The 72,089-nt window shown below is 37.9% G+C and overlaps 1 protein-coding gene across 1 annotated transcript; it reads left to right on the top strand.

Moving 5' to 3' along the window:
• The first annotated feature begins 23,845 nt into the window (after positions 1 to 23,845).
• FAM241A (family with sequence similarity 241 member A) lies at positions 23,846 to 65,725 on the top strand. Its single transcript, XM_061191147.1, has 2 exons — positions 23,846 to 24,173; positions 65,462 to 65,725. Exons 1-2 carry the CDS (start codon positions 24,015 to 24,017, stop codon positions 65,705 to 65,707), a joined length of 405 nt encoding a protein of 134 aa, XP_061047130.1. The 5' UTR covers positions 23,846 to 24,014; the 3' UTR covers positions 65,708 to 65,725.
• The last annotated feature ends 6,364 nt before the right edge of the window (positions 65,726 to 72,089 follow it).

Here is a 72,089-nt window from a genome sequence, read left to right as displayed (position 1 = left end):
TGCTCCAACATTCGAATTACAGGGGTCCCAGAAAAAAAAGAGAAAAAGAAGGGCCTGAGAAAATATTTGAAGGATTATAGTTGAAAATTTCCCTAACATGGGAAAGAAAATAGCCACCCAAGTCCAGGAAGCACAGAGAGTCCCATACAGGATGAACCCTAGGAGAAACACACCAATACACATATTAATCAAACTAAAAAAAACTAAATACAAAGAAAAAATATTAAAAGCAGCAAAGGAAAAGCAAAAAATAACATATAAAGGAATCCCCATAAGCTTATCAGCTGATTTTTCAGCAGAAACTTTGCAAGCCAGAAGGGAGTGATAGGATATACTTAAAGTGATGAAAGACAAAAACCTACAACCAAGATTACTCTACCCAGCAAGGATCTCATTCATATTCAACAGAGAAATCAAAAGCTTTACAGACAAGCAAAAGCTAAGAGAATTCAGCACTACCAAACCAGCTTTACAGCAAATGCTAAAGGAATTTCTCTAGGTGGGAAACACAAGAGGAGGAAAAGACTCACAAAAAAAACCCCCTAAAATAATTAAGAAAATGGTAATAGGAACATACATATCAATAATTGCCTTAAATGTAAATGAATTAAATGTCCCAACCAAAAGACACAGACTGGCTGAATGGATACAAAAACAAGACCCATCTATATGCTGTCTACAAGAGACCCACTTCAGACCTAGGGACACATACAGACTGAAAGTGAGGGGATGGAAAAAGATATTCCATGCAAATGGAAATCAAAAGAAAGCTGGAGTAGCAATATTCGTATCAGATAAAATAGTCTTTAAAATAAAGATTGTTACAAGAGACGACACTACATAATGATGAAGGGATCAATCCAAGAAGAAGATATAACAATTATAAATATGTATGCACCCAACATAGGAGTACCTCAATACATAAGACAAATGCTAACAACCATAAAAGGGGAAATTGACAGTAGCACAATAATAGTAGGGGACTTCAACACCCCACTTACACCAATGGACATATCATCCGAACAGAAAATAAATAAGGAAACACAAGCTTTAAATGACACAATAGACCAGATAGATTTAACTGATATTTATAGGACATTCCACCTGAAAGTGGCAGAATACACTTGCTTCTTAAGTGCACACAGATCATTCTCCAGGGTAGATCACATCTTGGGTCACAAATCAAGCCTCAGAAAATTTAAGAAAAATGAAATCACATCAAGTATCTTTTCCACCCACAATGCTATAAGATTAGAAATCAATTACAGGAAAAAAAAACTGTGAAAAACACAAATTCACTGAGGCTAAACAGTGTGCTACTAAATAACCAAGATATCATTGAAGAAATCAAAGAAGAAATTAAAAAATACTTAGAAACAAATGACAATGAAAACACGATGACCCAAAACCTATGGGATGCGGCAAAAGCAGTTCTAAGATGGAAGTTTATAGCAATTCAATCTCACCTCGAGAAACAAGAAAAATCTCAACTAAACAATCTAACCTTACACCTAAAGGAACTAGAGAAAGAAGAACAAAGAAAATCCAAAGTCAGTAGAAGGAAAGAAATCATAAAGATCAGAGCAGAAATAAATGAAATAGAAACAAAGAAAACAATAGCAAAGATCAATAAAACTAAAAGTTGGTTCTTTGAGAAGATAAACAAAATTGATACATCTTTAGCTAGACTCATCACAATAAAAAGGGAGAGGATGCAAATCAATAAAATTAGAAATGAAAAAGGAGAAATCACAACTGACACTGCAGAAATACAAAGGATTGTAAGAGACTACTACAAAAAACCATATGCCAATAAAATGGACAAACTCGAAGAAATGGACAAATTCTTGGAAAGGTACAATTTTCCAAGACTGAACCAGGAAGAATTAGAAAATATAAACAGACCAAGCACAAGTACTGAAATTGAAACTGTGATTTAAAAACTTCCGACAACCAAAAGTCCAGGACCAGATGGCTTCACAGGCAAATTCTATCAAACATTTAGAGAAGAGCTAACACCTATCCTTCTCAAACTCTTTGAAAAATTGCAGAGGGAGGAACACTCCCAAATCTGTTCTATGAGGCCACCACCACCCTGATACCAAAACCAGACAAAGATACTACAAAAAAAGAAAATTACAGATCAATATCACTGATGAACATAGACGCAAAAATCCTCAACAAAATACTAGCAAACAGAATCCAACAACACATTAAAAGGATCATACACCATGATCAAGTGGGATTTATCCCAGGGATGCAAGGATTCTTCAATATATGCAAATCAATCAATGTGATACACTATATTAACAAATTAAGGAATAAAGAGCATATGATCATCTCAAAAGATGCAGAAAAAGCTTTTGACAAAATTCAACATCGATTTATGATAAAAACTCTCCTGAAAATGGGCATAGAGGGAACTTACCTCAACATAATAAAGGCCATATATGACAAACCCACAGCAAACATCATTCTCAATGGTGAAAAACTGAAACCATTTCTACTAAGATCAGGAACAAGACAAGGATGTTCACTCTTACCACTCTCATTCAACATAGTTTTGGAAGTCCTAGCCACAGCAATCAGAGAAGAAAAAGAAATAAAAGGAATACAAATGGGAAAAGAAAAAGTAAAACTGTCTCTGTTTGCAGATGACATGATACTATACATAGAGAATCCTAAAGATGCCACCAGAAAACTACTAGAACTAATCAATGAATTTGGTAAGGTTGCAGGACACAAAATCAATGCACAGAAATCTCTTGCATTCCTATACACTAACAATGAAAAATCAGAAAGAGAAATTAAGGAAACAATCCCATTTACCATCACAACAAAAAGAATAAAATACCTAGGAATAAACATACCTAAGGAGGCAAAAGACCTGTACTCAGAAAACTGTAAAACACTGATGAAAGAAATCAAAGATGACATAAACAGATGGAGAAATATACCATGTTCTTGGATTGGAAGAATCAATATTGTGAAAATGACTATACTACCCAAAGCAATCTACAGATTCAATGCAATCCGTATCAAATTACCAGTGGCATTCTTCACAGAATTAGAACAAAAAATTTTACAATTTGTATGGAAACACAAAAGACCCTGAATAGCCAAAGCAATCCTGAGAAAGCAAAACAAAGCTGGAGGAATCAGGCTCCCCAACTTCAAACTGTACTACAAAGCTACAGTAATCAAGATAGTATGGTACTGGCAAAAAAACAGAAATATAGATCAATGGTACAAGATAGTAAGCCCAGAGATAAACCCATGCACATATGGTCACCTAATTTATGACAAAGGAGGCAAGAACACACAATGGAGAAAAGACAGCCTCTTCAATAAGTGGTGCTGGGAAAACTGGACAGCTACATGTAAAAGAATGAAATTAGAACACTGCCTGACACCATACACAAAAATAAACTCAAAATGGACTAAAGACCTACATGTAAGACCGGGCACTATAAAACTCTTGGAGGGAAACATAGGAAAAACACTCTTTTACATAAACCACAGCAAGATCTTTTTTGACCCACCTCCTAGAGTAATTAATATAAAAACAAAAATAAACAAATGGGACCTAATTAAACTTAAAAGCTTTTGCACAGCAAAGGAAACCATAAACAAGATGAAAAGACAACCCTCAGAATGGGAGAAAATATTTTCAAACAAAGCAACAGACAAAGGATTAATCTCCAAAATATACAAACAGTTCATGGAGCTCAATATCAAAAAAAAGCAAATGACCCAAGTAAAAAATGGGCAGAAGACCTAAATAGACATCTCACCAAAGAAGACATATAGATGGCCAAGAGGCACATGAAAAGATGCTCAACATCACTAATTAGAGAAATGCAAATCGAAACTACAATGAGGTATCACCTCACACCAGTCAGAATGGCCATCATCAAAAAATCTACAAAAAAAAAAAAAAAAAAAAAAAATCTACAGACAATAAATGCTGGAGAGGGTGTGGAGGAAAGGGATCCCTCCTGCACTGTTGGTGGGAATGTAAATTGATACAGCCACTTTGGAGAACAGTATGGAGGTTCCTTAAAAAACTAAAAATAGAACTACCATATGACCCAGCAATCCCACAACTGAGCATGTACCCTGAGAAAACCATAATTCAAAAGGACACATGTACACCAATGTTCATTGCAGCACTATTTACAATAGCCAGGGCATGAAATCAACCTAAATGTCCAATGACAGATGAATGGATAAAGAAGATGTGGTACATACATACAATGGACTATTACTCAGCCATAAAAAGGAATGAAATTGGGTCATTTGTAGAGATATGGATGGACCTAGAGTCTGTCATACAGAGTGAAGTAAGCCAGAAAGAGAAAAACAAATATCGTATGTTAACACATATATGTGGAATCTAGAAAAATGGTACAGATGAACCTATTTGCAGGGCAGGAATAGAGACGTAGATGTAGAGAATGGACTTGTGGACACAGTGGGGAAGGGGAGGGTGGGACAAATTGGGAGATCAGGATTGACATATATAAACTACCATGTGTAAAATAGATAGCTAGTGGGAATATGCTATAAAGCACAGGAAGCTCACCTTAGTGCTCTATGATGACCTAGATGGGTGGGATGGGGGGTGGGTGGGAGAGAGGTCTAGGAGGGAGGGGATATGGGTATACATATAGCTGATTCACTTCACTGTACAATAGAAACTAACACAACATTATAAAGCAATTATACTCCAATAAAAAAAAAGTGCTACAGCGCTTATCTATAAAACAATGAAAGAACTGACAAACAATTTTTTAAATAATAAAAACAAATAAAACTTCTATCAAGATTTTTTAACCTTAGGGACATCCCTGGTGGTGCATTTGTTAAGAATCTGCCTGCCAATGCAGGGGACACAGGTTCGATCCCTGGTCCGGGAAGATCCCATGCCACAGAGCAACTAAGCCCATGCACCACAACTACTGAGCCTCCACTCTAGACAAGCCGCAAGCCGCAACTACTGAGCCTGCGTGCTAAAACTATTGAAGCCTGCGCGCCTAGAGCCCGTGCTCCGCAACAAGAGAAGCCACCACAATGAGAAGCCTGTGCACCGCAACGAAGAGTAGCCCCCGCTCGCTGCAACTGAAGAAAGCCCACACGCAGCAACAAAGACCCAATGCAGCCAAGATACATAAATAAATAAATAAAATTTATTAAAAAAATTTTTTTAATCTTAAAAAAATTTTAATATACATATATATAACATATACATGTATAACTGCATTATAATCTTGCATATTAACTTACCATATTAGGTTTCAAGGTTAAAACCTTAAACCTATTATTAGTTAGGTTTAAACATGTGCATTAAATGTATCTAATGGAACACCAAAGCTGGAGATAAACAGTCTTGTAAAATACATGAAAATATAGGTCCAAAACCAAGGGCAATCTTTAACACAGGCCTGAAATCTTACTAAATCAAAGGCAAAACTTGAAGGTTGTTTTAGCACTACTGCCCAGAAACTTAAAACCAGCTGGGCACAGAGAAAGCAGAGTGAGGTTTCTTCAAAACCACCCACACAGTGGCTGTCTTCCTGCTCCCACGTCTGCCTGTGGAGACAAGCTTCCAGCTCAAGCACGAGGAGCACATGCATATGGAAAACTGTGAAGTCAGCCAAATTCCCACCCACATCAGTTCCTCTCCTCAGCAGCACCCTGACAACCCACAGAAACCAAATGGCTCAATGTAATGGCGAGATGAAAGCAGGACCCACTTCTCTTGTAAATAGAAATGTTTAGGTACACTGCAGACACTTAACCAACCCACAGAGCAGATGAATGAAGCATCAAGAGTTTTAAAAAGCAAAAGCTATAAAAAGATACATTTCATTAGAAGTGGAGACTTTAAACATGAAGGAATGGTATTTACCTAATTATAAATGGAAAAAGTAGAAAAGATATTAAGTGATCACATAAAGAAAACTAATATGAGAAATAAAATCCATTTCAAAGGAGTTAGAAAAGGAAAAAAAAAAAACTTTGAGTAATGTTATCAAAAATTAAAACCTTGTCTCTCCAGAATCACTAGTGAATGAACTATGGTGAGCAGAGATCTCTCGAGAGCTGGACGTTTATCCTTCAACTAACACATTTGAGAGAAGTTTAACTATCTTGAATGCAAATCTTTCTAAATCTATTATTTTACTATCTGTTATTATCTATTACTTTGACTTCTTAAATTGTTTATTCTTAAAGGCTCATGATAAGAAACATTGTGCAATGATTAACAAACTCCAGCCTGAGATCAGGTTCCAGGTTGACTCATAAGAATCACCTGAGAAAACCTCATAAAAATATGGAGAAGATATTCTGATTTACTAGGGTAGGAGTGAAGCCCAGAAATCTGTCCTTTTAAAAATCTTCCCAGGTGATTCTGATTCACAGTCAGTTTCACGAACCGAGAGTATAAGAGGAAGAACACTTGCGTGACCATTAATATTCAGGTAGCTTTATTTCCAAGAACTGTGCATGCATTCAACCACAATGATTGGACATCTGACATGTCCTAAAATTGAGCACCTACTATGGTCTTCGGTATACAAAGATGAATAAAACAAGGTCTGTCAAAGAGTTCACATTCAAACAGGGTAGCCAAATACGTAATTATAGTATAAGTCAGTCCAATAATAGGATGTAATGAAAATCCATCACTGGACAGGGAAGACCTCCTCTATCTTAACCTGGGCTTCCTGGAGGGGATGGCATATGAAGTGAGTCCTAAAGGTTGAGATATTAGCCAAGTGAATTTGGAGAGAGAATGAGGAGGGAGAGGGAGACAATGTGCCAACCCCCCCTCCCCCCCATTATACATATAGTATAAGGAGTGGTAGAAAGCAGGGAAGGGCTGGATAGGAGTTCGAAGTTCATCTTGCAGGCAATGGGAAGCTGTTGCAATAAAGTCAGTGAATGTTACCATCAGATTTGCATTTCAGCCAGATGTCTCTGGCTGGATAAGTGGTATATAGATTTAAGAAGGATCAGAAATGGAAGGAGAAAGATGAGTTAGGAATCCATGGAAGAATTCCAGGCAAGAGATATTAAAGGTCTGATATAAGGCAGTGAAAACTGAAATGGAAAAGGGAATATAAATTTGAGGAAACTGGAGGCAAAAAGACAAGGTGATTGCCTAGGTGGAGATGGCAGGTGGGAAGAATGGGAAAGGTGAGGCAAAGAGTAAAAAGGAGTCAAGTATGAGCCCCTCACCCCCGCTAGACTGAGGCAAGTAACTTACCCTTTCTAAATGTCGTTAATAAAATGTGGAGCCTAGACAAGCTTTAAGAGAACTTCTAATTCTAAAAGTCTACGAATCATTTTACAGCACTGATTATTGCGTTATTCAATGATGTCCTCAAAGCCTCTAAAAGTTGACCTTACACTAAGTGGCTCCTGGACATTTTAAGTTCACATACCTGCTTTCTAGAATATTGCTAATTTATTTCTTGATGTTAACTATCAGCTGTAATGGTAGTGGCTGACAGCATGCCTGCATATAGCAGTTCTTCCCTCTTCTAAATTTGCTATTTCAGATGTATACTGTTAAGGAAGTTAGGTAACTAAGTAATCTCCCTCTCTTCTGAACTACAAAGCACTTCGTATGTAATTCCTTATGACACTTTCCTCATTCTACACTACTTTATTCTTAGTTGTGTAAATGCTTTATAGGGCTTATTAAGGTTTAACCACCTGAGAATAAGAAGAGTCTCAATATTCTTTGTGCCCCTTCACATAAATCATTCCATACACAACCACCTTGCATACAGAATTTAAACAATATATAGGTGTCTTTTTGCACCAAGATTGTTAGAATGTGAATAGATTGTGAATAAACAGACTCTGAGTAAGGACCCAAGCAGCATTTTTTTCTGAGTAGAGGAACTGTAATACTCAGGAGTCTTTCAGAGGTCTTTTGTTTGGTTCTTTATTCTCAATTGTGTTCTCGACAGATAAGGTTATTAAGAGGCAGAAATAGAAAACAGCAGGCATCATTAAAGCAAGAAAAACTGAAGATATTCAAGTACAACTTGAGAAAAGAGGCAACTATCAAAGAAAATAAATATAGGCAGCCCCATACTTTTGCATATAATGGATTTCTGAAGTTCTGTATGAGAGTAAACTGTGTACATTCTCAGAAAACAAATACCGTATGCTAACACATATATATGGAATCTAAAAAAAAAATGGTTCTGAAGAACCTAGGGGCAGGACAGGAATAAAGACGCAGATGTAGAGAATGGACTTGAGGACACGGGGAGGGGGAAGGGTAAGCTGGGACGAAGTGAGAGAGTGGCATGGACATATATACACTACCAAATGTAAAATAGATAGCTAGTGGGAAGCAGCCGCATAGCACAGGGAGATCAGCTCCGTGCTTTGTGACCACCTAGAGGGGTGGGATAGGGAGGGTGGGATAGGGAGGGTGGGAGGGAGACGCAAGAGAGAAGGGATATGGGGATATATGTATACGGATAGCTGAGTCACTTTGTTATACAGCAGAAACTAACGCAACATTGTGAAGCAATTATACTCCAATAAAGATGTTAAAAAAAAAAACTGTACATTCTCAGAAGGCTAAAGACTATAAAAAATGTAGGTACATCTAATTGGTGCAGTTTGAAAATATATGTTATGCAATTTGAAAATACATGTCTAGCAATTTGTATCAACACTTCATTTTTACCTTCCCTGATAAATGAACCTCACAGATAAACTGAACACGCTAAAGCTAGTGTACTGTTAATGCCAAAATTGTGCCATTAGGGACATGCCAGATGATTTTTACCTTTGCCCAATTGCAACTAAGTTTATGAGGCCTATACCTCTTACGTTTCAACAGAACTTTTATTTTTCTAGAACACTGCCTCATATCTATAAAAATGTTATGTCAAGATTCAACTGAATAAATTGTCACTGTTGTTCAGAAAAAGGTGACAATGGGGCCAAAACTGAGCTATTGGCCCTCTTCCTCTAATGGCTCAGAATAATCATTCTCAGCCACTGAATATAACAGTACCCATTTTATTTATGAGTGTCAATTAATGATGTGGAAATTACAAGTTGGACAAAGTCTCAGAAATTATGACTTAAGGACTATCTACAATTTTAATATTTAGGAAGACAAGGAATCATAGAATTTTGATTTTGTTTTTCAGTTTTTAATAGATACTGTGTCTAATGGGTTGCAGAAGTAGGAAGGAGCTGGTTAGTATGCACAGAAGGCCTAAAATTTGCATCTCTAGGGTCTTCCATATCTCTATTCCCTACCTGAATTCTGTCCTACATGAACTCTGAAAAAGGGTTTAGTAATCAGGGACTTACTGCTCCCTCTCTATTCTGATTAAAGTTTGGCAAACATCTTTTTGCTCTTAGTTTATTTGCTATAAGATGGGAATTTTCCAAAGATATTTTTAATAGGAAACTAAACAGAGCAGGAGGCTCCAAAATAAGCATAGAAACAGAATAAGCCTTACAGGATAAGGACTTTCAACCCAAACCTAATAAAAATTTAGGTATAGCTGAATCAGCTCAAACATTGATTATGTACCTCCTACATACCTAGCAGTTTGTAAAGCACGAAGGATAATAGTGGATCTTCCTTCTGGAAACCTATTCCAGTTGGAGAGACAAACACATAAACAAAGGAGTTACTATCAATATAATGTGGTAAATGCTAGGATAGACATATGCACATTTTACTGGTTTGCTAACAGCCTTGACGGAATACTTCATTTAAATCTGCTAATTCTTCTCTCTCCTCAGTCTTTTTTTTTTTTTTTTAGTGAATTACCATTTTATACCCATCATATTGGCAAAACAAATTTTTTTTTATACAGCAAGTTCTTATTAGTCATCAATTTTATACACATCAGTGTATACATATCAATCCCAATTGCCCAATTCATCCCCCACCACCACCACCCCCCCGCCACTTTCCCCCATTGGTGCTCATACATTTGTTCTCCACATCTGTGTCTCAATTTCTGCCCTGCAAACCGGTTCATCTGTACCATTTTTCCAGGTTCCACATATATGTGTTAATATACAATATTTGTTTTTCTCTTTCTGACTTACTTCACTCTGTATGACAGTCTCTAGATCCATCCACGTCTCTACAAATGACTCAATTTCATTCCTTTTTATGGCTGAGTAATATTCCACGGTATATACGTACCACCACTTCTTTATCCATTCGTCTGTCGATGGTCATTTAGGTTGCTTCCATGACCTGGCTATTGTAAATAGTGCTGCAGTGAACATTGGGGTGCATGTGTCTTTGTGAATTATGGTTTGCTCTGGGTATATGCCCAGTAGTGGGATTGCTGGATCATATGGCAATTTTATTTTTAGTTTTTTAAGGAACCTCCATACTGTTCTCCATAGTGGCTGTATCAATTTACATTCCCACCAACAGTGCAAGAGGGTTCCCTTTTCTCCACACCCTCTCCAGCATTTGTTGTTTGTAGATGTTCTGATGATGCCCATTCTAACTGGTGTGAGGTGATACCTCATTGTAGTTTTGATTTGCATTTCTCTAATAATTAGTGATGTTGAGCAGCTTTTCATGTGCTTCTTGTCCATCTGTATGTCTTCTTTGGAGAAATGTCTATTGGGTCTTCTGCCCATTTTTGGATTGGGTTGTTTGTTTTTTTAATATTGAGCTGCATGAGCTGTTTATATATTTTGGAGATTAATCCTTTGTCCGTTGATTCGTTTGCAAATATTTTCTCCCATTCTGAGAGTTGTCTTTTCATCTTGTTTATGGTTTCCTTTGCTATGCAAAAGCTTTTAAGTTTCATTAGGTCCCATTTGTTTATTTCTGTTTTTATTTCCATTACTCTAGGAGGTGGATCAAAAAAGATCTTGCTGTGATTTATGTCAAACAGTGTTCTTCCTATGTTTTCCTCTAAGAGTTTTATAGTGTCTGCTCTTACATTTAGGTCTCTAATCTATTTTGAGTTTATTTTTGTGTATGGTGTTAGGGAGTGTTCTAATTTCATTCTTTTATATGTAGCTGTCCAGTTTTCTCAGCACCACTTATTGAAGAGACTGTCTTTTCTCCATTGTATATCCTTGCCTCCTTTGTCATAGATTAGTTGACCATAGGTGCGTGGGTTTATCTCTGGGCTTTCTATCTTGTTCCATTGATCTATGTTTGTGTTTTTGTGCCAGTACCATATTGTCTTGATTACTGCAGCTTTGTAGTATAGTCTGAAGTAAGGGAGTCTGATTCCTCCAGCTCCGTTTTTCCCCCTCATGACTGCTTTGGCTATTCGGGGTCTTTTGTGTCTCCATACAAATTTTAAGATGTTCTGTTCTAGTTCCATAAAAAATGCCATTGGTAATTTGATAGGGATTGCACTGAATCTGTAGATTGCTTTGGGTGGTATAGTCATTTTCACAATATTGATTCTTCCAATCCAAGAACATGGTATATCTCTCCATCTGTTGGTATCATCTTTAATTTCTTTCATCAGTGTCTTATAGTTTTCTGCATATAGGTCTTTTGTCTCCCTAGGTAGGTTTATTCCTAGGTATTTTATTCTTTTTGTTGCAATGGTAAATGGGAGTGTTTCCTTAATTTCTCTTTCAGATTTTTCATCATTAGTGTATAGGAATGCAAGAGATTTCTGTGCATTAATTTTGTATCCTGCAACTTTACCAAATTCATTGATTAGCTGTAGTTTTCTGGTGGCATCTTTAGGATTCTCTATGTATAGTATCATGTCATCTGCAAACAGTGACAGTTTTACTTTTTTTTTCCAATTTGTATTCCTTTTATTTCTTTTTCTTCTCTGATTGCCGTGGCTAGGACTTCCAAAACTATGTTGAATAATAGGGGTGAGAGTGGACATCCTTGTCTTGTTCCTGATCTTAGAGGAAATGCTTTCAGTTTTTCACCATTGAGAATGATGTTTGCTGTGGGTTTGTCATATATGACTTTATTATGTTGAGGTAGGTTCCCTCTATGCCCACTTTCTGGAGAGTTTTTATCATAAATGGGTGTTGAATTTTGTCAAAAGCTTTTTCTGCATCTATTGAGATGATCATATGGTTTTTATCCTTCAATTTGTTAATATGGTGTACCACATTGATTGATTTGCATATACTGAAGAATCCTTGCATCCCTGGGATAAATCGCACTGGATTATGGTGTATGATCCTTTTAATGTGTTGTTGGATTCTGTTTGCTAGTATTTTGTTGAGGATTTTTGCATCTATATTCATCGGTGATATTGGTCTGTAATTTTCTTTTTTTGTAGTATCTTTGTCTGGTTTTGGTATCAGGGTGATGGTGGCCTCATAGAACGAGTTTGGGAGTGTTCCTTCCTTTGCAATTTTTTGGAAGAGTTTGAGAAGGATGGGTGTTAGCTCTTCTCTAAATGTGTGATAGAATTCACCTGTGAAGCCATCTAATCCTGGGCTTTTGTCTGTTGGAAGATTTTTAGTCACAGTCTCAATTTCAGTGCTTGTGATTGGTGTGTTTATATTTTCTATTTTTTCCTGGTTCAGTCTTGGAAGGTTGTGCTTTTCTAAGAATTTGTCCATTTCTTCAAGGTTGTCCATTTTATTGGCAGAGTTGCTTGTAGTAGTCTCTTAGGATGCTTTGTATTTCTGCGGTGTCTGTTGTGACTTCTCCTTTTTCGTTTCTAATTTTATTGATTTGAGTCCTCTCCCTCTTCTTCTTGAGGAGTCTGGCTAATGGTTTATCAATTTTGTTTATCTTCTCAAAAATCCAGCTTTTAGTTTTATTGATCTTTGCTATTGTTTTCTTTGTTTCTATTTCATTTATTTCTGCTCTGATCTTTATGATTTCTTTCCTTCTGCTAACTTTGGGTTTTGTTTGTTCTTCTTTCTCTAGTTCCTTTACGTGTAAGGTTAGATTGTTTATTTGAGATTTTTCTTGTTTCTTGAGGTAGGCTTGTATAGCTATAAACTTCCCTCTTAGAACTGCTTTTGCTGCATCCCATAGGTTTTGGGTCGTCGTGTTTTCATTGTCATTTGTCTCTAGGTATTTTTTGATTTCCTCTTTGATTTCTTCAGTGATCTCTTGGTTATTCAGTAACATATTGTTTAGCCTCCATGTGTTTCTGTTTTTTATGTTTTTTTCCCTGTAATTCATTTCTAATCTCATAGCGCTGTGGTCAGAAAAGATGCTTGATATGATTTCAATTTTCTTAAATTTACTGAGGCTTGATTTGTAACCCAAGATGTGATCTATCTTGGAGAATGTTCCATGTGCACTTGAGAAGAAAGTGTAATCTGCTGTTTTTGGATGGAATGTCCTATAAATATCAATAAAGTCTATCTGGTCCATTGTGTCATTTAAAGCTTGTGTTTCCTTATTAATTTTCTGTTTGGATGATCCGTCCATTGGTGTAAGTGATGTGTTAAAGTCACCCACTATTATTGTGTTACTGTCGATTTCCTCTTTTATAGCTGTTAGCAGTTGCCTTATGTATTGAGGTGCTCCTATGTTGGGTGCATATATATTTATAATTGTTATATCTTCTTCTTGGATTGATCCCTTCATCATTATGTAGTGTCCTTCCTTGTCTCTTGTAACATTCTTTATTTTAAAGTCTATTTTATCTGATATGAGTATTGCTACTCCAGCTTTCTTTTGATTTCCATTTGCATGGAATATCTTTCTCCATCCCCTCACTTTCAGTCTGTATGTGTCCCTAGGTCTAAAGTGGGTCTCTTGTAGACAGCATATAGATGGGTCTTGTTTTTGTATCCATTCAGCAAGTCTGTGTCTTTTGGTGGGGGCATTTAATCCATTCACGTTTAAGGTAATTATTGATATGTATGTTCCCATGACCATTTTCTTAATTGTTTTGGGTTTGTTTTTGTAGGTCCTTTTCTTCTCTTGTGTTTCCCACTTAGAGAAGTTCCGTTAGCATTTGCTGTAGAGCTGGTTTGGTGGTGCTGAATTCTCTTAGCTTTTGCTTGTCTGTAAAGCTTTTGATTTCTCCATCGAATCTGAATGAGATCCTGGCTGCTAGAGTAATCTTGGTTGTAGGTTCTTCCCTTTCATCACTTTAAGTATATCATGCCACTCCCTTCTGGCTTGTAGAGTTTCTGCTGAGAAATCAGCTGTTAACCTTATGGGAGTTCCCTTGTATGTTATTTGTCATTTTTCCCTTGCTGCTTTCAATAATTTTTCTTTGTCTTTAATTTTTCCCAGTTTGATTACTATGTGTCTCGGCGTGTTTCTCCTTGGGTTTATCCTGTATGGGACTCTCTGTGCTTCCTGGACTTGTGTAGCTATTTCCTTTCCCACGTTAGGGAAGTTTTCGACTATAATCTCTTCAAATATTTTCTCGGGTCCTTTCTCTCTCTCTTCTCCTTCTGGGACCCCTATAATGCGAATGTTGTTGTGTTTAATGTTGTCGTAGATGCCTCTTAGGCTGTCTTCATTTCTTTTCATTCTTTTTTCTTTAGTCTGTTCCGCAGCAGTGAATTCCACCATTCTGTCTTCCAGGTCACTTATCCGTTCTTCTGCCTCAGTTATTCTGCTATTGATTCCTTCTAGTGTAGTTTTCATTTCAGTTATTGTATTGGTCATCTCTGTTTGTTTGTTCTTTAATTCTTCTAGGTCTTTGTTAACCATTTCTTGCATCTTCTCGATCTTTGCCTCCATTCTTCGTCCAAGGTCCTGGATCATCTTCACTATCATTATTCTGAATTCTTTTTCTGGAAGGTTGCCTATCTCCACTTCATTTAGTTGTTTTTCTGGGGTTTTATCTTTTTCGTTCTTCTGGTACATAGCCCTCTGCTTTTTCATCTTGTCTATCTTCCTGTGAATGTGGTTTTTGTTCCACAGGCTGCAGGACTGTAGTTCTTCTTGCTTCTGCTGTCTGCCCTCTGGTGGATGAGGCTATCTAAGAGGATTGAGCACGTTTCCTGATGGGAGGGACTGGTGGTGGGTAGAGCTGGGTGTTGCTCTGGTGGGCAGAGCTCAGTAAAACTTTAATCTGCTTGTCTGCTGATGGGTGGGGCTGGGTTCCCTCCCTGTTGGTTGTTTGGCCTGAGGTGACCCAACACTGGAGCCTACCTGGGCTCTTTGGTGGGGCTAATGGCGGACTCTGGGAGGGCTCACCCCAAGGAGTACTTCCCAGAACTTCTGCTGCCAGTGTCCTTGTCCTCACGGTGAGCCACAGCCACCACCCGCCTCTGCAGGAGGCCCTCCAACACTAGCAGGTAGGTCTGGTTCAGTCTCCCCTGGGGTCACTGCTCCTTCCCCTGGGTCCCGATGCGCACACTACTTTGGGTGTGCCCTCCAAGAGTGGAGTCTCTGTTTCCCCCAGTCCTGTCAGAGTCCTGCAGTCAAATCCCGCTAGCCTTCAAAGTCTGATTCTCTAGGAATTCCTCCTCCCATTGCCGGACCGCCAGGTTGGGAAGCCTGACGTGGGGCTCAGAACCTTCACTCCAGTGGGTGGACTTCTGTGGTATAAGTGTTCTCCAGTCTGTGAGTCACCCACCCACCAGTTATGGGATTTGATTTTACTGTGATTGCGCCCCTCCTACCATCTCATTGTGGCTTCTGCTTTGTCTTTGGATGTGGGGTATCTTTTCTGGTGAGTTCCAGTGTCTTCCTGTCAATGATTGTTCAGCAGTTAGTTGTGATTCTGGTGTTCTCGCAAGAGGGACTGAGAGCACGTCCTTCTACTCCACCATCTTGGTTCTCCTCTGGGCTCAGGGTCTTCTAATGCGGGCCCCCAATTACTCAAGTCCTGACTGTGGGTTGACCTCCATCCCTGACAGAACCGACTGCCTTTGGAGACACAGCGCGGGTCCTCGCTTGGCGTCCAAACACTGATGCTGCCCCCACACCCACAGGGAGGACGGGGTGGGAGGGCGGATGCTGCTTCTCGGAACGGGTTTCGTCCTAATAATTAGGGACTGTGGCACCAAGGTGGCACCGCACCAGAAAAGTCAAGGATGCAGTAGGATGTAATCTCTGCAGACGCCCCGTGAGCTCTGGTTAAGAGTCCAAACACTCCTCTGGGTGCGAGAGGAAAAGGGACAGGCTCTGGCTGCCAGCAGCCTGGCTGGAGGGAAGCTTCCACCTCACAGGAACAGGCAGAAAATCTCAGTCTTAAATGTATTTACTAGCCAGTTGTCAAGTTCACTTCCCATTCCTGAAACTTGCCTCCTTTGTCTTTCAGACCTAGATCGGAGAGGCAAATATATGGCACTTGTGCCAGTGCTCATATCTCCTGTGCCATGGCAGTTATTCTTTCCCAAAAAGTTCTCATAAGCTATTTTATACAGTGTACCAGGCAGCCATGAAGAGTAATTGGCACATGAGATAAAACCCATCTGCTACCCTTATCTAGTTTTACTTCCACTAGTACCTTGCTGGCAGATGCTATTTGAAATTTTCAGCATGGGGTCTAATTTCTTGCCCAGCCAAAAACACATATTCTTTAATTTCTGTTTCAGCTCTTTGCATTTCCTTTTGAGCCAACCACAAATTTATTTCCCATGTGAGGAAACTCAAGGTCCAACGTCATTAGTAGAACACAGATAACTATGGTTTCCCACAAGCAATGAAAAATCACACACATCTCATGTGAGCTCTACTCACATAATACTACTAATTAATGTATTTAATATTAATACTAATTAATTAATTAATACTAATTAATAGGTGCCAATAATACCCATATTTCACAAATATGAGAACTGAAGATTAGAGAGAGCCAGGATCGAAATTCAGGAAAAGTCAAGACTCTGAATTGTTAGTCCCTACCCTGTACCAACTCTACTTTTCCAGATCCGTCTAAATGGTTCCAGAAATCCTCTTAGAAGTCCTTAGTTTTCTTAATACATACTGTTTTAAAGACACATTAAGAATAATAGATTTATTTAGGAAAACGCACACAGGAAAGAAAATACAGAAAAATATCAACAACAGGCCAATCTAGGTAAAAGCTCTGCTGGTGTTCATTGTACTATTCTTGCAATTTTTCTGAAGGTTTGAAATTTTTCAAAATGAAAAGTTAGAGACAAGAGAGTAATAGACCTAATTTTCACTGAGTAAAGGGAGTTATTTCATGACAAAGTCTTAAAATTATAGATGTCTTAGAACCATATTAGGACAATTTATATGTTCATTAAAACATTTTAAAAGATTGAGGGGTAGGGAATAGGGAAAATAATTTAAATATGAGTGATTAAAAAAGATGCAGCATAGGAAAATTCCTTCTATCCTTTTGCTTTTGAGAGTTAACCTCTCCGAGAAGAACAACTTGACCAATTGGAATAAAAGCAAATGACAGCAGCCAAGACACTCAGGTTAGATCTAGTTTCAAATTGTCCAGTTAAACTTGTTCATTTTACTGATGATGAAATTCAGTACCAGAGACTTTAAATGAACTGCCCACGTTTCTGCAGTCTGATAGTAGCAGAACTACTTCATTTCCTCTGTATCCTAGTTTAGAGCTTGTATCATTCTAACTTCTTCAGTAAGTGATAAAAAGCCAACCCAAGATGGCGTATGAGAAAAAAAAGAGGTGGAGTGGCATTATGGTGATATATTTATTGGCTAACATATTTGAAAGAGGCATAGAGGGGTAGCTCAACTTTTGGAGTAGTTAAAAGCTGGCTTTAAGAAGCTCATCTCTCAGTCATGCATTCTGATGGACAGACTTCATTCTCAGGCCCTTATAAGATGGTTCTCCTGTAGTTCCAAGCTCATATCACCACACACCAATCCTGTAGACAAGACTTTGCTTTTTCTACAGTACAAACAAAAATCCCAGAATTGAGTTTCACTGGCCCTGATGGTCCTGATTTGGGCCATGTGCACATCCTCAAATCAGTCACTATAGCCATGGGAGGTAGGAAGGGTGAAATGCATTTGATTTACTTAGTAAAGGTCATATTCTCCACTCCTGGATCCAGGAATAGAGTCATCTTCACTGAAATCACAGACAGAGTGGGAGAGAGTTGAATCAATAAAAAAAGCTGGGGTACTGTTAACATAAGAAGTAAGTACAGATAATAAATGGCAAAATCTACAAATTCTACATCTATCCATAAATAACAGCTGAAAGAATAAAGGCTAAGAGAAGACAAAAACTGCCTTTTAAAAAACATTCAAAAGACTGTCTTGAGGGAAAAAAAAAGATTAATCAGTTCTCTTGTACTTCAGGAAAGAATTAGGACCAGTAGGCAGAGGAGACAAGGATACAGATTCAACTCAGTAGATGTTAAGAACTTTCTAACAACTAGAGATATCCAGTAATTGAACAGGTGGCATCATGAAGTAATGAGTTTCCCATAGTTGGAAGCCTTCAAACAGAAGGAGGGTGACCGCCTGTCAGGAATGTTATAGAAGGGATCCTTATACTGGTGGGAGGTTGTTCTAAAATGCCTCTTAGATTCCTTCCAACTTAAGATTCTAAATTATTGAGAACAGCATGAATAAAAGATCCAAACCCATTCAACAACTAAATTATTCAACAAAAGGTAACAGAACTTTCAGCTATGAAGTTGAGGCAACCAGACTTTGAGTGCCAGCCATCCAATTTTACAAAGAAAACAGAAACAGATCTTTAAAAATGATTATTTTTAAATTACAACATTAAAATTAATTTTACTAGGAAACACACAACCCAGAAAACATTTTAAAAATTTCTCTTCCAAATTTGATCTATATGTTCACATAATTTCACTTCTGTCAGACTTATTCCCTAAGTTGAACAGAATTAAGTTCCGTATTACACTTTTTATCTTCCCAGCTCCTGAGATACAGGCTAAGTGGCTCTGCTACTATCAGGCTGCACTTTTCCACTTAACATCATATTAAATGTGTTTATCACATTGATATAAAATCTTTATCATTACTATTTTAAGGCCTTATACATTTAATTGTGTTGGAATTCCATAGTTTACTCAGACATGTTCCTACTGGAGAGCATTTAGGCTTCTTTCAACTTTTCACTATAGTTTTGCCTTGAACACGGAACAGTTTTGTTTGTTTTTTTTTAACCTCTTTTGAATTTTTTTCTAGGTCTGCAGTTAGTAGGCCAAAGAGTATGAATATTTTTATGGTTCTGAATATGTACCGCCAAAAGAATGCCATCAGTTTGCAGTGCTACTAGCAGTAATTGAGTTTAACCATTTCCCTAAGGCTTGTCCACATTAGTTTTTATTCAACACTTTAAAAATTGCTAACATATATTAAGTAGTACTTTATAATTGTTTACTTTTCCATTTTTTTCTCTACTAGTGAGTTTGAATAGCCTTCTCAACTCTTTTTTTTTTTTTTTAGTGAAAACACAACTCAATCTACATTCCTACTGTAAGGAGAGAACTCAGTAGTACATGTGGATGCAAAGAAGTCACACCAGAAAAAAGAGAATAAAACAGTTAAGGTAAACAGATTAGGCCCAAGATGAAGTCACTCATGCTAAACACCACATCGACAAACCAAAACTTAACTAAATTTCGAGCCTCAGAGAACGAAGGCCTAGGTCAACTGATCAGCCCTTGCCTGCCCAGCACAAGTTACCTCACCAGGCCCCAAGACTTCCTTTGCTCCATATAAGGGAATAACCCTGCATTAACCAATCAGCAAATGCCCAGTATAACTTTCCTGTTCCTGCTCACTTTGGTCTATAAAACCCTGTTAAGTTGTACACTTCTTTGGAGCTCCTTTCTATCTGCTAGATTGGATGCTGCCTGATTCATGAATAGCTGAATAAAACCAATAAGATCTTTAAAATTTATTCAGTTGAATTTTGTTCTTTAACAAAAGAGAGAATAGAAATTAATTCCAAGAAGAAGGGTAAATTTTTCCTTCTCCCAATCAGAATGGACTCTCTGGGATGGATAGAGAACATTGAGAAAGCATTGGTTCACCATGTTTCTGATATAGCTTCCTTAAAATAAAGGAACGATAAAGGAAGTGAGTGTTCTCCAATAAGTTCCTTTTCCTTTAAATTCACATGTTGTCCAGAAACCATAGTTTTTCCTGGGATTTTAGTTAAGATTTCAAACATCTCAAAAATTATTCCCCATACTGAAGGCTCTGCTAAACAGGAAAGAAACAGATTTTTTAAAAAAATGAGAGGCAAAAATTAAAGCACAGGAAGCATATAATAACATCATAGTATGTCAAAAATTAAACTGAAAACTGAAGTTTGGTGCAGTTTCTACAAATAACTGCATTTGTTTCTAATATTATATTACTAAATGAGTACAGATCACTCTGATTTGTTCATTTTTCTCTCTGGAAAGATGTACACATAAGAGTGGAAGAACATTAAAAATAAGATATTAAAGGTGTGAAAGTGAGAGAGTTCCCACAGCAACTGCACAAGACACCTTTGCACTACACAGGCCACTCCTGAGAAATGAATCTGTTTTTTGCCACTTATTAATTCCTGGGAAAACACAAGGTAAATACACTAATAAAATCACAACTAAACTACATACAATTTGAGACCAACACGTTATAGTTGCCTAGGTAATAACAATCTTATATTTCCCATGGGAAACGGGCAGTAATAGCTTTATATATTTATTATTCATAGTATGCAACAGAGGGAAAACAGTCCTCCCCTCTCATAAGACACACTTGAAAGTATGTTATCTGTGATGTAACCTGAATAATGTCTTTTGTATAAAATGCTACTACTGGGTTTTTTAAAAAGAGGTGATTCTCTAAATCTTCAGGAAAGACTAAAGTCTCTATAAACAAATGAATAACAGTTCAAAGAGGAAACCCAAGCACTAAATAAAAGATAGATACTAAGAAAATGAAGAGGTTCTGACATCAGTCCTAGGCAGGAATCAGAGGATTCTGGCCACCTTTTGGTGAAAGTTCTTGGCTTTTGCCAGGAAAAGCAGAATAGAACTCAAAAGAAAATTAAATGGAAGCTACATGAGAGGAGGGACCTAGACCTGGGCCTAATGCCTAGAGGTGTTCAATAAATATCTGCTAAATAACTGAATGAATACACTTCTCAAAGAATCGAGAAGCCTGACTTTCCAAAAGGCCAGACAGTATGTTCTAAAGCACTTAAGTAAGACTTGTCCCCTAAGTTGAACAAAGCTAAATTCTGTATTATTCTTTTTTTCCTGGCCAGATATATATATTCTATGCCTTCTGAGTCCTCAAGTATAGAAGGATTTTCTGTTCACTCTGTAACCTGATTGAAGAGTGCATAGCCGCTTGATTTATCAAGTTATCAGCTACAAGCCAAGAGGGTGAACTTCAAAATGTGCCTTAAGCTCCACAGAGTTGGCAGTAAAAAGCTGATATTCTCTGTGCCACATACATAATCCTAAAGTTTTGTTTTAAATATATATATAAGGTCATTTTTTATAAGAAACACTACTAAGAGCCAAAGCAAAATTTCAAGAATGAAAATGTCATTAGAGGAAAGCAATGAGGTCCAACAGGGAATGCTTTTGGGTTCCCATGGTGACATTTGTTTCTGATTATATATATATATAATATTAAATACTTTCCTCTGGGGTTTTAAAGCCTTTTAAGAAAGGAAATAAACCAAATTCATTTCTAATTTGTGATAGCCAAAGGCATATTTTCTAGCTTCTACACTCCTGATTACCAAAACCAGGAAACAGGTCTTTAAAATAAGTCTTTACATTCCCGCCTATTTTAATTCCCTCTGGGCCTAGAGACTTTTTTTTTTTTTTTTAATTTCCACCACCACCTCCCCTTCCTAGCTCTTTTTTTTTCTTTTAATTAATTTATTTATTTATTTATGGCTGTGTTGGGTCTTGGTTTCTGTGTGAGGGCTTTCTCCAGTTGCGGCAAGCGGGGGCCACTCTTCATCGCGTTGCGCGGGCCTCTCACTGTCGCGGCCTCTCTTGTTGCAGAGCGCAGGCTCCAGACGCGCAGGCTCAGTAGTTGTGGCTCACGGGCCCAGTTGCTCCGCGGCATGTGGGATCTTCCCAGACCAGGGCTCGAACCCGCATCCCCTGCATTGGCAGGCAGATTCTCAACCACTGCGCCACCAGGGAAGCCCGAGACTTTTTATTAGAACATCTCAAATAACTCAGTCTTCTCCATACCTAGGCATATTTACTTTCCATTGAAAGATAGCCTGATATTTTATCTATACAATAGTCTATTATCTTCTCAAAATACAGATACGAGATATACAAAATTTGATACCTTATTTAAGTGCCCTCAACTTCCCTTTAACAAAATGGGTAGGGTAGTCTGATGTGTGTTTTTCAACACCACTAAGCAGTTAACTCAGTTCTGGCACTACCTATCTGGAGATAAGTTCACAGATCTTACAGGCCAAGGACTCAGTTCCGCAAGACTGCCCTTCCCCCCTCACCTCCCCTCGCTCCAACTCCACCCACCACACACACACATGTCAGCTGCCAATTGCAACTCCGGGCTGTTACCTGTGCTTCTACCAGCCACCTATATATTGAAGGTTCCCACGATCCCCTCTTTGGGTTCCACTAATTTGCTTAGAGCAGCTCACAGAACTCAGAGAAACGTTTACTTACTTTTAGGAGTTTATTATAAAGGATATTACAAAGAATACAGGGGCACAGTCAGATGAAAAGGTACATAGAGCGAGGTATGCGGGAAGGGGCGCAGAGCTTCCATGCCCTTTCTAAGCTGCCACTCTCCCCCCATCTCCACGTGTTCACCAACCCGGAAGTTCTCTAAACCCCTATCCTTTGGGTTTCTATGGAGTCTTCATTACAAGGGCATGATTGACTAAACTACTGACCACTGGTGATCAATTCAACCTCCAGCCCCGCTCCCCTCCCAGGAGATCAGATGGGGCACTGAAAGTTCCAATCCTCTAATCACAAGGCTGGTTCTTCTGACAACCAGGGCCCACCCTTAAGTTACCTAGGGGCTATCAAAAAGTTGCCTCATTAACATAACAAAGGACATCTTTATCCCTTTCACCACTTAGGAAACTCCAAGGTTTTAGGAGCTCTGCGCCAGGAATGGGGACAAAGGCAAAATATATATATATGTTTCTTATTATAAATTGCGATACCACAGGTAGCATGAAAAAGAATTATAAACTAGATGTCTCCCTTACCACACACTGAGTGACATATTCTTACCCATTTATAGAAATATACACAAAGGCAGATACACCACCAAGTGCTCCCAAGGCTCCAGCAACCAACACACACCAGGGAAGCACTCAACAGAGAGAGACCTTCAGACCTTCAGAGAGACACAGAGAGCAGGCAAAAGGAACAAAATAGATGGAGATTACTTGCAAAGGATGTGTATTACTTGCAAAGGATGGACAGCTACTCAGGACAGGCAGCCAGCATCACACCCAGGCACACTGCCGGTGCCAGGCAAGCACAGAGGGGCCCCGCTGGAGGGTGGAACTCTGTGTCTGCGTGTGTTTCCCTCTCTCACACACCTACCAACACACGCTCTCCTCTCTCCCTCACAAACGCATACACCGCGTCTTTCACAGTCTCTCTCAACACAGTGCCTATCAGGCTCTCACACACACGAGCTCTCACACACACAGTCTCATGCACATACAATCTCTTATACACAATTTCTCACAGTCTTTACGTACGTAGTCTCTCATACACACATTCTCTCTCTCATAGTCTCTCTCACACACACACACACAGCCTCTCTCTCACAATCTCTCACACACAGTCTGTAATGTACATAGTCTCACACACACTCATAGTCTCTCACACACACGCGCGCGCGCCCCGTTGGCCCCGCCTCTGCCCTGGCCCCTCCCTCCCCTGGGTGGGCTCCGCCCCGGCGGCCGAGGGCGGGGCGAGCCGGTGACAGGAGGGGCCGGGCCAGGCTGGTACTTGTGGCGCCCAGGCCGCCGGGGCGCGCTCCGTAGGCTCCTGTCAGCGGCGAGCGCGGCCGATCCCAGGGCGGCCCTCGGGCGGCGATCGCTGCCTCCGGCTTCGCGGCTTGGCCCCTCCGGCGGCCGTCCCGGGCGGCGGGAGTTGGCGGCGGGATGTGCTCGGCCGGGGAGCTGCTTAGCGGCGGCGGCGGCGGAGAGCGCGACGAGGACGGGGACGCGCTGGCGGAGCAGGCGGCGGCGGCGGGGACCGAGCCGGAGCCCGGGGCGAGCCCGCGGCGGCGCGACCGGCGGCCGCAGGAGGAGCAAGAGCAGGTGAGCCAGGAGGGGCGGCGCGGTCCGGCCGGTTTCCTGAGCCCCACGCGACGGCGGAGGGAAGTGGCCCGGCGGGCGGGCGGCGCCCGGGCTGTGCTCGGCGTGGGGCGCTGGTCGCTGCGGCGTTCTGGGAAGCGGCCCCGGAGAGAGGTTGGACGGAGCCCTCGGGGCCGGGCCGCGGGGTCGCGTGTGTGCGCTGCCAAGTGCCGGCCCGGAGTCGCGTGCCTGGCGGGGTCAGCGCCGCCCTTACCCACCCGTCGGGCAGAGGCTTCTCAGGCCGGAGCCCGGGGGTCTGTGGAAGTGCTCTCCATAACGGTCACTTATCTAAAAGCCTTACATGTAAACATTCTTCAACTTCGAGTTCATAGCCCAGTGCTGTGTTTTAGGGGCCAGCGGCTCCCCTCCCGACTTCCATCTTGTTATTTCTGAACTCACACCTAGCGCCTCTGTAAGGTGTGGGTGTATTTCTCTAGACATGCAATCAGTACCTGAAGACGTGTAGGAGCGAGTATTACAATAGGTGTCTTGACAGGGACTCTCCGAGAGCAAGTTTTTCACATGAACCCAAAGAGGATCTAAACTTCATTTAAAAACTGAAAAAGCTGAGTAATAATTCAGTTAAAAAAATAATGCCTAAGGCAGAAAGAAAAAAAACTGAAAAAGCAAGAAAATTGCTTTCAGTTGGTACCAAAGGGGAAAAAAGTATGAGTCCAGCCATAATAAGGGAAAAGAGAAGTTGGGTAGTTTTTGAAACTCTTTTGAAAGAATTTGCTTTCACTAAGTATGTGATAATAGGCATTATAACACATCATTTATCTTCAAGATTAGGCAAGAAGTTTAATAAGAGAAATTGAATTATATGTGGGATGAATTTTCACCAGCAAATACAGTAATTGGACCTTCGAAAATACCCGAGATAAGCTAGCCTTCAGAATCACATTAAAGACCAAGAATTAAAATGATTATTTGCCTTTATTACAGTGTATACTGTTGAGATCAGTTGATACCTGTCTCCTCTCATTATCCTTCTGCATCTGTTCTTTTTGTCACATTTCACAAACTCCAACATCATCACTAAATGCATTAATAGATAAAGTATAAGTTCTAGTGTCTCAGCATTGTTTAGAAAACAGAAATAATTGTGTGGCACGCACAAAATATGCCTTAGCATTAGGTTTGCTCACCACGTGGAAGTGTAATTTTTCATTCTTTTGACAATGTAAGAGATGGTTACTGAAGCAAATAATTGGTAGCTAGGAGATCTTCCTGACTGCTTTCCTGGTAGTTTTCCCCCATTAACTGTACCGTGACTCAGTAGCTAAAGGACTGTTTCCTCTTACTTTAGTTGTTCAACTGGAAAAGTGAAGAAAACAGCAACAGGAACTCCCTGGGGGGAAGCGGGGCCGGGGGGGGGGGGGGGGGGGGGGGGGGAATGTATTTGAGCTGAAGGTCCCAAAGCAATTTTCAAGTGGTTTTAAGGGAGCATGTAAAATACTTCATTTAAGCTTCTGTGGATTTTTCATCATCAGTAGCTCTGGTCTTAACAAAATTGCTTATGGTACAACAAAAAGGGATGAAACGAAAAAAGAATGAAACATATAGCCTAGAAAACAGATATACTTTGCATACCTGCTTCTTTCATTGCATGTCATGTAAATTTATTTTCCTGTACTCCTTTGAAAATGTTATCATTTATTTTTATCACATGATTTATTTATGTACTCTAAGTCCACATACACAATACTTGAAAATTACACCTGAGATATGCATTTCCTCCTATATCAGCACCAAAGAAGAACTTCTTACAAAGAAGTCAAAAATAAACAAAAAATTGATACAACCCAACTCATTGGTGTAAAAAGCAAGCTTTTGTGATAGATCATTTCTTGGTAATAAGTGTAGCTTTTTTGCCAAGTCCTGAAAATGAAATTTAAAATTTGTATGCACTGCCTTGCAATGATGGTAGAGATATAAAGATATTTGAGGGAGAGGTAAATGAAATTAACAACTATAAAACATAGTCTAAGGATTTGTTTTATTTTGTTTTTCTTTAGGCAGATGGTGTGTGTTTGTTTTGTTGTTTTAAGGACACATGGACTCCAAATTACAAACGGAGTATTTTTGAAAACTTGGTTTGTAAACTTGTTGTTCAGAACTTAAAGTGAACTTTTCCATAGAAACAATGATATAAACAGAAACAGAACCAAAACTAATTAGCTGGAAATGAGACAGAGGCCATCTCCCTGCTGTCCTTTCTGCTTAGCACACTCACTTAATGTTCCAGAATCTGAGTAGCGTCATGGATGTTAAGAGAGAATTGGTAGTAGTGGCAGCGGCAGCAGTAATAGCAGAGGCTCCTTTATATCTGGATCAGGGTTACAGGTGGTGTGCTCTTGAATGCAACAGCTCCAGAAGGCACCTGACTTTTGCTTCTCCAGCTCTTTCAAAGATTTTTGTCAGCCCCTAATTTCCTGTATTAAATCCCTTTCTATTTCTAGTTCCTTCACAGTTTGCCCTTACCTGATCATTTGATGAAGGAGCTTTCTTCCTTTGGCTATTCCCCAGCCTAAAGTCTCCTCTACATACATCCTTACCTTCACTGATTTTTCTTTCTGTTCCTGTCTGAAAGACTCATGCCCTTCCCTCTACCTGGAAGCCTCTTGCATCAGCTTTGACTTTACAAAACATATCTTTGGCTCATTGTTATTATGATACCAGATCAAAATGGTATTTATTTCATGTAATACCAAAATACCGGTATTTATATAGGTGTTTTCTTAATAACTAAGATATTATAAGCATCTTTTTTTTTTTTTTTTTTTTTTACTATTTATCCTTAAGTACTACTCCATCTGAGAGAAAACTAAGGTTCCTCTGTCTTTCTGGCCTAAACCTTTCCAGGTACATGATTGACAAGGCAGCCTCTATCCTAGGAAAGGAGGACTTGAAAGACTGGACCAGGTTCCCTAGATGAAGGAACTGTCAAGTCTGAAGTTGGAGTTTGGCCCCTAAGAAAGATAAGCCAGGGAGAGAGGCAAAACGCCCAAGGAACTGAAGGGACAGGGCACAGCTGTCCTACATGTGTGTTGGTAATTGTGTGCATGAGAGATGATCCAAGTATGTTCATGACTGTGAATGCCAGGTCCCTTTAGGTAAGAGAGTCTCTGCCCTGCTGCATACCTGGAAGGTTAAATATCTCCAGTCCTTTTATTACATTTATGTATGTATGTGGCATTTTACAACCTGAATAACCTAAGATGGCCCTGCCTTAGGTGGGATAGAAAGGTCCCACCATCCTTGGATTGACTTTAGAATCATTATTTTTAGCTATAAGGTCTTTCTTTATGATTATAAAAGTAATGTGTACTTCGGAAAATGTAGAACTATCAAACAATCTAAAGAAGAAAACAAAAGCATTTGAAATCTCACTGAGTAATATTGTGCTATAAAATATGAAACATTTGATGTTACTACATTCATATATCTCTCTGTATGTGTGTATATGCGTATATACACACATATTTTTAAAACTTTTTTTTTTTTTTTTTTTTTTTTTTTAAGGGTTCAGTGTCTTTAGTGGGGTTTCAGACAGACATGGACCGGTACTTCTCACTCTGCTTCCCACCCGGGTTTGACAGTCTTTAGTTAAATACTTGGAGGGCTGGGCTTTTTATTTATTTATTTTTATTTATTTGTTTTTGGCTGTGTTGGGTCTTCGTTTCTGTGCGAGGGCTTTCTCTAGTTGTGGCAAGCGGGGGCCACTCTTCATCGCGGTGCGCGGGCCTCTCACTATCGTGGCCTCTCTTGTTGCGGAGCACAGGCTCCAGACGTGCAGGCTCAGTAGTTGTGGCTCACGGGCCCAGCTGCTCCGCAGCATGTGGGATCCTCCCAGACCAGGGCTCGAACCCGTGTCCCCTGCATTAGCAGGCAGATTCTCGACCACTGCGCCACCAGGGAAGCCCCTAAACATGTTTTAATGTAATATTTGGATTTGGTATCTTGCTTTTATCTACTTAGCATGTTGTGTCATTTTCCCATGTTATCAAAAATTCTTTGTAAAAATTATTTTTAGGGCTGCCTAATAATCATTCCCCTAATACCACATATTTAAGTTGCTTCAAACTTTCTTTTATAGATAATGCTGTAATGAAAATCTTTGCTTATAAAGTTCGACCTTTTTCTCACAGTTCCACCTTGGAATAAATTCCTAGAACTGGAAGAACTAGGTCAATAAGTCAAACTCTTTGAATCCTCTTGAAACATCCTAAAAAATTGCATTCAGAAAAGGTTGCACCATTGTACTCTTCTGGCATTAGTATGTAAGAGTACCAATTGGAAACCATCCATTCCAGCAACAAACAGTATAATTTATAGATTAATCTTTGCCAACTTAATAGGCAAAAATTATCTTATTGTCGTAAGATACTGCTGGAGAGGTTTACTAAACCATTCATATATTTATTGAGCATTTGTATTTCTTTTTAATTGTGTTCTTTGACCATTTTTTCTTTTGGCATTATTATAAGATATTAAACTCATATTTCACATTGATTATAATTATTTTCCCTGCTTGCTGTTTACTTTATAATTTTGTTCATGATGTTTTTGACTTAGAAATGCTTTAAATTTTTATTAGCCAAAGGAATTTTTTTGTTAATTTCATACACACACATCTCACACCCTCATACATGCACACACACACACCCCACACATACATACATATATCTATTATATTTGTTTAGAATATTCTTTCTAATCCTACACTTAAAGTATCCACCAATATTTTCTTATGTGTGTGTTTATAGTTTTATTTTTTTTTTACTCTATATATTTAATCTCTTTAGAATGACTTTATGTATTGTGTGAGGTATGGAGCTGATCTTTTTTTTTTGCCTAATCATTGAATAATCCACTTTCTCCCTGGCTTTGCAATCATTTATAGTAGTTATAAATACTGAAGTCTATATTAAGCTTTTACATTTCTGTTGGCATTGTGAAAGGGATTTCTTTTTCCACATCATGTTTTTGCTGCTGGTTTCTAGCTATTGGTTTTTATTTAGTTAGTTTTAAACTAGCTACCTTTCTGAATTCTTTTGTTAATTCTAATACTAATATATACTAGTATCTCTTAGACTTGATTCTTTTGCATCTTCTAGGTATATAATCATCCACTCTATAGATAAGGTTGATTTTGCTTCCTTTCAGATGGTAATGCTTCATTTCTATTTCTTGCCTTTTGCAATGCTGGAACTTTCCGATAAATGCTGGCTTATAGATATTTAAGTAAATAAATGAAGGAACCTGTATAATGGCATTTATCAAGGAATGTTCCATGAGATCATCTGTAAAAAAAAAAAAGAAAGGTACCAGAGGGAAGCCTTATACCTCCTTTTTGATCTATCATCAAAGATATGATTAGCAGTACATATTCTAGATCCAGAATACCTAGGTTTGAATCCTAACTCTGCCACTTACTAACTGTAACTTTGGGCAAGTTAATTAACCTCTTTGGCCTTCAGTTTCTTCATCTGTATAAAGGGAATAATAGTTGTATCAACCCCATAGAACTGTTATATGTATGTATGTAATATATGTAAAGTGTTAGAGCAGTACTTAGCATATAATAAGCGTGTAAGGGTTAGCTTTTGGACCTAATTTTCAACTAGAACCTAAGTGAAAAGATATCTGAGAAATGTTATTTATAAGTTTTCCAGACTCTGCAGTTAGAAAGCCACCCTAGGAGGAAGGTGGAATAGAACAGTGCTCCTCAGTTTTAATGTGTAGACAAATTATCTCTTGTTAAATGCAGGTTGTGATTTTGTTGTTCTGGGGTGAGGCCCAAGATTTTGCATCTCTAACAGGCTCCTAAGGTGATGCTGATGCTATGGACCACACTTTGAGTGGCAAGGGAATAATAAGCAAACCAATCCACAGTATTCAACAAACTTGCCCTTCGACATAGTATCAGTAATAGATATATATACATAAGGAAGTTATTTTACTATTTCCCTAGAAGGGTATATTAGAACTCTTGGTAAAGTGTAAGAAGCCAACAAGCCTTGCTTCTCCAGGCCAAGTGATTTGCCGTAGGTCTTAACAATTAACTAGTACTAGAGCACACCAGAACCCAGGTCTCCAAACTCCAAAGCCGGCTTTGTTTTTGTTTCAGAAATGCAAAGAGCCCTCACCTATGATGGGAGAGCAGTCTGATAAATCTGCTGCTCCCCCTTAGATTGTGTAGTTCAAAAATAGATATTTGTTTATACCCACTTCCTTTCACATCTTTGAAAAGCAGTTTGCAAGCAATACTGTAGCAAGTGCTTTGAGTTTAGATGAACTCAGCCCTAAACTTAATCTAATTTTTTTCCAATGGGCATCTAGTCACTAACTCAGGGAATAATTTTGTATGTGGTAGATATCTTTTGTCCATTTTTTATCATTATTTCAAGAATGGAACTTCTAAATCAGTGGTTCTTAACTGGGGGCAGTTTTGCTCACAGGGGACATTTGGCAATGTCTGGAGACATTTTTGAATGTTAAGACTAAGGGGGTACAGTACCGTTGGCATCTAATAGGAAGAGTCCAGGGTTACTGCTAAACATCCTATAATGTGCAGAACAGTCGCCTACAGCAAAGCATTGCCTGACCCAAAATGTCACTAGTGCTGACGTTGAGAAACTCTGCTCAAAATGTATTAGGATTACAGTGGTTTGAGTTGTCAAGAGTAATTACTCTGTTGATAGATATTCCAATGGATAGGTAATAATTGTTTATTTTTTTGACACCTACATTCCAAACAGGTAGTCTCCCTACAGATCTTTTCTTGCATCTCTTCTTCCTGCAACTCCTTACATGCAACTTTCTCTATTTTGCTTTCCCTCTTTGTTGGAGAACAGAGGGAACAAAAAGTGCCCACCAAACTGAGAAGTTATCTTGAGACTGAAACACAAGGCAGGCAGCTCCATATAATCAATGGATCAGTATATTACAGGGTAACTTGCTCACAGGGTGGGATCAGGCGGATGATCTGTAAGCGTTTGCAGCTGCACTCCACACTGCCAAGGGGCCATTGAGACAATTTTATAGTTAACATAGGGTATAGGGGTATGTGCTTTGAAACAGGAAATGCATTCCTAAGTCAATATTTATGAATGGGTAACTAGCATTATGGACCAGCAGTCCCCAACCGTTTTGGCACCAGGGACCAGTTTCATGGAAGACAGTTTTTCCGCGGAGGTTGGGGGGGATGGTTCAGGCGGTAATGCGAGCGATGGGGAGCGGCCGATGAAGCTTCACCCGCTCACCCACGGCTCACCTCCTGCTGTGCGGCCCGGTTCCTAACAGGCCTCGGACCAGGGGTTGGGGACCCCTGTTGCAGACACAGGGAATAAGTCAGCAAAGGTTTTCATCACTGTTTGAGGATTACAGAGCCAAGAGGCCAACCTGGTCCCAATGATTATTAAGCAATATCTATTAGCTACAAAGCCCTTGACAGCAGAGATGTGATTTACCTCACAGTACTGTCCCGGGTGGGATCAGCGAAGGACAAGAGGAACTGTACGGGCCCAGGATGGCATCAGTTATGCTAACAGCCATATACTCTCATATTCTTTTTCTGCCCCTCTGTCCTACTACCCATTGTTTTTTCATCTCTCCCTACTGTGTCTCATTCTCCCATTGTCTGTCATTCTTCCCCACCTCCCATCTCGGCCACTTTCTCTTTTTTTCCATACGTCTTCTCCACCCCACTGCCTCCTCCTTCTGTAGAAGCTGAGCATTATGGAGCAATGAAAAAGGTTTTGGGTAATGACAGTTCTAAGTTTGAGCCTTGTCATCCTAATAACTTAATCCCTCAGAGACTCAGTTTCCTCATTGTAATGGGTATAATGCTATCCACTTAAAGTTCTTATGAGGGTTCAGTAACATTTTGTGTATGAAATACCTAGCATATAGTAGGTGAATATTAGCTCCCTATTTTGCCCTGATCTTCTCTCCCATCTTTTTTTCTGGTTCCCTTTTTCTTCTTCTTCTTAACTAACCACATCATAGAACTGTATTTTTAGTACATGTAATTTTCAGATTTATAGAATAAATATTATTTATTGAACAAAATATTAAGATTTCCTAATCTAAAAATCAGATGTGTTTCATATTTCTTTAAAAAAAATTAAACCACCAACCTAAATTATTAATATGTTGCTTTTTATATAGATCGCCAGTTGATTTTTTTTTTTTCTGTTGTGGATCATTGATCCTTGATGAGAAAAATACCCACCCTCCTCTGTACAAGTTATTCTCAATTTACTATTCAAGAGAAGTGGTAAAGCAAGGTTAAAGGGTAAAACTTAAAGTAGTACCATGACTTTAACCTTGCCCTAAGAGACCTAAGTAGAAACTGTATCTTTCCCAGGCCTTCTTTAAGCCCCAGCCACACTAGCTTTGGCTCCCATTGTCGTCTTCTCTGGAGTCATAGTCTTGTCTTGCAGTAACAGCCACATATCTTCAAAAAACCTTAAGAGTCTCCACTAGTCATGTTTTGGTTCATTAAGTGTGTGCTGTGTTCGTGTGCATGTGCGTGTGTGTAAGGCAAATAATAAGATAATCAAAGAGTAGTTTCATCCGAGCAGAGAAACTGCATTTCTAATTAACTTAATGCAGAAGTTACTTTCTATCTGCTGATCTAATTTTTCCCGTATCCAGTGTTTTGGGGTTTTTTTTTTTCCATTTAACATCATTGTCAGCTGCGCCTTATCTTGGCTAAGGAAGAGGAAACGGTTGGCTTTATTTGCTGTTGCTGTTTTCTTATAGCAACAACTTGATCTTACCAGATTTCTGATCAAAGAGAAAGCATGGTGCAAATATTTTGAAATTTATGGGAAATGAAGGATAAACTAATTATTAATACTTAATATCTAAACAATATCTATTAATACTTAATATCTAATATCTCTTAATACTTAATACCTAAATTTTTTTTAACAGTGTTAAGAAAGTTAAATTTCCATTTGTGGTTTTTACTATATTCCATTTGATATAATTTTTTCTAACATCTGTGAAATTTTTTTTATTCCCTCTTCCAATTAATCCAATTAATTTGTCTTTTATCCTCTTGATCAAAATTTTACTGGGATGTATGCAGACCATCTACAGAGGCAGGGAATTTAAGTTTGATTTCCCATGGCTGGCAAATTTCATCAGTTTGATTGAATTCAGAATTCCTTATTCCATGGTTTTCAGAGGTAATAAAATATAACAGAAGCTATTGTCACTGTCACAAATTGAGAATTGAGAAAGTCATTTTTAAGGAAAAATGTTTGGTTTTGGCTACTTTAAATAAACAAGCGATTCCACCTGTGGTAGCAGCCAGCATACAAGGTACTCAATAATGTCACCAGAAACTTCATTTCTTTAAAAAAAAAAAGATTTTAGAGAAAGTACAAAATGTAGAAATTTTTAATTTGCAGCTTGAATTAATCATATTCTTCACTTCATGGCCTATTATTATCTATCATTAGTTCATGCACATCATTAAATTTTAATCAATTTAATTAATTTATTTTTTCATTGCAGAACCATTCTCTTCTACTACAATAGGCAACTCTTTTAATATTTTTGGTAGGTATGCCTGAAGGTGGTTTCATTTGTCTACGTTTGTAACTATGATTTAAAATATTGAATTCTATTGGTTAAAATGAAAATGAATACAAATTTTAGTATTTCTCCATTTATAATCATTTCAAAGACTTATTCAAGAACTAGCTGATATTCTCATTGATTTGTATCCATCCCCCCAAAAGCTTTTTCCTTTATTGGTTATATGTAGTTTAGTGGAAGATAAGTGTAAATAAATGTTATAACTTTGCATTTAATTAAAAAATGACAAACAAGTTATAAATACAATACCTAGTAAAATTTTATATTTAACACATTATTTTTGTACATTTTGTAGGAAATAAAAACTGCAACTACATTTAGTATCCAATGAGGAGGAAAACATGTCCAGCCTCACTAGAAATAAAAGAAATTCAAATTAAAACTATTAGGAATAATGTTTCACCTATCAAGTTGATAAAGATTAAAAAGATGAATGGTGTGGGTTTAAAGAAACAGTGTATGAAATAAGAATACACTAAAGTTAGAAGTAAAATTGATTCAGTCTTTCTGGAGGGAAATCTGGTTTCAAACCTCATGGGTAGAGACTGCTGTTGCCCCTCACTCTAAAGGTGTAAAAACTGCAGCACAGGGATGTTAAGTAACATATTGAAAGTATCACAGCTAGTAAGTTGCTGAGTTAAGATTCAAACCCATGCTTGAAGCCTGAGTTCTTAACAACCAGGCTAGTGTTGGTCCATGAAATCAATTCAGTGGATTGTGAACAGGATAGGATAGGACAGAAATTGTTAGAATGCATCACACATGGTATGAATGTCATTTCGTAGAAATTTATATGTACTGGGTCAAGAAATAAAATATTTATCTTATTGTGGATCACAGTCAAGATCACTGCACTAGCCCAGCCAGCTCAATTCTATCTCAAGGCCTCTGTCTAGATTCTTTTCCCCAAATCTTCCCTTGGCAGATCATATCATCGGCTTAACTATAACCTTTCTGAGATCTCAGCTCAGCTCTGATATATAGAAAGAACCTCCAGTCTACCCCCTCTTCCTCTCTTCCATTACTCTTTTATTTTCCTCATAGCTCTCACACTATTTGACAGTATTTTATTTATTTGTTTGCTAACATGTTTATTCTCTGCCACTTCCCACTCTCTCCTTCACAGGCTCACACTAAAACATCATCCCTATGAGAGCAGAGACTGCATAAGGCAAATGCTTCAGACAATTATTTTGGCATCTCTGAGGTAGTACAGAGTCTATAAAAATTTCAATCTAAAATGACACTGCTGGTAAAAACTCAACTGATGTTTTTGCTGAAGCAATGTGGTTTCCCAGGGGAAACCTTCATAACAAAATTTAGTTTTGAAGAGAGAGAGGACTTTGTGTGTAACAGGAACATACTCTATTGTCAGACTCAACAGAAAAGAAACGAGTGGTGTTAGTTTGTGCATTGAGCTAAAAGGTCCCTGTAAAACATTTGTAAGAATTTAGGCAAGGATTGTGTTCCTTGATGTGATGTATTTAAAAACTACCACAATATCAAGAAGGTGAAAGGCTGACAAACAGAATCTTGGAATACTAACTGGCATTAGCTTATGTAATTGGTAAAACCTTGCAATTTTGTTTTTAATTTTTCTTGAACTAAACATAGGAAAGACAGTAAATGAAACCCAAAGCTAACATAGATTTAAATTCAGATCAGCCATTTCAATAATGGCAAAATGTTAAAGGATAATTTTCAAAAAGAGGTAAAATTATAGTGCTCATTAAATATAAAATGAACACATGTTAAGGAGTTTATTTAACTCGTCATTAAAGAGGGAACCAGGCAAATGTTACAACTGCTTCAAAGGAGAAATCAGTCAGAAATGTATGTGGAGAAAAGGTATGTTGAAATGAATTTACAAATGGCCACGAGACTGGCTTCTTCCGTAGGCAGGGAGGAAAGACAATTGAACCTCTACTGGAGCAGAATTTGTTTGCTTGTCTATAGATATGAATTATTTTGCATTGCTATTGGTTATCTGTAATTTACAGACTTGTAAAATATCTCAAAAGCCATAAAGACCAAACAGTAGTATTCTAAACAATGCAGTTTTCCATGGAGACACCCATAATTTTTTTTTTGCTTATTCTTAATTTTCTTATAGTAATAAAGAAAAAAAGTAATTTCTAAAATTTGCTACACAGAGTAGATTAATTTGTGGATAATGAGGGTACTTGATCTCTCCCTTTACAATGTCTCATGCTGCTAGAAAAGATTAATTCTATTCTAGTCTTCTTCCATAGTAGTACATGTATACATACATGTATACATACATTCAATGTACATGTGGAAATGTATGATTTGTATGCATGTGAAAATCAAGGATTGATTTATATTTGAAGTTCTTTCTGTTGAGTTATAACTAAAATTAACCTGATAGTCAGATAACTACTAAAAACAAATTTTGATAGGAACAAGATGGCTGCTCCAAGGATTCCATATCCATGTCTAGTTTTTATTCAGCACACAAATCCCAACTGCTTGTTCCTAGCATCCTAGCATACTTTCTCCACGTGTTGAATGGTTATCGGTTTCACAGACAACTTTGTCTACTAAGGAGTTTCATGGGAGTTTAGAAGCACATTTGGTTTAAGCTTTTAAATTTAAAGGAGGGCAAGAATGAAGTGATTTCTTCATAGAGAATTAACCAGTTAGTTATAACCATTTTTGATATCAATAAAAATACTTAGTGTAAAACACTTGAGAATAAATATATGAAGAAAAAATTAAATACTAAACTTCTTTCTTTATTATTCAGTATGTAAAGTTTATTTAACAGTAATATCATAAAAATGGTATAATGATTGTGCCATTTCTGGATGATAGTATTTTCCCTTTGGAGTTTAAATGACTAAGTATTTGGAAATCAGTCTTTGAGCACCCTATGTTAGGCTACTAATTTAAGACTTAAGTTGTGCTAACAACCCGGCCATATACTAAAGATATTTTCCTTATCCATTTGTGTCATATAGAACATCAATTGCTTTAACAACTGATAACAGTCATTGTATTATGGATGGTTTTCTGTATTTATTATTTGTATTCATTATTTATTATTATTTATCAGTTATTATTTGTTATTTGTTCCTTATTTTCTTGGTAGCTTTTTTTTTTTTTTTTTTTGGCTGTGTTGGGTCTTCGTTTCTGTGTGAGGGCTTTCTCTAGTTGTGGCAAGCAGGGGCCACTCTTCATCGTGGTGCGCGGGCCTCTCACTATCGTGGCCTCTCTTGTTGTGAAGCACAGGCTCCAGACGCGCAGGCTCAGTAGTTGTGGCTCACGGGCCTAGTTGCTCCGCAGCATGTGGGATCTTCCCAGACCAGGGCTCGAACCCGTATCCCCTGCATTGGCAGGTAGATTCTCAACCACTGCGCCACCAGGGAAGCCCCTCTTGGTAGCTTTTAATTCATTCATTCAAAACATTTTTGAGCTCCTACTATTTCCTGGGCAGTGCTGTAGGCACCGGGACACAAAGAAACAAACAGAAACAGGCCAGATCTCTCCTCTCATTAATCTTGCATTGTAGTAGGGAGAGACTATGAATAAATAAACAAGTACATCAGTGGGTTATAAATGCTATGGAAAAAAAAATTAAAGTAGGGAAGGTGGATGGGGAGTATGTGTATGGGGTAGGGGTGCTATTTTAAATAAGATGATCATGTAAGGGCTCACTAAGGTAAATATAAGCAGAGTCTTAAAGAAGTGAGAATTACTGGTTTGCCCCCTCCTTTTGATTTGACTCCATGGAGGGAACAGCCAAATTTGAGGCTCAGTCTTAGTAATCATGGTAACATATCTTTCCCCAGACTAGACTCTCAATTCTTTCTCATCCATCCCCCCTTCCAGTTTTCTATATTTTATTACTATTTTATTCATTTATTCCTACTATAAGCAAATTCAAATCCCTTGTGGAAAGATGAGAGGAAAAACCAAATTAATTATGGACTTAAGTAAATTAACTAAAGACTTCATCTTTTAAAAAGTATATTTCTTAAGGAGTATTATATAATCACACCTTATAATGAATTTGTTTAAATATTTTGCTTTCTTCTTAATACCTGGTTTAGTTCCTTTGTACTAAGGGAGTTAGAGGTCTGCAGTGCAGTTTATTGGAAAGAGCTCAGAATTTATAGTCAGAAGACTCCTGTGCTCAAATTCTGGCTGGTTGTCTGATTCTGGGGAAGTCACTTGACCTCTAGAGTCTAATAATACCCACCTTAACGGTATTTTTGTGAGGAGCAAATGCTTGGAATATGTGTGTTTAATAAGTTTATTGAACAAATGACTAGTAAGCAAATAAAATGGGGAGAGGATTCCATTTAAAAAATGGTGGGGGGAGGGCTTCCCTGGTGGCACAGTGGTTAAGAATCCGCCTGCCAATGCAGGGGACACAGGTTCGAGCCCTGGCCTTGGAAGATCCCACATGCCGCGGAGCAACGAAGCCCATGCACCACAACTACTGAGCCTGCGCTCTAGAGCCCGCAAGCCACAACCACTGGGGCCTGCAAGCCACAACTACTGAAGCTCGCGCGCCTAGAGCCGGTGTTCCGCAGTAAGAGAAGCCACCGCAATGAGAAGCCTGCGCACCACAACGAAGAGTAGCCCCCGCTCGCCGCAACCAGAGAAAGCCCGCGCACAGCAATGAAGACCCAATGCAGCCAAAAATAAAAATAAATAAAATAAATAAATTTATAAAAATAAAAAAATGGTGGGGGGAGAATCAAAACTACAGGAATTTTTTTCCTGAAGAAATTAAAAATATTTCACTAATAATTTTCTCTTGGCCAGGGTGTGATTTAAAAAGTGAGAGTCTTCAGCATATAAACCATCTAAGAATTAATAAAATCATTAGAGTACATGAAAGCTCCATGAAGAGAGACTGTAGAGTAAGAAGAGAAGAAGGCCTATAGGTAAGTCCCTGAGAAGTTCCAACACAGACTCAGAGGGAGATGAGCCTGCAAAAGTTGACCAAGCAAGACAAAGGAGGTAAAGACATCTAGAATGACTAGCAGGCTTGCTTGTACTTCTGTGTTGTGCCATTCACTGAGGTAGGGAACGCGTGGAGGAAGACCAATTTTAAGGCAGACCATTATGAGTTTGATACAGGGCATGTTGAGTTTGAGGTCCTCTAAGACATCTGGGAAATGCTGAACATGCAATTGAGCATACAAGTCTAGAAATCTGAAAAATTGCCTGAGCTGAGAAAGATCAGAAGGAAACTATGAATCTTTTATAAAAGTATGGGTCATTTTAATTGTTAGGGGATTTGAATATGGCGATTTGAGTACATATCTTTCCTTATATATTAAGCAGCTTAATGGCAAGGAGTATAGGTTATTTGCTTTCTGTACCTCACAGCACTTGCCTTGTTCATGGTAGGCATCCTATTATTATTTATTGAATTGAACTAAATTGCCTAAAGGATTTATTTTGCAAGCCAGACTATTCTGTGAGTCAAGAGCTGTGATTATCAGAGTTGGAGTTTAGTAATCAAAGATTAGTGATACTCAGGGAGGACGTGACACACACTAAGAACCAGAGTGCGGTTTCCTGAAAGTAAGCAGCTGTCAGTCTGGCAAATCAGTCAGGTCTGTGCAGGCTTGCCACAAGTAGGGCACAACACATCTTGCATAAAATGCAGGTGTAAAACATGCTGAGAGGAGAGGATCATAACTTCACAACATGACTACAGACTTCATTACAGTAGGCAGAAAACTTGTCATTTTCACTATATCACTATTCACCCAAAATTTAAATAACTAGTATATTCCATTATAAAATAAGGTGGCTTTATATAGATATACTGTTTTTCAAAGAATTTCTTCCATAAGAAATTTTATAAATCCACATACTTTTATTTACAAAACTAGATTCCTACAGATTCTTTAATGTCATAAATAATGAGAAGCAATTAAAATTTTTCCCCACTTAGTCCGAATGGTTGATTGATAACTCAACAGGCATTTCATTTCATAATAAGTGCACTGCAGTGGTTATTTCAGAACACAAAGAAAAATATCAGCCAAGTCACTGGATTGGACAAAAAGTGCAGTATATAAAACAAGAAGCTGTTATTGTACAGAACACAATAAACAACTCCCAAACATTGTTACGTGAGTGGCATATTCATAGCTTTCTTAAAAATTGTCCCACTCATAAGTACTGTTAAATTTTCTTTGAGACAAAATCCCATTATGGATCTTAGTAAGAAATTAATGATAAAAAGCTAACTTTAAAGGCAACTTAATTCTAACAAGGATGGATCATATTTTTGCCTAGTTCTATTAGACATACCAGCCATATTTATCTTTAACTCTTCAAATATAATATGGAAAAGATATTTAATAGCATAAGCAAGTAGAATTTTCAAACTTTCATAAAGCTATATACTTCCTTTGCAAACTTGAAACTCCTATGATAAAATTTAATTTTAAAAGAGGGCATTCACAAAGTCACAAATGTTGATGATTCTTTCAATAGATACGGTCAAGCAACTGGAACAGCAGTGACAGACCCAGTGCTTTTAAGAATCAGTCCTCACCTACTTAATGCCTCAGATTCTGACAAGTGTCTTTGATTTTGTAATATCTTTGCCTTTCTTGGTTTTGTCTTAAAAGGAAGTGTGACTTGCCTAATGCACAGATGTTCCAGTTTCAATCAGGATCTCTGTTTTGCTTCTTTTGCTTTAGGAATGAAAGTATGTTACAGTATAAAATCCATTTTTGTACTTAGATGTATGGATGCGAGAATTTGGGATTATGAATCTTGGTTAACCTTAAAAACAAACAGCAACACCTCTAAGAAGGAGATGATAGAGTGGGAAAGATTTGGAACAATAAATATTTGGAATTGGACGGAGAGTTACCAAGAAGTGACTCTCTCCACTTAAGAGTATAGAAGTAGTACCAAGAACACTGAGACAACATGATTTTATAACGAGGCATCTGAGCACAATTTTTACCAACAACAACACTTAGCAGCCTAGAAGAAGCAGCAGGGAAATTGGAGGCTGCTGAAAGTCAGAAAGTACGGGAGAATATGTGGCTATGAATTCGTGGTTGAAATGGTAGACTGTGGGTTCTAAACTGCAAGGAGAAAATAAAGGGCTAAATCTATAACAAATCCAGAGGCTTTTAAATTTTATAACTACTTCTTTCTTAATATCTATTTTCACATATTTGTTTATCGCAGTATGATACTGTCTCTTGATGTTTTGCAAATGTAAGACTCCTGCCCTTTTAAAAGAAAGCAACAAGATCTTTCTCAAAACAGGTCTTTCTTTTGAGAGGTCCAGTGGAATGGTGAGGTGGATTGAGAGAAACAAAATTACAGTATTTTGGAGGGGAAGACTTTCAGTCTAAAATCCCTCTGAAACTGACTCCCAGCTTGTTTCTATTGTTGTCCTTCATCCTTCATTTTTGTCTCTCCATAATTACATTCAATCAAAAATTACGTTATTTATAAAGGCAGCCTTTCTATGATCATTGGAGCACATTCTACTATGTTAGAAGTTCATTGTTCATACTACGAAGGCAAGAAAATTTCAAAGGGAAAGAAAAGTTTATGTCCAAATAAAATATATGTTTCTCTCTTAACTGGATGTAGTTAGAAAAATGAAACCAAAAATCTGCTTCAATAGTGTTCTATGTGCTTAGTCTTTATGCCAGTTTATGTTGCTTTTCTTCTGGGGAGAAGTGGTGGAATTAAGAATTCGATGTTGGTTTGGTTTCTAGTTTTAAAGAAAGAAAAATTTTAAATCCGGTCAAACTGTATCACAATTAAGACCAGTTGCTATATTGTACAGTGAGTCAAATGTAACCATCACAAAACGATTTTTAAATGACATTATTTTTACTGAATATAAATTAATCAAGACAAGTGTAACTGTTTGAACTGCTGTTAGAAACTGATATATTAAAATAAATAGAAGGAGGGACTTCCCTGGTGGCACAATGGTTAGGACTCCATGCTCCCAATGCAGGGGCCCCGGGTTCGATCCCTGGCCAGGGAACTAGATTCCACATGCATGCCGCAACTAAGGAGCCTGCAAGCCCCAGCTAAGGAGCCCGCCTGCTGCAACTAAGACCCGGCGCAACCAAATAAATAAATAAATAAATATTTTTTAAAATAAATAAATAAAATAGAATGTGAGTGATTACAGAGTGATTTTATATTTATGAGAAAGCGTATAGTATAGGGTTTTAGAACATGGGTTTTAGGGCAGAATGCCTGAATATGTGTCTTCACTCCACCAGTTATTAGGTGATCCTGACTAAATTACATAATCCTTCTTCTTCAGTTTTCTTTATGTTTTGAAGGTCAAAGTACTTAAGACACTATCCAACACATAATAGATATTCAATAAGTATTAGGGCTTTTAAAATTAATAAATATATTGTAAAATTCATTAAAAACTTCATTTAAACATTATTTATTGTATTTAAGGCTTATATATCAGAGCATCTCCACAAAGAGCCAGCCTTTCCGATGAAGAGGAATAAAAAGCAAAAAATGAGTCTTTGCAGGTAACTAAATGCTGAAGTAAAGATGTTTTAACCACAGAATCAATTTGCAGTACATTAGTGCTATAAACCACTATTCTGTTATATAATAAGACAAAAGCAGTTAAACATGCCATATCATTTTTTAAAACATCGTCTAAATATTTGAAAGCATTGCATTAACTTTTTTTGCCAGCTCTCCTGATTTAATTTTTTGACTATACTGACCCTTTTTGAACTAAATGCCAAGCATTTTGCAGCTCTTAAACACATCATATTTTTGCCTTAAAATATACTTATTTTTATATAAATGTTAACCTTTTTATTAAATTGTTAGCTTCTTGAAGTTAAGGATATAGTCTTATTTATCTAACACATTTTAGGTGTCAGGAAAATTTTGTTGAATTGAATTGGTTCTACAAAGCAGAAGTGTTTTTCCAGTAAAATAATTTTAAATGTTTTACTGAATATATATGATAGCTTAAGATAGTTTTATTTGTTCTTATATGTATTAGTATATTTATTTCTTTGTTTATTTTTTTCTTTCTGGGCTGCCAGAGATTTAATATCGGGAGTTAGGAAGGAGGAGATGATTTTAATGCTCACAAAGCATTCTTGATTTACTTCTGACATTTCTGCAACTCTTAGAAACTTTTCCAGAGGGTTATAAATACTGATAAAAAGTATTTTTTTTTCACACACACTGTATTTTATTTTTACAAGAGATAAATAGACTGACACCAAGCATTGTACATGGATGACCACAACAAAAGCAACAATGATTGCAATTACCAAACATGAAGCACACTCATACTATGTCATAATATTGACATTCAGTCCAGTAATCCTCCACTGCAACAGCTCCTTTACTTTGCAGTGAAAATTGATTTGTATATTCTTTGCCTCTGAGTTCTTGTGGGATTTTTTCTTTTTTTAAATTCAACCAGAAAGTCACAAAAATTATACTCATCCTCATCAGTTCACTCAGTCCCATGTAATTAATTTTTTTTTTCCTCTTGATCTTTTGTTAGCACTTTTATGAGCTCATCAGTTTTTCATTAGAGTTCTGAAAATGCTTATTCATTCAGTTCAGCAGTACAGTCAGGTACCAGAAACCTGTACTTGTCAGAGTCTTTTCCATGAATTTCCTGAAGATGAAACCCTTTTAAAGGAACATATTTACAAAAGCATCAGAGTACACCCAGAACTGTCTGTAAATGACAAAAGACTTAAAAATGACCACGGTTAAAGATTTAATGAAAGTTCATAATAATGCAGTTGACAAGAAAATTAGTTATTTCTGAGATATACATTTTAAAGTAATAACTAGGATTATGACTTATAACATTATACCAGAACATATAAGATTTTTAGAAATTTCATGTAATGTCTGAAACATTTATATTAACATATTTCCATACAAATAACCCAATGAAAGTTTAGTATTAGTTGTTTTGTTTGTTTGTTTATACTGCAGGTTCTTATTAGTCATCAATTTTATACACATCAGTGTATACATGTCAATCCCAATCGCCCAATTCAGCACACCACCATCCCCACCCCACCGCAGTTTTCCCCCCTTGGTGTCCATATGTCTGTTCTCTACATCTGTTTCTCAACTTCTGCCCTGCAAACGGGCTCATCTGTACCATTTGTCTAGGTTCCACATACATGCGTTAATATACGATATTTGTTTTTCTCTTTCTGACTTACTTCACTCTGTATGACAGTCTCTAGATTCATCCACGTCTCAACAAATGACTCAATTTCGTTCCTTTTTATGGCTGAGTAATATTCCATTGTATATATGTACCACCACTTCTTTATCCATTAGTCTGTTGATGGGCATTTAGGTTGCTTCCATGACCTGGCTATTGTAAATAGTGCTGCAATGAACATTCGGGTGCATGTGTCTTTTTGAATTACAGTTTTATCTGGGTATATGCCCAGTAGTGGGATTGCTGGGTCATATGGTAATTCTATTTTTAGTTTTTTAAGGAACCTCCATATTGTTCTCCATAGTGGCTGTATCAATTTACATTCCCACCAACAGTGCAAGAGGGTTCCCTTTTCTCCACACCCTCTCCAGCATTTGTTGTTTGTAGATTTTCTGATGATGCCCATTCTAACTGGTGTGAGGTGATACCTCATTGTAGTTTTGATTTGCATTTCTCTAATAATTAGTGATGTTGAGCATCTTTTCATGTGCTTCGTGGCCGTCTGTATGTCTTCTTTGGAGAAATGTCTATTTAGGTCTTCTGCCCATTTTTGGATTGGGGTGTTTGTTTCTTTAATATTGAGCTGAATGAGCTGTTTATATAGTTTGGAGATTAATCCTTTGTCCGTTGATTCGTTTGCAAATATTTTCTCCCATTCTGAGGGTTGTCTTTTCGTCTTGTTTATGGTTTCCTTTGCTGTGCAAAAGCTTTGAAGTTTCATTAGGTCCCATTTGTTTATTTTTGTTTTTATTTCCATTACTCTAGGAGGTGGATCAAAAAAGATCTTGCTGTGATTTATGTCAAAGAGTGTTCTTCCTATGTTTTCCTCTAAGAGTTTTATAGTGTCCAGTCTTACATTTAGGTCTGTAATCCATTTTGAGTTTATTTTTGTGTATGGTGTTAGGGAGTATTCTAATTTCATTCTTTTACATGTAGCTGTCCAGTTTTCCCAGCACCACTTATTGAAGAGACAGTCTTTTCTCCATCGTATATCTTTGCCTCCTTTGTCATAGATTAGTTGACCATAGGTGCGTGGGTTTATCTCTGGGCTTTCTATCTTGTTCCACTGATCTATGTTTGTGTTTTTGTGCCAGTACCATATTGTCTTGATTACTGTAGCTTTGTAGTATAGTCTGAAGTCAGGGAGTCTGATTCCTCCAGCTCCGTTTTTTTCCCTCAAGACTGCTTTGGCTATTCGGGGTCTTTTGTGTCTCCATACAAATTTTAAGATGATTTTTTCTAGCTCCGTAAAAAATGCCATTGGTAATTTGATAGGGATTGCATTGAATCTGTAGATTGCTTTGGGTAGTATAGTCATTTTCACAATGTTGATTCTTCCAATCCAAGAACATGGTATATCTCTCCATCTGTTGGTATCATCTTTAATTTCTTTCATCAGTGTCTTATAGTTTTCTGCATACAAGTCTTTTGTCTCCCTAGGTAGGTTTATTCCTAGGTATTTTATTCTTTTTGTTGCAATGGTAAATGGGAGTGTTTCCATAATTTCTCTTTCAGATTTTTCATCATTAGTGTATAGGAATGCAAGAGATTTCTGTGCATTAATTTTGTATCCTGCAACTTTACCATATTCATTAATTAGCTCTAGCAGTTTTCTGGTGGCAGTTTTAGGATTCTCTATGTATAGTATCATGTCATCTGCAAACAGTGACAGTTTTACTTCTTCTTTTCCAATTTGTATTCCTTTTATTTCTTTTTCTTCTCTGATTGCCATGGCTAGGACTTCCAGAACTATGTTGAATAATAGTGGTGAGAGTGGACATCCTTGTCTCGTTCCTGATCTTAGAGGAAATGCTTTCAGTTTTTCACCGTTGAGAATGATGTTTGCTGTGGGTTTGTCATAGATGGCCTTTATTATGTTGAGGTAGGTTCCCTCTATGCCTACTTTCTGGAGAGTTTTTATCATAAATGGGTGTTGAATTTTGTCAAAAGCTTTTTCTGCATCTATTGAGATGATCATATGGTTTTTATTCTTCAATTTGTTAATATGGTGTATCACATTGATTGATTCGCATATATTGAAGAATCCTTGCATCCCTGGGATAAATCCCACTTGATCGTGGTGTATGATCCTTTTAATGTGTTGTTGGATTCTGTTTGCTAGTATTTTGTTGAGGATTTTTGCATCTATATTCATCAGTGATATTGGTCTGTAATTTTCTTTTTTTGTAGTGTCTTTGTCTGGTTTTGGTATCAGGGTGATGGTGGCCTCATAGAATGAGTTTGGGAGTGTTCCTTCCTCTGCAATTTTTTGGAAGAGTTTGAGAAGGATAGGTGTTAGCTCTTCTCTAAATGTTTGATAGAATTCACCTGTGAAGCCATCTGGTCCTGGACTTTTGTTTGTTGGAAGATTTTTAATCACAGTTTCAATTTCATTACTTGTGATTGGTCTGTTCATATTTTCTGCTTCTTCCTGGTTCAGTCTTGGAAGGTTATACCTTTCTAAGAATTTGTCCATTTCTTCCAGGTTGTCCATTTTATTGGCATAGAGTTGCTTGTAGTAGTCTCTTAGGATGCTTTGTATTTCTGCGGTGTCTGTTGTAACTTCTCCTTTTTCATTTCTGATTTTATTGATTTGAGTCCTCTCCCTCTTTTTCTTGATGAGTCTGGCTAATGGCTTATCAATTTTGTTTATCTTCTCAAAGAACCAGCTTTTAGTTTTATTGATCTTTGCTATTGTTTTCTTTGTTTCTATTTCATTTATTTCTGCTCTGATCTTTATGATTTCTTTCCTTCTGCTAACTTTGGGTTTTGTTTGTTCTTCTTTCTCTAGTTTCTTTAGGTGTAAGGTTAGATTGTTTACTTGAGATTTTTCTTGTTTCTTGAGGTAGGCTTGTATAGCTATAAACTTCCCTCTTAGAACTGCTTTTGCAGCATCCCAAAGGTTTTGGGTTGTCGTGTTTTCATTGTCATTTATCTCTAGGTATTTTTTGATTTCCTCTTTGATTTCTTCAGTAATCTCTTGGTTATTTAGTAACGTATTGTTTAGCCTCCATGTGTTTGTGTTTTTTATGCTTTTTCCCCTGTAATTCATTTCTAATCTCATAGCGTTGTGGTCAGAAAAGATGCTTGATATGATTTCAATTTTCTTAAATTTACTGAGGCTTGATTTGTGACCCAAGATGTGATCTATCCTGGAGAATGTTCCGTGCGCACTTGAGAAGAACGTGTAATCTGCTGTTTTTGGATGGAATGTCCTATAAATATCAATTAAATCTATCTGGTCTATTGTGTCATTTAAAGCTTCTGTTTCCTTATTTATTTTCATTTTGGATGATCTGTCCATTGGTGTAAGTGAGGTGTTAAAGTCCCCCACTATTATTGTGTTACTATCAATTTCCTCTTTTATAGCTGTTAGCAATTGCCTTATGTAATGAGGTGCTCCTATGTTGGGTGCATATATATTTATAATTGTTATATCTTCTTCTTGGATTGATCCCTTGATCATTATGTAGTGTCCTTCCTTGTCTCTTGTAACATTCTTTATTTTAAAGTCTATTTTATCTGATATGAGTATAGCTATTCCAGCTTTCTTTTGATTTCCATTTGCATGGAATATCTTTTTCCATCCCCTCACTTTCAGTCTGTATGTGTCCCTAGGTCTAAAGTGGGTCTCTTGTAGACAGCATATAGATGGGTCTTGTTTTTGTATCCATTCAGCAAGCCTGTGTCTTTTGGCTGGAGCATTTAATCCATTCACGTTTAAGGTAATTATCGATATGTAAGTTCCTATGACCATTTTCTTAATTCTTTTGGGTTTGTTTTTGTAGGTCCTTTTCTTCTCTTGTGTTTCCCACTTAGAGAAGTTCCTTTAACATTTGTTGTAGAGCTGGTTTGGTGGTGCTGAATTCTCTTAGCTTTTGCTTGTCTGTAAAGCTTTTGATTTCTCCGTCAAATCTAAATGAGATCCTTGCCGGGTAGAGTAATCTTGGTTGTAGGTTCTTCCCTTTCATCACTTGAAGTACATCATGCCACTCCCTTCTGGCTTGTAGAGTTTCTGCTGAGAAATCAGCTGTTAACCTTATGGGAGTTCACTTGTATGTTATTTGTCGTTTTTCCCTTGCTGCTTTCAATAATTTTTCTTTGTCTTTAATTTTTGCCACTTTGATTACTATGTGTCTCGGCGTGCTTCTCCTTGGGTTTATCCTGTATGGGACTCTCTGCGCTTCCTGGACTTGGGTGGCTATTTCCTTTCCCATGTTAGGGAAGTTTTTGACTATAATCTCTTCAAATATTTTCTCTGGTCCTTTCTCTCTCTCTTCTCCTTCTGGGACCCCTATAATGCGAATGTTGTTGCGTTTAATGTTGTCCCAGAGGTCTCTTAGGCTGTCTTCATTTCTTTTCATTCTTTTTTCTTTAGTCTGTTCCGCAGCAGTGAATTCCACCATTCTGTCTTCCAGGTCACTTATCCGTTCTTCTGCCTCAGTTATTCTACTATTGATTCCTTCTAGTGTAGTTTTCATTTCAGTTATTGTATGGCTCATCTCTGTTTGTTTGTTCTTTAATTCTTCTAGGTCTTTGTTAATCATTTCTTGCATCTTCTCAATCTTTGCCTCCATTCTTATTCCAAGGTCCTGGATCATCTTCACTATCATTATTCTGAATTCTTTTTCTGGAAGGTTGCCTATCTCCACTTCATTTAGTTGTTTTTCTGGGGTTTTTTCTTGTTCCTTCATCTGGTATATAGCCCTCTGCCTTTTCATCTTGTCTATCTTTCTGTAAATGTGGTTTCTGTTCCACAGGCTGCAGGACTGTAGTTTTTCTTGCTTCTGCTGTCTGCCCTCTGGTGGTTGAGGCTATCTAAGAGGCTTGATGGGAGGCTCTGGAGGTGGGTAGAGCTGACTGTTGCTGTGGCGGTCAGAGCTCTGTAAAACTTTAATCCACTTGACTGTTGCTGGGTGGGGCTGGGTTCCCTCCCTGTTGGTTGTTTTGCCTGAGGCAACCCAACACTGGAGCCTACCCGGGCTCTTTGGTGGGGCTAATGGCAGACTCTGGGAGGGCTCACGCCAAGGAGTACTTCCCAGAACCTCGGCTGCCAGTGTCCTTGTCCCCACGGTGAAACAGAGTCAGCCCCCGCCTCTGCAGGAGACCCCCCAACACCAGCAGTTATGTCTGGTTCAGTCTCCCCCAGGGTCACTGCTCCTTCCCCTTGGTCCCGATGCACACACTATTTTGTGTACGCCCTCCAAGAGTGGGTTCTCTGTTTCCCCCAGTCCTGTCGAAGTCCTGCAATCAATTCCCACTAGGCTTCAAAGTCTGATTCTCTATGAATTCCTCCTCCCGTTGCCGGATCCCCAGGTTGGGAAGCCTGACGTGGGGCTCAGAACTTTCACTCCAGTGGGTGGACTTCTGTGGTATAAGTGCTCGCCAGTCTGTGAGTCACCCACCCAGCAGTTATGGGATTTGATTTTACTCTGATTGCGCCCCTCCTACCGTCTCACTGTGGCTTCTCCTCTGTCCTTGGACGTGGGGTATCCTCCTTGGTGAAGTCCAGTGTCTTCCTGTCGATGATTGTCCAGCAGCCAGTTGTGATTCTGGTGCTCTCGCAAGAGGGAGTGAGAGCACATCCTTCTACTCCGCCATCTTGGTTAATCCTCTCCGGTCTCAATCAAAAAGTATTTTACTATGCTAAAAATTATTTTAAAATACAGACTTGGGTGTAAAATTTAATGTATTAGATGCAACTAAAGGGAAAATCAGGACTATTCTGAGACTTGAATTTCCAGTTAACTTTCCTTAGACTTAATTTTTAAAAAATGAGTTAATTACCAGCTGAAGTTCAACTTTTGAAGTTCCATTTAATCATATGGTTCTTCTACTAACTCTTTTTTTAAAAAAATCTTTAAATATTTACTTATATTTAAAGCTTAAATGAATAAAAAACAATGGGTTTCTTTTCCTCCTTTCTCATTTCCTCTCATACCAACCATTAAAGAGGCAGTTTTCCTTCTTTGCTTAGCGAGTCTAGCAAATATTTTAGCTGGCCACACTACTGAAGCCTGCACGCCTAGAGCCTGTGCTCCACAACAAGAGTAGCCCCCGCTCGCCGCAACTAGAGAAAAGCCCACGCACAGCAACGAAGACCCAGTGCAGCCCAAAAAACCCTCAAATTTCACTTTGTTTAAAAAAAAATAAAATAAAATAAACACTCTTCAAAGTGCTTAAGGTCCTATGGATGATTCCAGAAAACTAGCTGAGTATTACCCAGGATCCCCTGGTTCATCCTTACAGGAATTATCCTTCAGTACACCATCAGAAGTAATTAATGTCCAGAAACAACATGGCAGGACTTCCAGAACAATGAAGTAAGGAACTCAGTAGATTTTATCCCAGCAAAACAACAATTTAACTGGTGAAAATTATTTAAAAATAAAATATCATTTAAAATCTTTGGGAATCACCCTAAGAGCATACAGCAAATGAAGGAACATTCATTAAAGAAAATCTACAAAATCTAGGTAAGAACAGTGAGTATTTGTGGCATTTGAGCCACAACCTAACCCATTACCTCCCCATCACAGTGCTGTGTTATAGAAGCTGCAGCCCCAGCATGTGTAGCCAAGAAGCTGAAGTTCCCCTCTCCCCCTACCTCCCAGTCTAGGGCTACAGTTTCACCTGCAAGGGTAGGCCTTCTCATCCCTTTCCTCCCTTCCCCCTCAGCTCCATGTTACAGGAAGCCTATTCCAGGCAGGCATGGCTGAAAGGACCAAGTCTCCCTCCCCCCAAGCAACCCCCACCCTAGGCACAGCAAGCTGAGAACACTGAGGCCGAATTATCCATCCCAACTCACTATAGGGTAGAGATTCCACACCAAGAGAAGCAAGCCACGACCAAGAGCTGCTCCCCACCCCCAGGACCTCCTTATAGAGCCAGATTGTCACTCTAGGAAAATAGGGTCCCTGCCCCCAACTCCAGTGCAGTGGTACAGGTGTTCTGCCCAGGGGAAAAGGCAGACCATAAAAGTGAAGAGCTCTTTGGATCTGCCTGAGAAGACTGACTTCAACTGGAAGAAGGAATGGAGAACTCCATGCCTAAGGGTGTTGTTGAAAACAGTACAGATCCTGATGAAGAGCAATTAAGAGGAGGCTGGTAGCTCCATAATACATCAAAACAACAGAGCAGACAGAGGTTTTAAAGAAAGAACCAGGGAAAGAGTCGGCCATGAAGAACCCTCTTGGGATCATAGTCACCTGTGAGGATCAGGAAGGCAAGTGTGCATGTGTTAGGCTGCACCCACTCAGGAACAATTGTAGCAGGATGTGGGGCAGACTTGAAAGCATTCCCTAAGCTGCACACAGACCCATCAACACAGGGAAGAAGCCTTACAAAGAACAAGGGGCTTAAATACAACCTGTGACCAAACACTGATTGAACAATACGCTACTCTGACCCAGGGATAACTCCTAGGAAGCAAGGCTCCAAAATATCACAATCACCTGTGACAGTTGGAAAATTGTATACATGCCCAAGGCTATACCCTCTCAGGAGTAGTAACAGTAGGACCCTCCAAGCTACTAGTCCCTCGCTGAATGTGGGGCAAAGAAGTAAAATCTCTGAATTATGATAGCAGTTTCCAAGCTACAGATACAGCCAATGGTAAAGAATGAAAATAACTGGCTAAGGGACCGTAAGCACAACCTCTAACCAAGAAATGGCTATACTAGCCCAGGGACAACCCCTAGGTAATGAGACTAAAAGATGAAAACAAGGGGAGAAAATGTGAGTAGGAATATCAGAGGCTGCACACTGCAAAGGAATAGACTTTGCAGAATTAGTTCAGCCAAGTCACTAAACAAATAATCATGCGAATAACAACCACCACCACCCCCAGAGTAGTGGTAGGGGATCAGTATATAGTGTTGCAAAAATATATCTAAAATGTCCAGTTATTGACAAAAAATTATGAAAGATGGAAAGAAACAGGAAAGTATGATCCATAATTAGGGAAAAAAATCAGACAATAGAAAATGTATTTGATGGGGCCCAGTGATATACTTAGCAGACAAAGACTTCAAAACAGCTATTATAAATATATTCAAAAAACTAAAGGAAACATGCTTAAAGAGTTAAAGTATGATGACAGTGTCTCATCAAATAGAGAATATTAATTAAGAGAAATTGTTTTTCTTTTTAATTAAATGGAAATTCTGGAGTTGAAAGTACAGTAACCCAAATGAAAATTGAGTGGGCAGAAGATAAAAATCAGTGAACTTGTAGATAGACCAATATAAATTATGCAATCTGAAGAACAGAGAGAAAAAAGAATGGAAAAAAATGAACAGAGCCTCAGAGAACTGTAGGACATGATTAAACACATCAGCATACAAATAATGGGACTATGAGGAGAGGAGAGAAAGGGACAGAAGAAATATTCTAAGATATATATGGCTGAAAATTTTTCAAACGTAATGAAAAGCATTAAGCTACACATATAAGAAATTCGATGAAATCCAAGAAGGATAAACAGAGTGATCCACATCCAGACACATTATGGTCAAAATGTTGAAAGAGAAAGAGAAAATCTTGAAAGCAGCAAAGGAAAACAACTCATCACATAAAAGGAAACCCCAGTAAGATCAATAGTTGATTTCTCATCAGAAACTTGGAGGACAGAGGCAATTGGACAACACATTCAAAGCGCTGAAAGTAAAAACCTGTCCACAGTCTTATATCCAGCAAAATTATCTTTCAAAAAAAAAGGTAAAACACATTCCCAGATAAAAACAGATTTTTTTGCCAGCACACCTGTCTTACAAGAATGATCAAAGGAAATTATAAGGATGAAAGCATCTGATATCAGACAGTACTTTGAATCCACACAAAAAAACAAAGAGCACTGGTAAAGGCAATAATGTAGATAATTACAAAAGATAGTATAATCGCACCATCTTCTCTTGACTGATTTAAAAGCAGTTGCATAAAACAATATGTATATATAATTGTATTGTTGAGCCTATAACATACTGAGATATAATATATTTGACAATATCAGCACAAAATACAAAGGTGGAAACAAAGTTATATTGAAGTAAGGAAATGACACCAAATAGTGACTCACATCCACAAGAAGGAATAAAAAGAACCAGAAAGGAAGGTGTTGAGAAGACAGATTGTATACCAGCCAACAAACAAGAAAGATTAGAAAACTATAAATGCCTGAGATATTTAGGATTTAAAATCAACAGAACCCACTGATAATTTGGACATAGGAAATTAGGAAAAAGAAGGTTTTGCAGATCATTCCTGAGTTTCTTACTTGTAGAAATTAAGGATGGATTTTATTCCTGAGAATCTGTTCATTGAATGAAGACCAGTTTTGAGGAGGAAAATCATGGGTTTGGCCTTGGGTGTGTTGAATATTGAAGTATATTCAAGATATCCAAGTGTAAATGTCGAGAAGGCAGTTGAATATATGGGTCTAGAGTGCAGAAGAAAGGTCTGAGCTGGCTATAATACTTAAACAACTGATTTACTGGTGGTAATTGAAACTGTAAAGTTTAGATGAGCTTATTTGGGAAGAGAATATGGAAAGAAAAGAGATAAGGGCTGGGGACTTCCCTGGTGGCGCAGTGGTTAGGAATCCGCCTGCCAATGCAGGGGACACGGGTTCGAGCCCTGGTCCGGGAAGATCCCACATGCCGCAAAGCAACTAAGCCTATGCACCACAACTACTGCTCCTGCGCTCTAGAGCCCGTAAGCCACAACTACTGAAGCCCATGCTCCTAGAGCCCATGCTCCGCAGCAAGAGAAGCCACTGCAATGACAAGCCCGTGCACCGCAAGGAAGAGTAGCCCCTGCTCGCCGCAACTAGAGAAAGCCCATGTGCAGCAACGAAGACCCAACACAGCCAAAAAGCAATAAGTAAATAAACAAATCAATTTATTAAAAAAAAAGAGAGAGAGATAAGGGCTTAAGACCAGAGGTTGAGGATCAATACTTAATAGCTAGGTTGAGGATGGTGAACCCACAAAGCAGACTGAGAAAGGCATAGCCAGAGGGATGAAAATAGAACGAGTAGAACCAGGAGAATGTAATACCATATAATTCAAAAGAAAAGAAAAAAATGGTTATTAATTCTGCTTCGGGTTTGAATAAAATGAGAACTGAAAAACTCTAATTTTTTTTCTTTTTTTTTGGCCCCACTGCACGGCTTGTGGGATCCTAGTTCCCGAACCAGGGATTGAACGTGGGCCCTTGGCAGTGAGAGCACGGAGTCCTAACCACTGGACCGCCAGGGAATGCCCCTCCCCCCGCCACCAAAAGAAACCCTCTAATTTACTGATACAGCAGTTTATTGGTAACCTTTTCAAGAACTGTTTTGGTGGCGTAATAGGCCACACTGGAGTAAGTTGAGGTCTGACTGGAAGATTGTTGGGAGCAATTCTCCATGGATCTCTTGCATTGAGAACTTTTGTTTAGGACTGTTTTTCAAGGATGTCTGTTAAATTAACAGACTTGGAAGATAGGAATATTGTCTCCTTTTGGAGCAGAGGGCAGATTGTCTGCTACCCAATGTAATAAAAATGATGTCTCCCTCTGGGACAAACATCAGGCAGTTTGCTTACAGCCCAGTGTAAAAGATGAGAGTTCCTTAAGCTCAGAGTTCTTCAGCTGAGACATAAGCCCACTGCATGCAGCCTCTACCTGTGCCACTCTGTCACCCTGTGGGACTGGGACTTAGGAGGTAAAGGGAACCAACATCAACATGAAACTCAGGCTGCTTCCTGTGGCATGAATAATAAAGTCCTTTGTCAGAGACAAAGGAGGCTTATGTCTTCTGCCAGTATCCATGAAACCAAGACAGGCTAACTTGTTAACTTGCAAGTAGGATAAAACATCAGTCCCTTCACAGTTCCTGACAAAGATGAAAATATGGAAACAAGCAGAGTGAATTGTTTCAAACAGTTTGGTTATGAAGGAGAAGGAAAGGCAAGGCAGAGCTAATGGCATTAAGGGGGAAAAATCTAAGCATGTATAAATACTGATGAGAAGCAGCCAACTGAAAGGAAAAGATTGAATATATATGAGACAGAGGGATAATGGAAAAGGGATAATATAAGGTAGGAAAGGATGTGAGCCTAAGCATAGGTAAGAGGAATTGGACATAGAAAGAGGACTACTTCTGTATTTCTTTATTTGTAACAAAAGAGAATGAAGAGAAGTTGGATGTAAACTTTGGTAGTTGATACATTTAGTATCACAAAGTTAAGGAAACTCTTCTGACTGCTTCTCTTTTTCCTGAGAAATAGGAGGTCAGGTAATTTGCTGGAGGAGAGGGATAAAGAGAGGAGTAGGAGGCAGTTCAAGATTTTTAAAAGAAGAGATTTGAAACAGCCCTGTGTAGACAGCAAAAAACCCCAAAAAACAAAAAGAGTAGAGCAGAGAAATGAAGTAGGAATGTACTTGAAGGTCTGTTTGGGGTTGTCATAAACTCTTGGCATCCTGTGGTGTGACTTTCTCTAGCACCACAGGTACTCAGGTGCAGACACAGAAAATAGTTGTTACTCTAAGATTAGGGTTTCCCCTATGAGACAAAGGAGTTTTATTAAAGTTTTTAAAACTTTGGGTCATAGAAATCAAGCTGAATGTGAAAAGTGAAAAAGAGGGCTAGTGGATTGAGAGAAGTTAGAGACGGGACTGCAGTCCCAGTGAAGCTGAAAAACAGTGGGAGTACAGGTACTCCCTGCTTTCGAAAATTTGCTTTCTGCCACTTCACTTTTATGAAAGACCTACATTAGTTTGTACCTGTTTTCAATAAGCAAAAGAAATCCAAAAAGGATTTTTGCTTTTAAGAAAAAAAGGTGTAAAGCGAAAATAGCATTCAGCATTTGTTTTGTAGCGAGTTAGAGCGGCAGCACACCTCCCAAGTGGCTAAAGTGACAACACCAAGCTCCTCCCCAGGAACTACACTCAGCATCTCAGCATCAGGCCACCAGAGTTTTGAACTGTGTCTGTGCGCATCTGGGCTTTTTCTCAGTTTGTTTTGTGTATCCATCAGCAAGACGTGCCCTAAGACAATTGCTTCTTTGCTTTACGCCATTTCGGTTTACGAAAGCTTTTATAGGAACACTTTACTTTTGGATAGCAGGGGAAACCTACAGTTGAATAAACAAGTTGAAAGGAGAAGAGGTTGCAGCAAGAAGATTTAGGAGTTGTTCATTCATTCATTCATTTCTTCATTCATTTAATAAACCTCAGTTCACAGACTACTATGTGCTATCCAAAAATACTTTTGCTCAGTATGCATCTTGATATGTATACCAAAATAAATTTACCTTCCCAGTTATGATTTCCATGGGCTTGCGTTATTGAGGCTGGCTCTGCTTGATAGCTAGGGAAGGTTAACCTAAAGTGGCAAGGAGAAATCAGCATCTTAGTCTTTACTCTGTATTCATGTTATCTGAATACAATAACCATTTATCCACGTATTCTTACGTAGTTTTTAAACACTTTTAGAAAGTTATATCTAAAAATTTCTACTTGCATAACCCCCATTATTATTTTTTAATATTATTAATACATTCCATGTTAATTATTGCTAGTAGCAATAAGACCAAATTAATGAGGAAGTTCTTGAGCACTATAGTTAAAAACACAGGCTTCGAAATTAACTAATAATACTTATTATAATAAATAATAATTAGATGGCATAATGAATGTAAAGTGCTTAACACAATATCTAGCAGTAGAAAATATTCAGTTAATGGTAGCTATTACTACTTTTTTTTTTTTTTTTGGCTGCACGGCATGTGGGAACTTAGTTCCCCAATCAGGGATCGAACCCATGCCCTCTGCACTGGGAGCATGGAGTCATAACCACTGGACCACCAGGGAAGTCCCAAACCCTACTTCTGCCTCCAAGTTTCAGGCCCTTTTTTTTGCCTGTGCTGCGCAGCATGTGGGACCTTAGTTCCCTGACCAGGGATTGAACCTGCATGCCCTGCATTGGAAGTGTGGAGTCTTAACCACTGGCCCGCCAGGGAAGTCCCTAATGGTAGCTATTACTACTTTTTATCATCATCATCATCATCATCTATAGTCCGAACTCTTAGTTCCAAGCAACAAAAATTCCACTTTTACTAGGTTTTGCAAAATAGGAATTTACTGGCTCATGTTATTAAAAAACAAAACAAAACAAAACAGGTAGATGCCCTAGCTGGATTCAAGTATTCAAACAACATCAACTATGTCATTTCTTGGCTTTACTTTATATTAGCTTCATTCATAGCAAGCTTTCTCCTCATTGTAATATTGGGTTGGCCAAAAAGTTCGGTTAATGAATATGTTGTTCAATAAAGTTTTTGGTGAAAATGAAAAATGTGTCTTTTATTTTTACTTAAAACCAAATGAACTTTTTGGCCAACCCAATAAGATGCCCTTCATTTTGCCAGCTAACCAATATTAGTGGGGGGAAAACATGTCACTTTTTCAGTAGTTGCAGCAAAAGTCTCAGGTAGAGCTTTCATTGGCCTGTCTTGGGTCACATGCTCATTCCTTAACTAATCATATGCCCAAGGAAATGAAATGTTCTGATTGTCCAGGCCTGAAACTGGGGAATGGGCACACATTCAACCAAAACACATGGACCAAGAGTGGGCGGGGGAGGGTTTTCCCAAAGTTAAATCAAGGTGATACCTGCGGAAGAAAGTAGCATAAAAATCAGGCAAAAACAGCAGACTTCCAATACGGCACTCGGGAAAACAGCTGAAAGTGAATCTTAAATTGTCACCCACTCAGTGAAAGCCTGTTTATAGAATGTAGCTTGTACTCTTCTTAAAGTAAATAAGCAGGCTCTGCCATACTAATGTGCACAGATTGTTCCATAGGTAAGGATGTGCCATAGAAAACATCCCACGTCAACTTCTATATAATTAAATTGTCATAACACTTGAAGAAAAATACAACTGAATTTAATTATCACAAGAAAGGTGATCATAAGGTATTAATTATCTCAGGCAGCATGTTACAATAGAAAGAGGATAGAAGTAAAAATCACAAGACATAAATTCTACCAAAACTGTAGTAATAATATTAGTTACCATATATTGAATGATTGTTGTATCTATTCTAAAAGCTTTTTATCTGCTTCCTCATTTTATTATCACAACTCTATGAGGTAGATATTAATATGCTCCTTTTATACCTGGGGAAACTGAGGGTCAGCAGTTAAGTAATTTGCCTCGTATACGTGACAGAGAAAGATTTGAATCTGTCCACCTTGCTTCCAAAGCCTGTGTTTTTTGTCAATAAGCTGTGTGACTTAACCTCTTATTTCTTGTTTCTGAAGTAAGAGGCTTTGTTTAAATTATTTTTAAGGATCCTTTGCTCTTAATAATCCTATGATTATTTAAGGGTTCACCTTTAATTTCTTTTTTTTAAATAAATTTATTTATTTATTTTTAATTTATTTTTGGCTGTGTTGAGTCTTCGTTGCTGCACGCGGGCTTTCTCTAGTTGCAGCGAGCGGGGGCTACTCTTTGTTTCGGTGCGCCGGCTTCTCATTGCAGTGGCTTCTCTTGTTGCGGAGCACAGGCTCTAGGCACGCAGGCTTCAGTGATTGTGGCACGAGGGCTCAGTAGTCGTGGCTTGCGGGCCCTAGAGCGCAGGCTCAGTAGTTGTGGCACATCGGCTTAGTTGCTCTGCGGCCGGTGGGATCTTCCTGAACCAGGGATGGAACCCGTGTCCCCTGCCTTGGCAGGCGGATTCTTAACCACTGCACTGCCAGGGAAGTCCCCACCTTTAATTCTCATCACTAATTTTGCATATTTTTAAAGAAGGATTTTCAATCAATTATAACACCCCTATGTCATTAATCATGGACAAAAATAATATCACTATTTTGGTGAGAACACTTTTTTATTTATTTATTTATTTATTTATGGCTGTGTTGGGTCTTCGTTTCTGTGTGAGGGCTTTCTCCAGTTGCGGCAAGCGGGGGCCACTCTTCATCGCGGTGCGCGGGCCTCTCACTATCGCGGCCTCTCTTGTTGCGGAGCACAGGCTCCAGACAGACGCGCAGGCTCAGCAATTGTTGCTCACGGGCCTAGTCGCTCTGCGGCATGTGGGATCTTCCCAGACCAGGGCTCGAACCCGTGTCCCCTGCATTGGCAGGCAGATTCTCAATCACTGCGCAACCAGGGAAGCCCGAGAACACTTTTTAATGTGCATGTCGTAGTCAGTACTATCATATGATCATGAAGGAAACTGTACATTTGACAAATATTTCTCCATTGGGACCTCACATACAAAGAATAAAATTTGACAAAGACACAAAGTGACTAATGTTAGAACAGGGGGGAAATGCCATCTGCATTTTTGCATTGGTGTATTTTATGTGTGAAGTGTTTGTGTGTGTGTGTTTGGTTGGTTGGTTGGATTTTTGCCTTATTGCAACTCGGCCAAGCCTATCTCCTCATTCTTGCTTGGAGTCTTTTTTTTTCTCACATTTGGATCTGAATTCTAGTCAATACTGAAAGGGCTATGAAAAATTTGCTAAACTGCTGCAAATAGCTTTACCTTGTTTAAATTTTTATATAAGATGAAAATTAAAATTTGAGCAAGTTTTGTGCTTCATAAACTCACCTTCAAGTGTAAACTGAAAAAAGATGTAATGCAAAAAAGATACTGATGTTGATTTCACTATGTTAAGTGTACTCTTTCTATGAAAAATGAAAATGTGCTTACATAGCTTGTCTTTTTTCAGAGATCAATATTTCTCTCTGCAGCATTACACAGCTGCTAGCTATTAATAATATAATAATAACTGGAGGGAGTATAACATAGGGATTAATGGTGTTGTCTCTGGAGTAAGAATGTCTGAGTTCATATCATAGCTCCTTCAGTTACTAAGTATAAGTCAATGGCCAGACATTTAACTCCCCTGAAACTTAGTTTCCTTATCTGCAAATGGGGAAAATAATAGTGCCTCCCTCACAGCCTGTTGGAAAGACTAAACAAGAGAATGCATGCACAACACAGTGCCTGCCACATAGTAAGCACTGAGTGTTAGCTGTTCTACTATACCGTTAACAATAGTACCACCACTACTATTGCTCTGAAAATTACACATACCTGAGAGTGAGTCAAGGACTCAAGAACTCATCCGTTCATATTAGCCTCTGCTCTTAAAATACAGTGGTTTAGGAATTGAATTGAGCATGTGAATTTTAGCTAACAGCTCCCATATCTTATAATCTAAATCTAGAACTTATTTATAAATATTTGAACAAATTCACAACTGTACTCATGGGAAACTAAAATACTTTATGTTACATGTAAAGTTTGTTTTTATTTTTCGAGTAGTTTTTTTTTACCTGATATGTTATTATAGAATATTTCTATTGTTTATTCAACAAATATTTATTATGAGCCTACAATGGGCCAGGCACAATGCACTATACTAGGTACTCACGTTAGAACTATAAGATATGGTTCTTGCCTTTAATGACTTGGCCTTCCCTATCAAAGATAGTGAGAAATAGATATATAAAGAAATAATTTTAAAATTAAATATTGTGGTGCACAGAATAATGGTTTCTCCCCACCCTCCCCAAAGATGTCCACATCTTAATCCTTAGTACCTATGAATATGATACCTTACCTGGCAAAAGAGATTTTTGTAGATGTGATCAAATTTAAGGACTTTGAGATGGGGAAATGATCCTGGATTATCTAACTGGACTAGACCTAATCACATGGGTCCTTAAAAGCAGAGAACCTTCCCCTGCCGTGGTCAGAGGGAAAAGTTAACTACAGAAGGATGGTCTGAGAGCTGCAACATTGCTGGCTTTGAAGACAGAGGAAGGGGACCAGGAGCCAAGCAATATGGACACCCTCTAGCAGCTAGAAAAGGTAGAGAAATGGATTCTCTCCTAGAGCCTTCAGAAAGAAACACAGTCCTGCTGACATAACTTCTAACCTACAGAACTATAAAGTGATACATTTGTGTTGTTTTAAGCCACTAAATTTGTAGTAATTTTGTATGGCACCAATAGAAAATTAATACAAATACAGTAAATTCTCTCTACTTAAGGTCTATATGTGGAGAAATAGAAGAAGGATCACTTTCCAAAGTTGTATCAGAAGAGCTAGGAAGAATTTTCCCAGAAAACCCACAAAAGTCATCATTCCAAAGTAGATCACACGGCCTTTCCAAAAGCCAGCTTCTAGTAAAGGGAAGGGGATTACTCTTAGACCTATCACCTCTGAAGCTGTAGATGGGATTTTCCTCACATAAAGAATGCAGACTGGATTAAGGTTCTAATAGGAAAGAGGAAAGAGTGAATGGATGCTTATTAATATCCACAACAAAAAAAGACTGCTAATTCCATAAAAATTGATACATTGTTTTGAGATTACTATAATAAATAATACTTTGGAAAAATAGGACCATCTTTTGTTTGGCAGAAAGTGGAGCAGGTAGAAAACCTATCAAGATATTGCTTTAATGCTTGCCAGACACATGATAAATTCTCTCCATCTATTCAACAAATATTTACTGATACAGAAAATACTGTAATGAGATTAACTGTAATGCCAGTGATTTAAGAATGCTGCCTATTTTCTTTTCCATGTTTTTAAGTGTCTTTCCTCTAGGATTATTCAAACCCCCATCCAGTTCATTGCTGGATATCTTTGATGTTTCCACAGAACTTCATTTGTGAACATATGCCGCTTTTAGGCATTCTTCTAGTGACTTTACTTTTTTCCTCTCCTTTAGATTGCCCAGATTAAGAAGTGCTTTGGTAAAGTGGCAAATTTTTAGTAATTATTTAATCTGGTTGATAGGTATTTAGGGGTTCATTGTACTATTTTCTCTAATTTTGTGTGTTTGAAATTTTTCATATTAAAAAAAGAAGTGGCAGGCTGCCACAGCACGCCTAGGCCAGTCCTTATTGGGCCTTCTACTTCCCTTCTCAGTCCCGCCAGCTGCTCCCAGGATCTGAGATGATATGATTAACTGCTGCCTCCCCACCTGGCCTCTAGGAGTTAACTAAGCATTGCAACACCTACTTCTTCCCCTGAAAAACCCACAAACAGTTTGTAAAAGAATTCAAAGAAATCTTCAGAAAGAACCGTTTCAGATTAGGGTACTTGCTTTGTACTAAAACCACAAAAATACTGAAAAAGTCTTAAAAAGCTTCAGTAACAACAGAAAACCCCAAAGTACAATAAGTGCATAGATTAAAAGAAATTAGAGGTGGTAAAAAAGAAAAAAAACTTTAATAAAAAAAATGAAAAAAAGAGGCCAAAAATGATACCAGCAATGCTAGACACTGGAGTAGAAGAGAGAGTTGAGAGACCAGAAGAATTACAAACTAAATCAAGAACTGTTCAAGTTCTATCCTAAAGAAAAGAAAGCCTTAATCTCAGGCAAGAACAAGATTTTTGTTTTTCTTTTTTAATATAGTATATTATCATGGAACACATAGAAAAGTATGAGAAGCTGAGGAACATAAAATTGATTACAGCACATCAGTGAAGGAAAAAATAATTTAGAAGTTAAAATACAAAAAATAAGGAGAGATTAACAAATAAATTATAATTCAAGAGCGTATTATCAGTATCAAAAGGGGTTCATATAAATCCCATTTTATGGATTAGAAAACTGAAGCTCAGGAAAATGAAGTAACTTGGTCAAGGTCATTCAGTTGAAGTGTTGGGAGACTAGATTTGAACTCTCCAGATATCTCTACAACATTCGGTTTTTCTCTTTTTTTGGTAGAAATGGAAATCCAAAAGTAATTTATTAAATTATATGTACTTGTTAACTCAAAAATAATTCTGGCTTAAACTTAAAATATAGACTTAACAGTGATGCCCCTTTGAGTCTCATTTTTCCACAACACCAATGACACTGTGTGCTACACAAATTACTGTTATATGGGAAAACACCACCTTAAAATCATACTGAAAATCATTTTTTCTGACTATTGCAAATAAAATTAGATTTTTTCACTCTCTTTCCTTAAACTGTATATGTAGAACAGAAAATAAGGCATTTTTTAAATGAAAAAATATTTTTAGTTATTTACGTATTGATTACTGAAATGATTAAGCTTTGTTTTCTACTAAAGGAATCTAAGTTTGATTCATGTGTTTGAAGAGTGCCTCAAGTTAAGCTAATTAACCTTTTTTGGCATAGACAGCAAAATTAATGGCATTTAATACTTACCTGTTATTATGTGAAACCCTATACCCAAAGTCTTCTTTTTACACATGAGTAATTTTCTACCTTGCACCTACTATGAGCAAGTATATGTTCAATGAATAATTACTGATTTGAATCATCACTCCTAAAAGAAATGAGGTTTAATAAATTATAATTACAACTATGTCATCTACATGACAGTTTTTCTTTTGTGACTGCATTAGGGGCTAGTGAAGAGAGGGAAACTCTACCAATTATTTTAACAAAGATAATCTAATATAAAGAATTGTTAAGTAGGCATTGAAGAATAGAAAAGGCAAAAACATTAAGGCAGTGATATTCAAAAGATGGTAAAAAGACAGCATCATAATCATCCCCTGGAAACTTGCTAGAAGTACAAATTCTCAGACTCCAAGCCCCACTCATGGCTTACTAAATCAGAAACCCTGGCAGTGGGCCAGCAATCCATGCTTTAAAAGCCCTCCAAGGGATCATAACTTATGCTAAATTTTAAAAACCACTGCACTAAAGTAGGGCCACAGATAGTAACAGCAGGAAGCAGCGACCACTCCTGGGCCTGAGGGAGTAAAGAAAAGAGGTAGAATACTAAAACTGAGAAGACTGGGGAAGGCCCCATCCCACGCAGCTGAAACTCAGACCTCCAAGAACCGATCACTGCTCACCTGGTGCTGGTGTTTCTGAGCTCAAAGGAGAGACACCATAGGCCTTGGGAACCAGATATCTGAGGAAAAGGAACCCACGAGTTTGATCTGGTGTCTCAAGAAGGCACATTGAGATTGGTTCTGCAAGTGTTGGGAAGCCACTAAATTGAGATCAGCGGCTGCTACCGGAAGGACCTACTACTGCCAGAGTGAACTATCACTAGAGACTGACAGGATCAAGAAACCCATGAGAGGCAAACAAGGAAAGAGCAAATCCCTTCCTCCTCCAGCTGTGCAATGTCTCTCTAGTTCCTCTATTGGCAGAGCCTAACAGGGAGACAGATTGTTTCCAGAATTCCAAAGGGTGGGGTTGAAGCTGAGAGATAGTAGCTTAGTTAACTGGCATAAAGACCATAATTGTAATCAGACTGAAAGGTAATAGAAATAGTACTTAATTTTTGGTATCTATAATTGGGTACAGATGGACATTTTCTAGGCGACTGATATCTAGGTAGACTTTTGGGCTTATTTTACAAAATGATTCCTATTTGGAAACTATATGTTTCTCCTGATGAGATTAATAAGAAACATTTAGGACATCTATAGAATTTGGACAGGAAACTACGCAAGGACCTACACTGAAGTCTTCTTAGCTCCCCAGCTAAAACTGAAAGATCACAGCCGTAATAGCTGAGGATGGCTCAATAGTAGCAGTAAGCCCTGCTCCAGTCAGCTGAGGCTGGGTTCCTTAAAGTCTTAGTGTCAAAGGAATGGACTAAAAAAAAGGCTTATTTACCAGGACAGAGCAATCCAGAGCCTGCCTCAAAACAGGATATTGGTAGAAAAAGGTTGTTCTGAAATCACGGTCATTGATAAGAGAAATACAAACATGATTTTTCATTTAAGAAGTTGTCTTGGGCTTCCCTGGTGGCGCAGCGGTTGAGAATCTGTCTGCCAATGCAGGGGACACGGGTTCGAGCCCTGGTCTGGGAAGATCCCACATGCTGCGGAGCAACTAGGCCCATGAGCCACAACTACTGAGCCTGCACGTCTGGAGCTTGTGCTCCACAACAAGAGAGGCCGCGACAGTGAGAGGCCCACGCACCGCGATAAAGAGTGGCCCCCGCTCGCCGCAACTAGAGAAAGCCCTCGCACAGAAACGAAGACCCAACACAGCCAAAAATAAATATAAATAAATAAATATAAATAAATAAATTAAAAAAAAAGAAGTTGTCTTTGTGCAATTCCAGGCAACTAGAAAATGAATGGAAATGAATCAGCTACTTCCTTCATCTTGTAAATCAGTGTTCTAGTAGTTGAGTGTCCAGTCAATGCTGAGTCCACACAAATCAATAAATCAGTGCTTTTCATATACTTGAAAGGTGGGCACAGACACAGTTGTTTTTTATGACAATCAAAAGGAACATTCCTAAGTGTTATTGAATGATTATCAGAAGTATGCCCAGTACATACTTTGGAAGATAAAGAAGAACTATGAGATAGTCATTATTCTTAAAGACCTTCACCTATTTCTCATTTTATGTTTATGTTTTGTTTTGTCTTGTTCTGTTTTTTTAAGGATATTGAAGAATCACAAAACGCCACTGGCGAGCCTGTTGGAGATGACTACAAAAAGATGGGAACACTTTTTGGTGAACTGAACAAAAGCCTCATCGACATGGGCTTCACAAGGATGTATTTTGGAGAACAAATTGTAGAACCAGTAATAGTCATTTTCTTTTGGCTTATGCTGTGGTTCCTTGGCCTACCAGCCCTTGGACTAGTTGCTATTCTTTGCCTTGTCATTATTTATGTGCAACAGTAAAATATGGCCGAATGAACTACTGACATTTGGCAGCCATATATGTAATTAGTGAAGTTATGTATTTCACCGCATAAAGGCTGAAAATTTTGCCTTGTTTCAAATTGTGTGCTGTTTTGTAATTAAATTTATAAGTTGATGTTGTTATAAAATTAAACTCAACTCGATTATAACAGGGTTGAATATATATTTTGTAGCTTATTCATAACTCTTAACTACTGTGATCTGTGCCCACTTTTAAACACTCCTATTCCCATGCCAAATCTTGAATAACACCAAAAAGTGAGCAGGGGATGTTCCCCTGTTCACTCTTCTAAATGTTCTAAAACATTTTAGAAGAAAAAGGATGAAACAAGGAGCTAAAAATAAGTTGTAATTGGAGAACTGATCCCCACCTACCCCCACCAAATAAACCCATATTATCTGGGAAATAATTTGAATTTCCATTGTCCCTGCTTAGCCCAAACCAATGTAAATGATAACTTCTATATACTACCTTAATATTTTGATGAAAATCAGTAAAGCTAGCACATTTTCTAAAGATTGAAAAGAAATATATTTATTATTGCTGGAGAAACTTCCCAAGTTAAATGTAACTTTTTTATAATGTTATACTTGGGCTTCGAATGACTTCAGTATGTCATTTGAAGTTTTAGACAGTTTTGGTGCTAATTACTTTTTGTGAATTTTTAAAGTCTCATAAGCCAGGTTCATAGTTGGCTGTACCCCATGGTAATGAATATTTTCTTGTATCTAACCAGTTGTGTATTTTTTTCCTAGAGAGACATTTTCAGTGTATTTTTTTCAGAAATTTATATTTTATAGTTCTTTTATAGCAATTATTCTAAGATTTTAAAAATCTATTTCCTATCTTGACATGGATATTTTTCCCCCCAAATTGATTTGTATTATGGCTGAAATTCTTTACTATTCCTTTTTAAAAAAAAAAAAAAATCATCTCATTTTCTTTGATACCTGTATTAGAAAGTACAGTATTACAGTATAAAAACAAATGCTTAAATTTGGAACTCAGCAGCCAATTGTATAATATTCCTCTAAGGCTAAAGCCAAGACAGTAATTGGCCAGGCATGTTATTAATGTGTCTTAATTCAGCACTTTGGGGTTTTATATTGAAATAAGCATTTCTTTCAATATACTTAGAAAATGAAAATGGCTTACTGATATTCTGGATTTTGTTAGAGAATCTAAAATCTTTACACTTTCATCTGAAAGACTTTCTATGTAGACAAAGGATAGGTAGTTAAGATAATTATCTAGAAATTTAAGTTAAATAGAGGAAAAATGGAACAATGGAGCATTTTTATCTTTGGCAGGGCAATAACTAAAGTGTGTAATGTGTTTACTATTCTACTTTATAAAGTTTTTATCCAATCCTAGTTTTAAAATTTATTCTATAAGTTCTCAGTGTCTTCCATTCCGAAGCAGAAAAATGATGAAAATGTTCAATTTAGATTTCTAAAATTAGATCATCCTGAACCAACAGTACCAGTCAGAGGGCACTAAAAAGTATTGTGCATTTGTATAAATACAGAACTTTTAAAGTTTGACTTAAAAAAAAGACTTTGTACTATATCATTGTGTTTTTATTGGATTTGTAATATTTTTATAGAATATTTTATAGAACCTGGCATAAGTGCGAGTTATTTGAAAAGGTGTCTTTATTTGTGTCCAGTAGAATTGAGAGGTTTTTAATAGAAGTCATGAGATTTTGTATATCTGCATTTAATATTAAAAAGTGTATTCTTTTCTAATACTACTAAGAATTTTAATTTCCTTTTGGAATGTAAAAAGATATAGTATGCATAATAAAAGCTCTGGTTCCACCAGTGCCTAATATTGAAAATATTTTAAAAGTAAGTTTTAATTGTAATTATTTAGTATACTGTCAAATACTATGCATCTGCACACTGCTGTTAATAGAGTATATATTAAATTCTATAAAGAAATGAGATATTTTGCTGCTATTCTTTTTGCATATATTATTAGAGCAGTATACCATCAAATTATTTGCTTTTATAGGGAAAAAACAAACTTTGCTCATTTGATGGAAATAAAATATTTTCCCTTATGAAATATAATAGAACGCAAATTACACTGATATCTTGAAATGAAAAGAAACTGGTCATTTCTTTGCTTCATGATATAAGGCAGGGGTCCCCAACCCATGGGCCACAGACCGGTACAGTCGGGGGCCTGTTAGGAACAGCAGGAGGTGAGCAGCGGGCGAGTGAGCAAAGCTTCCTCTGCCGCGACGCACTACTTACTGCCTGAACCATCGCTCACATTACCGCCTGAACCATTGCCGCCCGCCTCACCCTGTCCGTGGAAGAATTGGCTTCCACAAAACCGGTCTCTGGCGCCAAAAAGGTTGGGGACCACTGGTATAAGGAATTTGTTCAAAAATAGTTCTCAGGGACTTCCCTGGTGGTCCAGTGGTTTAAGACTCTGTGCTTCCACTGCAGGGGGCCCAGGTTCGATCCCACATGCCGCGCAGTGCGGCCAAAAAAAAGTGCGGGGGAGGAGAAAAAATGATTCTCAATCATTTCAATCTCAGATACGAGCCAGTTTTAGAAACTAGTACTGCTATGAATAAAGAGATAGAAGTTACAGGGCTGCATTACTAGATTATTAGTGTATATATCACTCATACCACCAGCCCTCAATTCAAAGGGAAACGGTCAAGACCTACAAGTAAACTGACTATAGATGAATAAATCAATTTTCATTAAGGGAAAAACTCTGTTTTGTAGAATTCAGTTGTCTCATATGTTAAGCTGTCATGTACAAGGTATTCTTCCATTCCTAGGCACCAGTCAGATCATTCTTGGTCCAGTAGTGTGCTGGAGCCAGCTTGCACTGGCTTGCAAGAGCCAACTGCATACATTTTATCCCTACTCTGCCTTTAGTGACATCAAGTTGGTAGCTTGTCATTGAGTATGGGGGCAGTATTTACACTATAAAAATTGGCAAACACAACAAATCAGGGCTCTTTTTTCCTGGCAAGCCAGTTGTTAAACATATACCAGCACATCACTGATTAGCCACTCTAGAGGCCACATTTCCATTTCTACTCCTACAAATACGAAGGAAGCATATTAAGGGAAATCCCATGGACCCATTCAAAACTGTATTTGAATCTTTTCCATGTGGGAACTATGGACCATGGTGTCTTCTGACCAACATATATCTCTGTTTAATCACGTTTTGATCAGAGAAAATCTCTCCGGGCTATCACTAATCTGCAAATCCATTAAAGACTATCCAGATGATCAGGAAATAAGAAACAGTTACAGAACTGATGGAGGGCAAATTACAACATAAGTAAAGGTCTGTTGTAAAGTATTAACCTCAAAATAATCAAAGCTAGGTATTGAGCAATAAAGGACTGTTTGTTTGGTTTGTGATTATGTTGAGTTATTTTATAAAAGTTTATTGATTTCACTTTATTTTAAATGTTTTCATTGCAAATTAATGGCTTTACAAGGTCAAAGAAGAGGAAAAAAATCAAATAAGACTTTCATACCTATTAGGACTTCTAGTACTGGACTTGACCAAGGAGAACATAAACTAATGTACAAATTATGGCTTCAGGATTATTGCTGGACTTAGTGTATTTTGTAAGTCCTATTTCTCTGCCCAACCCTTAATTTTTGGTGTTTTGACTGTTCTCTCATCACCCCACACCTTGCCCTGGGCAATATCACCACTCCCGTGGTTTCAGTTACCATTTCATACTAACAGCTCTCCAGTCTACATCTCCAGTTCAGAGAGTTCCATACAGAATATAAGATTCATACATTCAGTTGCTTGCCCAACATTTGTACTTGCTTATCCCTTAGTACCCCAAATTTAATATGTCCAAAAAGGAACTCAGCATCCTTCTCCCAAATTTTTTCTTCTTCCTATGTTTCCAGTCTCAGCAAATGACAAAATCCCCTCCTACACTGCCCACATTGTAACCAGTCACCAAGCCCTGCTCTTTTACTTCCTAAAAATATCTTTAATCTTTCCACTTCTCTCCATTCCCAGTATCACTTAGTCCATACCACCATCCATAGATTGCTATCTCAGAATCCTCATTGGTCTCCTGCCTTCGTTTTTCCACTTTATAATCAGAATAATCTTTCTAAAATGTGACTCTAATCTCCTTGGCCTAAATCTCTTCAATGGCTTCCTGTTACCATTATGATAAAATCCTCACTCCTTAATATGTTTTACAAGGTCCTTCATGAACTGGTTCTTACATACCTCACCTCTCTATACTTCCACTTTCTCTTTCCAAGATTCACTATACTGATTTTGTTTTCAGTTGAGTGATGTGTTTCTGCCTTCCATGACTCTGTGCATACTTAACCTTCTTTCTTCAACTCCTCCCTACCAAACTGACCAACATATCCACAACTGTAACGCCTCAATTTAGACATCGCGTCCCCGGGGAAAACTTCTCTGACTCTTTTAAATCCAGTTTTGGTACTTCACGTGCTTTCAGAGAACCCTGTATTTCCCCTATCAGCATTTATCATGCTATTGATATATTGTAAAAGCTTATGGTCAGTTTCTTCCATTAAACAATAGGCCTCACACCGCAGAAAACATGTCTCTTGTGTTCATAACTGCACTGCCTAACAATGCCTGGCATACAGTATGTGCTCAAAATCTTTGTCAAATGAATAAATCAGCTTCATTTATTCATGCTCTCCCCAGAGTGCATTAACAGAAGATCTAGAGTTGGTTACACTTTAGAGTTTTTTGACTCCAAAAATGTACTTATTGTGCATAGAGTGATTGATGTATATGTTATCATTTATAAAGTTTATTCGCTTTTGATGGAAGAATATTGCTGTTATTTGCATACATATACAGTATTGCTACTATATGCTTGCCTTTTTTAGGAGAAAATGTATCTTCAGTGCTGTGCTTGGTGGAATCACTGTTTCTCCAAAATGCATAGGGTCACTCATGTTACCTGAATTTCATATTTTTCCAGTATTTTTCAATAGACCTTTATTTACTAAACTTTAATTTTCTAAAAATCTCAGAATTGTGAGCAGGAATTCTCAAGTATGTAAGCTTGGTATTTTGGGCTCCAGAATAAATACTTTGTTATTCTTTCTAATAAATAATACTCTTTCACAACCCTGCTTTCTGAGTCTCCCTTCTGACTCCTTATATTGTGTTCTACTTGTCAGTTAATTGCTGCCACATCAAGTTTGGAAATTGTCACCTGAGAGTGAAAACAGCTTGTTTATTTTCCTCATCCATATTGCTGGAGCAGAAAGCCAAGGCCTGATGTATGTATGGCTTCCCAGGCAATAGAGTAGTGGGAAAATCTAGATCAATAACAACCAAATTGTATTTCTTCTTTCTGTTGACTACTGTGTAAATTAGAATTATTGAATGAGCTTAGCAGGAGCCTGCTAAGATTCAGAACTTGGTCATCATATGCTTGTTAAATTTGAATTGTTATCTTTTCAGCAGCTAAAGTTTTTTGGGTTTTTTTTTTTGAGGAGGGGAGCCGAGTTCAAAGGTGCGACCATAGCATAGTTTTAACAGGTACCATCTTGGACTTTTTTTTTTTTTTTGAATTTTTGAATTTTATATATTTTTTTATACAGCAGGTTCTTATTAGTCATCCATATTATACACATCAGCAGCTAAAGTTTTATCATTTAACCTTTCATCAAGTTAATCAGTTGGAAATTTCTTTGCTAGTTTTCCAAAGCACCATAGAATATAGTGACTTTTACCACAAGACCATGGACCTTTTTTGTTATGGGTTTACCCCTGTATTACAAGAGGTTAGCTGATGGTATATTTTTTAATGTGAGATTTTTTTTAAAGGGAAGAATGAAAATACTTATTTATACCATAGTTGCTTTAAGACAAAATCTTAAGAATTATTTTTGTGGGGCTAGGGGAGCGGGATATGTAAAAGCTCAATATTTGAGAAAATGTGCCATCTACTGAATGCCCTTCTCTGGTCTGTCATGAGAGCTTGTTATATATTTTCCTGGTTTTACATATGTAATATAAAAAATATTCATGTCTATTATTTAATGTATTTTCAGCTTTTTAAAAGGCACAAGAGTATATGTGTAAATGTAACATACAAATAAAGATTAAGAAGAAACAATTACAAAAGGAAAACACACTCCTTAGATGTTGGTTTGGAAAGATTAATCTACAGAAATTAATCTTGCACAAAACCATAATGATGATTTTTCATATAAGGTGAAACATTGTTTAATTGTTGGATCAGTGGCCTTCAAAGGTTTTAGTTTGTTTTGCTTTAAGTGAAATCTTACATAAATATCCAATATATATAAATGATAAAAGCAGAGCTGCTTTAATTGACTTTGCTGT

Source organism: Eubalaena glacialis, chromosome 5, assembly GCF_028564815.1.
Source record: "Eubalaena glacialis isolate mEubGla1 chromosome 5, mEubGla1.1.hap2.+ XY, whole genome shotgun sequence".
NCBI classification, from domain to species: domain Eukaryota; kingdom Metazoa; phylum Chordata; class Mammalia; order Artiodactyla; family Balaenidae; genus Eubalaena; species Eubalaena glacialis.
Note: the sequence above shows the minus strand (reverse complement) of the source record. Positions and strands in the feature narration are given on the sequence as shown.

What these genes read in the sequence shown, in the direction of transcription:
- FAM241A (XM_061191147.1), top strand. Translation starts at nt 24,015, where the DNA reads ATGTGCTCGGCCGGGGAGCTGCTTAGCGGCGGCGGCGGCGGAGAGCGC. An exon ending in CGCAGGAGGAGCAAGAGCAG is followed by an intron (nt 24,174 to 65,461) that starts GTGAGCCAGGAG and finishes TGTTTTTTTAAG; the next exon opens with GATATTGAAGAATCACAAAA.